Consider the following 72,089-nt stretch of genomic DNA (forward strand, 5'->3'; position numbering starts at 1 on the left):
AAATAAATTCAACATTTTGTTTCAGCCCGAACACAAAGCTCTAACAGGGTGATGTTATCCACCTATAGAAATGGATAGGAGAATATGGGTGGGCAGTCATGCAAGACTCAGTGTATAATTCTTTAGTTTGGTGCCACCTCATGCTAAAGGTTGCAAGTTTCAGTCCATAGCAGGTGTTTATAGAATGTGCCTGGGGAGTGGCAGGGGTTTTTATAGAATGTGCCTTTTTGCTATGATCACAAATTAAGAGTTTTGGAAGAAAGCCCAGATTGTAACAAATCTCTTTATCTAAGCTTGCAAAAGAAAAACTTGAGCTTGTACACCAAGCATCTGCAACAACTTGCACCTCACCAACACATGATAACCTCCTTAGTTTTGGTGGCACTGACACGGTAGAAAAGTGTAGCAGTATACACCAAAACCCCTGCCACTCCCCAGGGACGGTCTCCAGAGATGTCCACAACCCAGGCCACTCAGTAAAGCTCACTGCTACCTCTATCCACAATGCACACCAAATCCTGTGAATGGAATGTATTGATATCAAAGAATAATTGCAAGAATTTTTTAAAAGTAAGTATTGCATATAATAGTGCCAGTGGGATTTGATTTAATAAGGAAGGGATATGGTCACATCCCTATATCTTTTTCAATCTATCACTGATTAGTTCTCAACAATAAGTATTAGCTGTGCTGATACATCCAGATTCTGGGCTTATTTCATATAACGAACCCTGGTTGTGAGAGTTGAGAACTCAATTATCATTTCCATTTCCTGTGTCATTTTATTACAATTCATCTTTAACGAGCAAGCCTTTCAGCTCTTGTCGGTGGGGTACAAGATACAATCTAGTAACACAGGCTAAATTCAGCACTCCTGCATTCCCAGTGTTGAAGGAAGCACGTGTCAGAGAATTAGTTCCACAGTGTTTTAGGCTGAGACACTGACCTGTGCTCCCTTCAGGTGTGGCTCAACATGGGGATCACAGGAGCGCTGAGCTTCCCTGTTTTTTACACTTTACACCTAGTCTTGCACCTTTTGTTTACTTTTTGTTATATTTTACACCCAGAGGAAAATACACCCCTAGGTCCCAAATATTTCTGGAAACTGTAATGAAGAACTTTTCACACCATGGGTATGATTTTGACTTGAAGCCGGGAAGAGAGGCGGGGGTGGGGGGGTAGATTTTCAAGCATGAAACCTGGAAGTAAAGTTGGCAGATCGGAATGTGTGATCGCAAGCTAATTGAATGATAAAAATTTTACTTCCGAATTTCGCGCCTGGCAGCCAGCCTGGTTGACAGGCTGGCTGGCTTTCGGGCAGGAAGGCCTGCGGTAGCAGGCCGCAGCCAAGGATCGGAGAGGAAGGAGGGAGGGAGGGATCGTGGGCCGTGGAGAAGATCGGGGGAGGGGTCGTGGAGAAGATCGGTGTGGGGGGGGACCGTTGAGAAGATTGTGAAAAGAGGCTATGGAAGACATCGGGAGAAGAGTGGCCATTGACAAGATCATGAGGAGAGGCCGTGGTGGATATCGGGAGAAGAGTAGGTGATCGGAGGTAGCGAGGGGTCTCGGATATCGGTGGGGGGCGGGGGGGGAGTCGGACATCGGTGGGGGGGTCGGACATTGGGGGAGGTCGGCCAATCGCGGGGGTCCGATCGCGGCAGGTAAACCTGTTGGGCCTGGAGGCAACACTCCTGCTCCTCCTGGCCCACAAGCAGTGCAATAAAACCATTCACCTGATGATCTAGCCCTCCTTGCCTCCTTTTCACTGGTGAGAATCAGAAGGCCTGGGAAGCCCATACTGGAGAAGTTAAATTTGAACTTATGCTAAATTCAATTAAAAAAAATGTTCTTGAAATCTCTTAACGACGTTAATTGCCTCGCTAATGACCCACCCACTAGCACTAATTTGGGACGCGACCTCAGCGAGTATTCTGCATATGCATCCAAATGTGCCCACATTGCCGTCGCAATCAAAAAAACTTTGATTTTCACATCCCTCCCAATGACAAGCCACCCATTCTTAGATGTTAAAATTGCCCCTAATGTAACTCATTGATATTCTTGTCAGTTACTGAAAACAATGTATCCATTGATTTCTGGATGTTAGCTTGAGTTCTATACTATTTATAAACTTGCTAGTTGTGGGGAAAAACTACGGGGCAGAATTTACTCACTGCGGGACGCCATCCCTCAATGGCGTCCTCTCTCTCCGCCAGCAAATTCAAGAAAGCGCACTAAAACCCGGAAATCGTGAACTTGCTCCCATTGGTTCGTCGGCAGTTTGACAGCTGTGAATTAATGGTCCATTCTAGGCTACAATCACTGAAATCATTCAAAAATCGTAAACTTACCCGTCTGCCCAGTTGGAATGAAAATGCTTATGCCACCAAAAAGTACGCTGAAAAACATTTGGTCCACACTACGTTTTAAAAGCGCAATGAGTAGTAATGACTGCAAAACAACTAAAAATTAAATTTAAAAAATGTGGAATGTCATATTCTTATTGTAATTTTTTTGATTGTTTCATTGAAAAAAATTTAAATTTAAAAAGTTAATTTTTTTTTACTTTTAACTTCTGCCTCTTCAATTAAATTCAATTATTTGCATGGCTTTTTATAAAAAAAGGTTAATTTTTTATTTACACTGACATACAGAAGTTTACTTTAAATGAATGATTTCTACTTGCCTGCTTGTGGGCGTGACTTCTCTTCCTGGCAGATTCTGTGGGCGGAGCTTCCAGTCCCACAGTCTGTCCCATAGTTACGCTGGTTTGACAACGCACAGCTTGAGAAAACTTCAAGATGGAGGAAGTTGATGTCGCGGACCCCGCAGTAAGTATATTCGTTCCTTTTTCTCCCGATATGTGCAGAGAGCCTTGCCACACCGCTGTGAGCAAGTTCTGGCTCTATAATTTTCAACTGCAGTTCCTCAGGAATTTCTAAGTCCTGGCTTTACTGGACTATTGCCTGAGGCACTTTCGTGACTCGTTTTAAGTCAGTGTCTAATCAGTGAATTTTTTTCTCTAAACGAATATAAATTCAAAGTCCAAACTCATTTTTGACCTGCTCATTACATTCGTTCCTATGAGTTGAACAGTTTGGAGACACTTACTTCTGTTAAGTGAATACTTTATTTCTGTCTTGAGGACGTGGGGTAAATTTTAGTCTTCAGCGGATCGCCCATCTCTTATAAAACCTGCCCGAGTTTTATTCCACTGATTTCAATGGAATGAAAATCAGGTGGCTTCTATAACAGGCAGGAGATCCTCTCCCCCAGATTACCAACCATATGGTGAAGATGAAGATTTACCCCCATATTTTACAATGTTTATAGCCCCATTCATGCACAGTTGGCTGTTGTTTGTTTCAACATTGTACCTAATCATGTGAAGTTACTGCAGGAAACCGCTTACTTTGGCAATCTTCCATTGCAATTAAAGGTGATGAAGAATTTGCACAACAGAATATTCTTGGTCATCTTTAAATCTTATTGAGCAAGCTTGCTAGTTAAATAAATAAATTGTTGTGTATAATATTGTGCAAAAGTTGAAATGGCTGTGCTGAATACTCCATTTAAAGCCACAAAATGCATTTTTTTGTTGAGAACTGCTGCAACAGTATTTGATGTAGAAATCTGCACTTCTCATTTGAAATCTGCACTTGTTAGTTCATGTAGATTGCAATATGTCAATAATGTTGCTTTAAGAGGCTAGATCGATTGAAAATTTCAAAACTGAGATCGATAGATTTTTGTTAGGTAAGGGTATTAAGGGTTACGGAATGAAGGCAGGTAAAGGGAGTTAAGATACAGATTAGCCATGATCTAATTAAATGGTGGAACAGGCTTGAGGGGTTGAATGGCCTACTCCTGTTCCTATGTTTCTGGATCGTTACACACTATTTGTTACATTGATAATCTATGGACTTGGATTAAGCACACAACTGGAGTGAAGAGAATCAATTCAGTTGCTGAATGAGCATGGAGAAAGATGCAGCCTCCACAACTTGCAGCCTCTGTGAGATTTTTAAAAATGTATGTGTCTCGATAAAAAACACACAAACATAAACATTACACTTGGGTTAGCAGTATTAATAAGTGAACATGTGCACTGCAATATCACAATAATAGTTTTATTTGATTAATTTTATCAAATATGTATGCATTCTGAGCTCTTTGAATAGTTGTTGCAGTCCAACAATCTATGGAAAGAGGTGTCAATCCTTCAAAATTATCCTGGAGTCTCCAGGAATTAAAGATTTATCTCCCGGACCCTGTTGCGAGCAACCCGGGAGAGAAATCATAAGGGTATTAAACAAAATTGCATGCTTTTTTTCATTTTGTTTGAACACTTTCATTTATTAGTTATAAAAATATTGGAGATGGAAAAAGAAAGGCTGTTTGACTGGGTTGGGGGGGGTGGAGGGTGCAGTTGGAAGTAGGAGGTCATGTGATGATACTTCCAGGAATACGTTGAACCACAGTTGGCAAACCTACTGCGGAGTAGAATTTACAAATTACTGTAATTGCAGTTCCACAGATTGAAAGAGTTTACATGACGGAGAGAAAGATTGGACCCACCAAGCAGAATCATAGAACCATAGAAAATTTACGGCACAGAAGGAGGTCATTCGGCCCATCGTGTCCGCGCCGGCCGAAAATGAGCCACCCAGCCTAATCCCACTTTCCCGCATTTGGTCCGTAGCCCTGTAGGTCACGGCACTTCAGGTGCTCATCCAAGTACTTTTTAAATGAGTTGAGGGTTTCTGCCCCTACCACCCTTTCAGGCAGTGAGTTCCAGACCCCTACCACCCGCTGGGTGAAATAAAATTTCCTCAGCTGCCCTCTAATCCTTCTACCATTCACTTTAAATCTATGCTCCCTGGTTATTGACTAAGGCAAATAGGTCCTTCCTATCCACTGTATCTGGGCCCCTCAAAATTTTATACACCTCAATTAAATCACCCCTGAGCCTCCTCCGTTCGAAATAAATAACCCCAGCCTATCCAATCCCTCCTCATAGCTAAAATTCTCCAGTCCTGGCAACATCCTTGTAAATCTCCTCTGCACCCTCTCTCGTGCAATTAATGCTTCCTCTAATGTGGGGACCAGAACTGTATGCAGCACTCAAGCTGTGGCCGAACCAATGTTTTATAGAGTTCCAGCATAACCTCTCTGCTCTTATATTCTGTGCCTTGGCTTATAAAGGAAAGTATTCCATATGCCTTCTTAACCACCTTATCTACCTGTCCTGCTACCTTCACGGATCTGTGGACATGCACTCCAAGATCCCTCACTTCCTCTACACCTTTCAGTATCCTCCTATTTATTGTGTATTCTCTTGCCTTGTTTGCCCTCCCCAAATGCATTACCTCACACTTCTCCGGATTGAATTCCATTTGCCACTTTTCTGCCCACCTGACCAGTCCATTGATATCTTCCTGCAGTCTGCAGCTTTCCTCCTCACTATCAACCACACGGAAGAGAAGAAGGGACAATTGAAGGAGGGAGCGGCAAAGGCAAAGTTGAAGAGAGGGGATTTTGGAAGTCTTTTGAAAGCAGAGACAAAGGTGGAAAGGAAAGATTGTGGGAGGGAGTTCCAGAGGGCAAGGATATAGCAGCTGAAAGAACAGCCACCACTTGTGGAGCGAAAGAAATGTGGAACAAGGAGTAACCTTCTGTCATACTTAGTGACTGGTGCATGCAGGACCTCATGGCCAGAAGAAAATGTTGAGGTAGTGAGGGTGTGGCTATGGAGAGATGTGAAAGGTTGAATGAGAATCTTGAAATTAATTTTCGAGAACGTGGGAGCCAATAGAACTTAGCAATGATTCACCACCATTTGGCATCTACCGCAGCAAGCTGAATGAAACCTGCATCTCACAAGACTGCACAATTCACAACTATTGTTTCATTACAAAGTGGTTACATAGCAAACCTTAGCTATGATAACTAAACATGGCTCGGTGGTAGCACTTTAACCTTTGAATCAGAAGGTCATGAGTTCAACCCCTTTTGGAGGATTGCGCACATAATCTAGGCTGACACTTCAGTATTACAATGTAAAAAGCGCAGCAATTTGTGGCGAGCAAGAGATACCCGGTGAGTTGCAAATCGCCACAAATTGCTGGACGATTTGTGCCGCTCCGCGTTAGCCTCGCAAAAACCGGAGCTTGCCTTCAACCTCTCCGTGAGTGTCAAGAAATTGTTGGATTTGTACCGTAAATACAAACGAATCTCACTGCAGATATTTAGGGCTGCTTTTTTATGTCAAAAGGACCCCTGTTGAAGACGTGATTTATGGGTCCAGATTGATTTTTTTTTATTCATTCATGGGATGTGGGCGTCGCTGGCAAGGCCAGCATTTATTGCCCATCCCTAATTGCCCTTGAGGAGGTGGTGGTGAGCTGCCTTCTTGAACCGCTGCAGTCCGTGTGGTGAAGGTTCTCCCACAGTGCTGTTAGGGAGGAGTTCCAGGATTTTGATCCAGCTACGATGAAGGAATGGCGATATATTTCCAAGTCAGAATGGTGTGTGACTTGGAGGGGAACGTGCAGGTGGTGTTGTTCCCATGTGCCTGCTGCCCTTGTCCTTCTAGGTGGTAGAGTTTGCGGGTTTGGGAGGCGCTGTCGAAGAAGCCTTGGCGAGTTGCTGCCGTGCATCCTGTGGATGGTACACACTGCAGCCACAGTGCGCCGGTGGTGAAGGGAGTGAATGTTTAGGGTGGTGCCAATCAAGCAGTAGTCCATTGTACTATGAAATTCCTCTGACACAATTTTAACAATGCCAGTAACCCATTCAAAATAAGCAGGTCAGTATCATTGTTAGTATAGTGGCTGGAGGAATTTCATACGAACACATACAAATGTTTGAACTCTAAAATCGCATAGTACCAGTGTCCAAGCTAACATTTCTTTCTCAGTTAAGGCCAACAGAAGTAGTCTTAGTTTGCCTCAAAACACTTCACACCCAATGAACTACTTTTTGAAGTAGTCACTGTTGTTATGTAGCCAAATGTGGCTGTCAATTGCAGACAGCAAGATCATAGGGGTTACGGGGAGCGGGCAGGAAATTGGACATGAATTTAGATTTGAGGTTAGGATCAGATCAGCCATGATCTTATTGAATGGCGGAGCAGGCTCGAGGGGCCGATTGGCCTACTCCTGCTCCTATTTCTTATGTTCTTATGTCAAACACAATTGAGATAAATAAACAATTAATTTGGACTCATCAGCTTTGAAAGGAGGCAAATGAGAGGGGCTCTTATACAAGTATATAAAGATTCTAAATAGAAAAAGTTAATCCTGAGCACAATTTGAAATTAAACCATGACTGCAATACAATGAGACATAGGTACAAACTGATAAAGGGCAAGTTCAGGACTGTCTGTAAGCACTTCTTCATAAAGAGTGACTGATACATGGAAAAACATTTCAGCTAAGGAAATGGAAGCAAAAATTTTGGAATTATTCAAGACACTGTTGGATGCTGTCCTGGTAGGTATTTAGATTACAACCTTAGCACTACTGAAGTTTACAGCACAGAAGCAGGCCAATAGAATATAAGTCAGAAAGACCAAACGGCCTCCCACATCAATAATTACCTTTGTGACACAATCTTTTATAAGCATTATAAAGCAACTTATTACATTTCTTACCAATGCCCCAAAGTGTTCTGCATACAATGAGTTAGTATTTGCAATCTCTTAAGTACAGTACGTACTTACAGTACTGTACAGCACAAAGGAAGATGGTAGTAGTTGTTGGAGGCCAATCATCTCAGCCCCAGGACATTGCTGCAAGAGTTCCTCAGAGCAGTGTCCTAGGCCCAACCATCTTCAGCTACTTCATCAATGACCTTCCCACCATCGTAAGGTCAGAAATGGGGATGTTCGCTGATGACTGCACAGTGTTCAGTTCCATTCGCAACCTCTCAGATAATGAAGCAGCCCGTGCCTGCACGCAGCAAGACCTGGACAACATCCAGGCTTGGGCTGATAAGTAGCAAGTAACATTCGCACCAGACAAGTGCCAGGCAATGACCATCTCCAACAAGAGAGAGTATAACCACCTCCCCTTGACATTCAACGGCATTACCATCACCGAATCCCCCACCATCTACATCCAGGGGTATCACCATTGACCAGAAACTTAACTGGACCAGCCATATAAATACTCTGGCTACAAGAGCAGGTCAGAGGCTCGGTATTCTGTGGCGAGTGACTCACCTCCTGACTCCCCAAAGCCTTTCCATCATCTGCAAGGCACAAGCCAGGAGTGTGATGGAATACTCTCCACTTGCCTGGATGAGTGCAGCTCCAACAACACTCAAGAAGCTCGACACCATCCAGGACAAAGCAGCCCGCTTGATTGGCACCCCATCCACCACCCTAAACATTCACTCCCTTCACCACCAACGCACTGTGGCTGCAGTGTGTACCAGCTACAGGATGCACTGCAGCAACTCGCCAGGGCTTCTTCGACAGCACCTCCCAAACCCGCAACCTCTACCACCTAGAAGGACAAGGTCAGCAGGCACATGGGAACACCACACCTGCACGTTCCCCTTCAAGTTACACACCATCCCGACTTGGAAATATATCGCCGTTCCTTCATTGTCGCTGTGTCAAAATCCTGAAACTCCCTTCCTAACAGCACTGTGGGAGAACCTTCACCACACGGACTGCAGCGGTTCAAGAAGGCGGCTCACCACCACCTTCTCAAGGGCAATTAGGGATGGGCAATAAATGCTGGCCTTGCCAGCGACGCCCACATCCCATGTACGAATTTTAAAAAAGAGTGGATGAATGCAACACCGAACCAGGTACAGAAAGAGAAATAAAGAAAGGGATCGAAAAAATTGGATTAAAAGAAAAAGAAAAAAGGGACAGAAAGGAAAAGTAAGAAAAAAGATTTTTAAATTTCAAATTTGACATTTTTTAAATCTCCATCAACAATTCCCAACCTGAAGGAACGAGACTCCACACTTTTAATTGTTCACTTTCTGGGCAAGAGAGGTTGTTTTGTAGTCATTAACAATTACCACATCGTTAAAAGGGTACTTATGCTGTTAATTACTAGACTTAACTTTCTGTAGTGAGTTTAATGGGCAATTAATGTGCAAAAGCAGCAACTTCATAAAAGTGATGGGTAGTTTAAGGACGAGATGCCGAGGATAACGGCGGAGCGGTGGAAAACGGCCAGAAACTTGTGGTGATTTGCAATTCATGGGGTATCTCTTCATCGTCGCAAGTTGCTGGCCAATATGTGCATTAATAGTGGCGTGCGGTGTTCAGACGCCATTATTTTTACAGCAAAATCTGGGCCGTCGTTTACTTGACCATATGGGCTTGCTACGATGTAGAAACTGCATCTGGATCAAAATCTTTAGATGTATCTTTGAGATCATATTTATCTCAACAGAATGACAGAAAATGGAAGATTTTTAAAGTGATACTTTCACTATGAGTTGTTTAAAAATACATTTCCTTCACCCTTGTTGTAAAGTTGAGAGCTGGAACATTTAATGAGCATTTCAAAGGGAGTTCTGAGAGACACATCAAAGACTGTGAATGTGCAATAATTTTTAAATCTTTATTTGCCTTAAGCTTTTTTTGTGTGTGTATAGGAATATAAACCTTGGAAAATAGACAGTCTGAAGTAAATTGGATCAAATAAATTGAACTTCCCTTACTGTCTCTCAGACTTCTCTGGAATTCCAAACCACAAAACTAGACATATTTAAAAAAGAATTATAATTATAATGGCAGGATATTCAAATGCCCATTTTGCAATTACAATGCTTCTATTTGTATGCATATAAAATCATGAGTCAAAACGAACTGTGTGGGCATCTAATTAAATATTTAGAAATCTGATTTTACCGTAGATTTTGTGCTTCATAAATAAAAGAACACAAAAGCACATTTGATAGTTTTAGCTGTAAGAAATCAAAGTGCTAGATATGCAGTTCTTCTCTTCAGTAATTCACTTAAGCATAATAGCATTGAACATCAATTAGGGTCTCCTGACAACTCTAACATGTTATTTCTATGACTCCAACTAAAAGTGTAATAAAATTGTTCATGATTTCGATCCTGTCAGTCTGTGTTCACTAATTTGACTTGTATCTTGTAGGATTCATTAAAGATACTTGCAGTGTGTTGTATTTCAGCATGTTAGTAGTTAGTTTATTAAGGAAGGAAACAAAGGAACTTGCAGTTATACAGCACCTTTCATGACTGCATGATTCCCCAAAGCGCTTTATATCTAATGAAGAACTTTTGAAGTGCAGTCACTAATGTAACGTAGGAAACATAGCTGCCAATTTATACACAAGGTCCCACAAACAGAAGTGAGATAAATGACCAGCTAATCTTAGTTTTGTCAGTGTTGACTGAGAGATATATGTTGGCCAGGATATTGGCAGAACTCCCCCGCTCTTCTTTGAATAACGTCTTGGGATCTTTTACATCCACCTGGGCGGTAAGACAGGGCCTGGGTTTAACTGGTATTTGCAAACATTTTTGTAATATTGTGATTGCTAATATAACCACCATTTCAATACAAATATATGTACGAGCATACGAATTAAGAGCAGGAGTAGGCCATTAGGCCCCTCGAGCCTGCCCTGCCATTTGATAAGATCATGGCTGATCTGATTGTGACCTCAACCCTACTTTCCCATCTACCTACTATAACCTTTGACACCCTTGTTAATCAAGAATCTATCTAACTCAGCCTTAAAAATGTTCAATGACCCTGCCTCCACCGCTCTCTGGGGAAGGGAGTTCCACAGACTCACGACTCTCTGAGAGAAAAAATTTCTCCTCATCTCTGCCTTATGTGGGAGACCCCTTATTTTTAAATTCTGGCCCCTAGTTCTAGTCTCTCCCACAAGGGGAAACATTCCCTCAGCATCTACCCCTTCTAGTTCCCTCAGGATCTTATATGTTTCCTCATTCCTCATTCTTCTAAACTCCAGTGTATACAGGCCCAACTTGTCCAACTTTTCCTCATAAGATAACCCCCTCATCCCAGGAATCAGTCGAGTGAATGAAACCTTTTGTGTGATTCTTTTTATTATTATTTTATTATTGCAAAATGCACTTGTATTCAAGCCCCCTATTGTATGAAAGTTTTCCCTTGTCTACATTTCTTTATATGGTGTAGTAAAAATATAAGAAAAAGTCATTCAGCCCATCTAGTTTGTGCCATCATTCAGGTCCTGTTGTACATTTGACCCTTGTTGCCTTTGCCTGATCCCAAAATCATTCCTCTCTATTTTTTTCTAATCAAGGATTGATCCAATTCCCTTTTAAATGCTTTATCTGAGTGAATATTTATTGTACTACATGATGGTTTAATCCATGCGATAAAACTCTCAAAATGAAAAAGTCATTCCTTAAGCTTAGTCTGTGGTTTCTTCAGCCTCTAAAAAGGCTTCCTTCTTCTTTTGGCGTTAATAGCTCTCTATACTCACATTACTAATTCCTTGGTTAGCAAAAATGAGAGTGCATGGAATTAGAGGCAACCTATTGGTTTGGATAGAGAATTGGTTGGGAGGTAGGAGACAGAGTAATGGGTATAGAATCATAGAAGTAGAATCATAGAAGTTTACAACATGGAAACAGGCCCTTCGGCCCAACATGTCCATGTCGCCCAGTTTATACCACTAAGCTAGTCCCAATTGCCTGCACTTGGCCCATATCCCTCTATACCCATCTTACCCATGTAACTGTCCAAATGCTTTTTAAAAGACAAAATTGTACCCGCCTCTACTACTGCCTCTGGCAGCTCGTTCCAGACACTCACCACCCTTTGAGTGAAAAAATTGCCCCTCTGGACCCTTTTGTATCTCTCCCCTCTCACCTTAAATCTATGCCCCCTCGTTATAGACTCCCCTACCTTTGGGAAAAGATTTTGACTATCGACCTTATCTATGCCCCTCATTATTTTATAGACTTCGATAAGATCACCCCTTAACCTCCTACTCTCCAGGGAAAAAAGTCCCAGTCTGTCTAACCTCTCCCTGTAAGTCAAACCATCAAGTCCCGGTAGCATCCTAGTAAATCTTTTCTGCACTCTTTCTAGTTTAATAATATCCTTTCTATAATAGGGTGACCAGAACTGTACACAGTACTCCAAGTGTGGCCTCACCAATGCCCTGTACAACTTCAACAAGACATCCCAACTCCTGCATTCAATGTTCTGACCAATGAAACCAAGCATGCCGAATGCCTTCTTCACTACCCTATCCACCTGTGACTCCACTTTCAAGGAGCTATGAATCTGTACTCCCAGATCTCTTTGTTCTATAACTCTCCCCAACGCCCTACCATTAACGGAGTAGGTCCTGGCCCGATTCGATCTACCAAAATGCATCACCTCACATTTATCTAAATTAAACTCCTTCTGCCATTCATCGGCCCACTGGCCCAATTTATCAAGATCCCGTTGCAATCCTAGATAACCTTCTTCACTGTCCACAATGCCACCAATCTTGGTGTCATCTGCAAACTTACTAACCATGCCTCCTAAATTCTCATCCAAATCATTAATATAAATAACAAATAACAGCGGACCCAGCACCGATCCCTGAGGCACACCGCTGGACACAGGCATCCAGTTTGAAAAACAACCCTCTACAACCACCCTCTGTCTTCTGTCGTCAAGCCAATTTTGTATCCAATTGGCTACCTCACCTTGGATCCCATGAGATTTAACCTTATGTAACAACCTACCATGCGGTACCTTGTCAAATGCTTTGCTGAAGTCCATGTAGACCACGTCCACTGCACAGCCCTCATCTATCTTCTTGGTTACCCCTTCAAAAAACTCAATCAAATTCGTGAGACATGATTTTCCTCTCACAAAACCATGCTGACTGTTCCTAATTAGTCCCTGCCTCTCCAAATGCCTGCAGATCCTGTCCCTCAGAATACCCTCTAACAACTTACCCACTACAGATGTCAGGCTCACTGGTCTGTAGTTCCCAGGCTTTTCCCTGCCGCCCTTCTTAAACAAAGGCACAACATTTGCTACCCTCCAATCTTCAGGCACCTCACCTGTAGCGGTGGATGATTCAAATATCTCTGCTAGGGGACCCGCAATTTCCTCCCTAACCTCCCATAACGTCCTGGGATACATTTCATCAGGTCCCGGAGATTTATCTACCTTGATGCACGTTAAGACTTCCAGCACCTCCCTCTCTGTAATATGTACACTCCTCAAGACATCACTATTTATTTCCCCAAGTTCCCTAACATCCATGCCTTTCTCAACCGTAAATAGCGATGTGAAATATTCATTCAGGATCTCACCCATCTCTTGTGGTTCCGCACATAGATGACCTTGTTGATCCTTAAGAGGCCCTACTCTCTCCCTAGTTACCCTTTTGCCCTTTATGTATTTGTAGAAGCTCTTTGGATTCACCTTTGCCTGATCTGCCAAAGCAATCTCATATCCCCTTTTTGCCCTCCTGATTTCTCTCTTAACTCTACTCCGGCAATCTCTATACTCTTCAAGGGATCCACTTGATCCCAGCTGCCTATGCATGTCATATGCCTCCTTCTTCTTTTTGACTAGTGCCTCAATCTCCCGAGTCATCCAAGGTTCCCTACTTCTACCAGCCTTGCCCTTCACTTTATAAGGAATGTGCTTACCCTGAACCCTGGTTAACACACTTTTGAAAGCCTCCCACTTATCAGACGTCCCTTTGCCTGCCAAAAGACTCTCCCAATCAACTTCTGAAAGTTCCTGTCTAATACCATCAAAATTGGCCTTTCCCCAATTTAGAATTTTAACTTTTGGGCCAGACCTATCCTTCTCCATAGCTATCTTAAAACTAATGGAATTATGATCACTGGTCCCAAAGTGATCCCTCACTAACACTTCTGTCACCTGCCCTTCCTTATTTCCCAAGAGGAGGTCAAGTTTTGCCCCCTCTCTAGTCGGGCCATCCACATACTGAATGAGAAATTCCTCCTGAATACACTCAACAAATTTCTCTCCATCCAAGCCCCTAATGCTATGGCTGTCCCAGTCAATGTTGGGAAAGTTAAAGTCCCCTACTATTACCACCCTATTTTTCTTGCAGCTGTCTGTAATCTCCTTACATATTTGCTCCTCAATTTCCCGTTGACTATTTGGGGGTCTGTAGTACAATCCTATCAAAGTGATCTCTCCCTTCTTATTTTTCAGTTCTACCCATATGGACTCAGTGGGCGAACCCTCGGATATATCCCCTCTCACTACTGCCGTGATGTTCTCCCTAATCAAGAACGCAACTCCCCCTCCTCTCTTACCTCCTGCTCTATCTTTCCTATAGCATCTGTACCCTGGAACATTGAGCTGCCAGTCCTGCCCCTCCCTTAGCCATGTTTCAGTAATAGCTATAACATCCCAGTCCCATGTACCCATCCATGCCCTGAGTTCATCTGCCTTGCCCATCAGACTTCTTGCATTGAAATAAATGCAGTTTAATCTAGACTTCCCTTGGTCTTTGCCCTGCTTTCTCAGACCATCTGTCCGGTCATGTTCTGTACACTCTCCCTTACTGCCTTTTGTTTCTGTCACCACTTTATTTCCCACTGACTTCCTGCATCGGTTCCCATCCCCCTGCCACATTAGTTTAAACCCTCCCCAACAGCACTGGCAAACACTCCCCCTAGGACATTGGTTCCAGTCCTGCCCAGATGCAGACCGTCCAATTTGTACTGGTCCCACCTCCCCCAGAACCGGTTCCAATGGCCCAGGAATTTGAATCCCTCCAGCTTGCACCATCTCTCAAGCCACGTATTCATCTTAGCTATCCTGTCATTCCTAATCTGACTAATCCGTGGCACTGGTAGCAATCCTGAGATTACTACCTTTGAGGTCCTACTCTTTAGTTTAACTCCTAACTCCCTAAATTCAGCTTGTAGGACCTCATCCTGTTTTTTACCTATATCGTTGGTGCCTATATGCACCACGACAACTGGCTGTTCACCCTCCCCCTCCAGAATGTCCTGCAGCCGCTCCGAGACATCCTTGACCCTTGCACCAGGGAGGCAACATACCATCCTGGAGTCTCGGTTGCGTCCGCAGAAACGCCTGTCTATTCCCCTTACAATCGAGTCCCCTATCACTATAGCTCTGCCACTCTTTTTCCTGCCCTCCTGTGCAGCAGAGCCAGCCACGGTGCCATGAACCTGGCCACTGCCACCTTCCCCTGGTGAGCCATCTCCCCCAACAGTATCCAAAACGGTATTCCTGTTTTGGAGGGAGATGACCGCAGGGGACCCCTGCACTGCCTTCCTACTCTTCCTCTGTTTGTTGGTCACCCATTCACTATCTCCCTCAGTAATTTTTATCTGCGGTGTGACCAACTCACTGAACGTGCTATCCACGACTTTCTCAGCATCGCGGATGCTCCAAAGTGAATCCATCCGCAGCTCCAGAGCCGTCAAGCGGTCAAACAATAGCTGCAGCTGGACACACTTCCCGCAGGTGAAGGAATCAGGGATACAGGAAGGAGCCCTGAATTCCCACATCCCACAAGAGGAACATGACACGGCGCTGGGATCTCCTGCCATGACTTAACCCTTAAATTAGCTTAAGAACAACTACAATGTACTCAAATTGTCAAGGTATGACCAGTGATGTCCCCCAGGGATCTGCAATGGGGCCTCAGCTTTTCACTATATTTCTAAATGACTTAGATGAAGGAATAGAGAGTTGTATAACCAAGTTTGCTGGCGACACTAAGTTAGGTGGCACAGTAAATAATGTCGATGAGAACAAAAGGTTGCAAACAGACATTGACTGATTAAGTGAGTGGGTCAAACTGTGGCAGATGGAGTTCAATGTGGGAAAATGTGTGATCATCCACTTTGGAGCAAAAAAAGATAGATCAGATATTTTCTAAATGGCGAGAAGCCAGAAACTGTGGATGAGCAGAGATATTTAGAGGTCCATGTACAGAAATCACTAAAAGCTAATGGACAGGTAGAAAAAACAATTTAAAAGGCTAGTGCAATGTTGGCCTTTATCTGAAGAGGGCTGGAATACAAAGGGGTGGAAATTATGTAACAGCTGAAGTACTGCATTCATTTCTGGGCACCGCACCTCAGGAAGGATATATTGGCCTTGGAGGCAGTGCAGCTCAGATTCGCCAGAATGATACCGGGGCTAAATGGGTTAAATCATGAGCGCAGGTTGCATAGACTAAGCTTGTATTTCCTTGAATATGGAAGATTAAGGGGTGACCTAATGAAAGTGTTTGAGATGATTAAAGGATTTGATGGGGTAGATGGAGAGAAACTATTTCCTCTGGTTGGGGAGTCCAGAACAAGGGGGCATAGCCTTAAAATTACAGCTAGGCCATTCAGGGGTGATGTCAGAAAACACTTCTTCACACAAAAGATAGAGGAAATCTGAAACTCTCTTGCCCAAAAAGCTGTTCAGACTAGGTTAGTTGAAAATTTGGCCATAGTGCAAGATACCAGAATGCCTTGTGAAAGTTTGGTTGTGCAAGTGTTGCTTTAAGAGGTTCAGAAGTGTGAACCTCTTGCAGCAATTGTGTAGATGAGAACAGAAAGTTGCAAACAGACATTGACTGATTAAGTGAGTGGGTCAAACGGTGACAGATGGAGTTCAATATGGGAAAATGTGAGATCATCCACTTTGGAGCTAAAAAAGACAGATCAGCTATTTTCTAAATGTCCTGGGGTTGAAAGACCCGGAAGTCAGTACCAATGCCACCTTCCTCCATGTGGCATGAGTGATGTTCCTGGCAGGTTTGCGGGCATGGACACACATCAGCCTGTGCCTCCTCAATTCAGTTTCCTCAAGGTGGGCTTGGAGGTCTGAGAAGGAAATGTTCTGTGGTCCCCTGTGCCTGGGTATCATGCCCTGCTGCCTTGTTTGGCTGCTTGTTCCAGAGGGTTCTGCTGAGGGTTATATTCTTGAAAAGTATAAGAAAAAGACAAACGAGACAAGCAGTGATGTTATCTGAGAGTCAAATGAGTGAACTAATCACTGCTCCTTACTTACCTGGCTGTCTCCAGACTGCTGCTGAAGTGTGCAGGCTGAACTGTCTTTTTGAAGGCTGCATCCCAGTACCCGTGCAATGCAGCAACTTATACTTGTTTTCCACGGGATTCATGTCAATGACTATTGCAATGGTATGCAAATGAGCTGACCCAGGAAAGCTTTGTGTAAATTTTCCTCCCAACCACCAGTGGGCACAAATCTTTTTTAAATGGTGGGAGTATTTTTAACCTTATCCACCTGGCATGACATATGGTAAGTGCAGCATGCTTGGTCAGAACAGGTGACTTTGATCTGTAGGGGGTGGTGGTGTGTGTCAGCTTCACCTCTGACTACTGAGCGGTCCGAATCGCTCCCACTCCCTGGGTTCTAGACCTTGGACTTATTTGGGGGTTGTGACAAAGTGCAGCAGACAACTGGTTTTGGTACAAGAAAAGAAACTGGGTTTATTGAAGTCACAAATGAACTTATAACATTAGGATAACACTGAGATTATACAGACCTACAAAGTACACTTAGTTAAGAATGGGGAACACACGGCGTAACGAGGGAAAATCACCCTACTAATCCCCTTACCCTTGTCCCACCCCCAAAACCTAACTAAATTGAACTAGGAGAGGTCAGGGATCATGCTCACCAACCAGGGTTCCTTGACAGTTCGAAATCCAGCCAGGCAAGCCGGTTGCAGTTTTGGGGTACGCTCTTTGTGTCCTCTGGGCCCTGCCGTCCCCACGTGGTCCTGGTCTGTGGAATCTGCGAAGGTTCTTCAGTTGGATAGAGTCTGTTGGTACGGTAAGGCGCAGTTGTGGGTGGGCGATCTTCGTGGAGGGCTGCGGTTGCCTTGTTGCTGCTTCAAAACTGCTGTTTAAAACTGAACTGCTTAGAACCTGCTCCAAAACCAACCCCCCCTGTGCTTCGTAACTGGTGCCCCAGTTATACTGTTTTTTTCGAATTTCTTATCTGAATCTAAAACAAGGTTAGTTCTTTGTCTGATTATGGTGGGCTTCTTCAGGTGATTGTTGGCTTCCTGTCCCCGTAACTAGTCTTGAACTGAAAGCCATTGTATTGATGGGTTTGCATAATTGCATAGATTGCTACCTTCCTGCTTTTAGTAGTTAGTAGCGATAATTTATGCAAGGTTTTGATGGGCTTTAGTTTCGTGTAAGCTGAAGTCTTTCTCTGGGTAGATTGTTTTAAAGGGAAGAATGCGTATTCTGTCTTCTCTCGTTGTCTGGTTTCAGGCTACAATCCACACTGCACCCAACAAGCCCGGGCATGTCCAGTCCCAGGCCCTCATGGGCCTAATCTCCTGTCTGCAGTGATCCACATTTAACCCAGCAGTTGGGTCCTCTGCCATAAAAGTCCAAAAGTCATATCCTCGTTGATGATATGAAAAATGTGGGAATTTTGAGAACCCTTCAGTCCCCCCTGTGATACTTAAACCTTGCTTCAAGTATCATACTGGAAAAAGGTGAGCAAAATTCCCGACCCTCCATAGTCAATCTTCCCCTGTAATTACCTATCTAAGATCTCATGACACATACATTCCCCACTCTTTAAAACATGGTGTACGTAAACATGCATAGGCAAAAATACAGTTATTTGCATACATCCAAACATTTAGGGGGTCCAACACCCCATTTGGCGCACATACATCTTTATTAAAAAGAAAACAACACGTAAAAGTCTTTCTTAAAAATAACCAAACACAAAAAAAAATAACAATCTTTATTCAGGAACACAAAAAATTCAAACAGGTGTGTCTCTCTCCACCTTAGCATAATGCTTCTTTCAGGTCCTTTCGTTTTGGAACTCTATGATTTTGCCTTTTCCCTTGCAATGAGAGCACAACAAGTACAACACTATTCTCAGCTGGCAAACCACGAGGATGTGGGAAGCCATTCTGACCCATGAAGGGACCTCTATGTTTTTGAAAATGTCCCACCAGGGCTGAACTGTGATACCTTGAATCTCTCCCTCTATCTCGTGTGTTTTCTGTTCCAAAGTATAGAAATGCTTTTGTGATAACTCGACAGCTTTTAGTAGTTTAGTAAGATGTTCTGGTAGAGGGGGAATTTCGTAACCGAAATGTGTGACATAGCTCTGCAGGTTGGTAATGTTTTTCCGAACAGTGAGGTGAACAGTGGAAGGTTCAGGAATGGGGACAATCCGTTCCTGGGCCACTTGAACTTCTGCCTCAGGTTTAAAACAAAAACTGCTGTCACTCACTGGACACCAGATGTGCTGTCCAAGCTGGTAGTGGGGCGCACTTGTGGTGACACAATATGTCCCACCCCCTATATATGCTACCTGTGGGGGAACATGGCCTTGTGCCATTACCTCCATGGTACAGTTTATAGGTCGTGCACCAGCAGTTTTAAACCCGCACTGTGGTCTAGAATAGGCATTCAAGTGCTGGGGACACAGTACTACGTGTGAACCCCGGCTCCGGCACCCAGAGAGGTCAGTACCTGTCATCATGTGCTCCCACTTTATGATGTAAGGTGGGACCGCTGTGAAACGGACGTGTGCACCCCCTTGAATGACTCCAATGTTCTCCACCCTATATATCGATGCAGGTCGGGCTGTCCCACCCATGACCGGCATCCTCACTACGATACCCATGATGGTGTGGTTGGAGCGCCCACAATCTACTGGAACAGGGTATGCTTCAGAGGCTAGGCGGAACTGACACGGGCTTAGTGAATTCTCAAATGGGTGGAGGGCTGCGAGGTGCTTGTTGCTGATCCAGGAGGGGACTAAACCCTGCTTTAAATCCTCCAGGTTGCTGCGGCCCTCGCCCAGCAACCATGCTCCGTACAGCACGCACACCTCATTCTGTGCAGCCTGGTCTGATGCATTCCTATCCTCTCGAATGAGTGCATTTACTGCTTTGGCGTACCTTTCCAACTCAGCAATAACCTCCTTTAAATGGACCGTCATGGCCTGGTCCTCGTGTAGCTCTGAGCCGACCACTGTGTTTTCCTCTGTTAAGATTTTTCGTAATTGTGTTTTTAAACCGTTTATTTGTGTCTGCAATTCTATGTCATCCAGACTGTTTATCACAGAGGATCCTGTATTATATGCTGTGAAAACATCATTCCAGGTTCCCCTTCTTTGTCTCCCCGCATTGCTAAAGTACTCAGTGTAGGTAGTGTACAGATCTGTTTTGTCCACATTGGCAAAATCAAACTCGTAGAATTTCCTGAACATTTCTCTTAACAGGGCCTGGTGTAGCTGTTCTGTCTCCTTGGGGCACCACTCAGGTAAGTGTACCTCTGTGAGGTTTAGAATCACGGAAGCTACCGCGTAGTGTACCCCCTGGTATAGCACCTTTTCGGTCGGCACTAGTACCAGCCCATTCCCTGGTCCCTTGGTGGTGGCAGGGCACTTCTCCACATGTATCCTTACTGTCGGAGCCGTGGGCAGGGCCTCTCGGGCGCGTGCCGTGAGTTCAGGTGCCTTAACTGAGGCTGGAGAGGATGGGGTTATGCAAGTGTGTAGGTGGGAATCCCACTCCACCCCCTTCCCCTTGTCCAGCCATGCTGCGGAAAAGATAATGGATACGCCCATGGGGCAGGTCTTCCGCGACCCCCACATGCAGACATAGATACCCTGTTCCGATTTCCACCACTTGTCCCAGCACACACCTACCCCCCAATGGTTCCCTGTAATGGTCCGATGGGTGTCGTTCCCCAGTCGCTCCCAGTCAGCTGTACGGTCCCCCATGTCTCTGCTCAGCTTCCTGAGCCACCACCACCTTCCCAGGGGAATCTGTCCTCTGCAGGTCAGGCACACGCGTTTCCCCTCAGTGACCCCGACCTGTGAGGCCACAACCTGTATGCTGGGGCAGGGGAGGGAGGCCTCCCCGTAGGTGAACCCGGTCTGACTGGAGTATCGGGTGGAGTGAGATCCCAGCCACCCTGGCCATCTTCCCACATGGGAATAGGTGGTGATCTCCCTCCACGTTACCTTCGCTGCCCCCCCGCAGTCACAACCGGTGCTCTCTCCCCTGAGCACCCAAAAATGTGGGAGTCCTCCACGTCACCTCGTCTCCCAGCGGCCATTCCTATCAGGGCGAGTAGGAGTATGCCCCCCATCCTATCGAAATCTCTTCTGTAGGGAGACATAAGAGCATATAGCCAGGTCCCGAACAGATTCGCTGGCTTGGGTAAAGCATAGTCGAGTCTTGCGACCTCATGTCAATACAAACATTCTTAAACAATAATACTTAAACTACCAACCACCTTATTGAAAATTTAACTAAAACACCCAAACTTAACAATCTCAAAATTAAATAACAGAAGCTATGTACATCCGCCGCCCGTCCCCGGGCGGCCAGGCTAATCCCTGTTCGGGTTACAACACACTACTCCCTTCGGTGTGGCCGCCCTGTCCTGTACGTTTGGTCCCTCGCAGCCTGCGGCTGCTGGCTGGGGACCTCTGTCCTCAGATCGATCCCTGACTTGAGGGGCTGCCCTTTTAAACTGGGGAGCCGGTGACCACGGTTTCTTTGGCCGTGGCGTTCGTGGGGACCTTCTAGGGACTCTGGCTGGTCGGAGTTTTCTGGCTGGTGGGTATTCAACCCGAGCCACTGTCCCCTCTTGTGCGGTCTGTGGAATCTCCACTGCCGCTGGCTGGGGATTTCTATCCTCAGGCTGTACCTCTTCTAAACCTGTGTCAGGGGCAGGTAACTCTCTGCCCTCAGGTCCCACCTCGTCTGAGTCCCAGATGAGCGGGGGAGTGTCCCAAACGGTGGGTGGGATGGCCCTTCCCTTAAAACAAGCCACTGCACCCGCTTGTGCAGTCTGGGAGTTTGCTCCTGCTGCAGGCTGAGGATTTTTATCCTCAGACCTTGCCCCAACTGGCTGTTCCCTTCTCTCGGATTTAAACAACTTACATTGGTTAACGTGGAACCATTTGGTGCGCCGAGGCAGCTTTATGGCGTATACCATGGGGCTTGCCTTATCTACAATGCTGTAGGGCCCCATGTATAATGGTTCTAGGCTGCCTACCCGAGCAAAATTCCTAACCATAACCTGATCCCCTATCTCCCACTCGTGGTGCGTACGGGGTTCTAACAGCAATCGATTACTCCGATGCTGTTTTCCCATGTTGCTCGCAGCCTGCCAGTGAACCTGTTTAAGGTGTTCAAACAGGTTCCTGACGAAGCTGTCCCGGTTCACCTCTCTGAGCTGACCCTCCGTGAGCACCGGGGCTAGCACATGGGTGGGGGTCCGCATAACCCTACCAGTCATGAGCTCGTGTGGGGAATACCCCGTGCTTTTTGACTGGCTGGCTCGGATCCCCATTAGGACCAACGGTAAGACTTCTACCCACTTTCTAGGTGAGTCTACCGTCTCTTTCCTCAGCCTTTCTTTCAAGGTTCTGTTCATCCTCTCTACAATCCCTGAGGACTGTGGGTTGTGTGCAACGTGCCATTTCCCCTCTATACCGAGTACCATAAGGGTATTCTGCATGACCTGCCCGGTAAAGTGGCTCCCTTGGTCGGACTCCACGTACTGTGGTAGCCCCCATCGTGAGAACACCTCCCTGACCAGGATCTTGGCTGTACTCATAGCCGTGGCTGTTCGACAGGGGAAGGCTTCTACCCACTTTGTGAACACATCCACCAGGACTAGGCAGTACTTATAGCCTCCCTGGGCGGTGGGTAGGGGCCCGATGTAGTCGACCTGGATCGACTGCCATGGTCCCTCTACCCTCCTGATGTGTCCCATAGGTGCTTTCCTTTTGTGGGGGTCAGGGTTGTTAGCAGCACACACCAGACAGCTGGCACAGAACTCGCGGACATCTTCCCTGAGTCCTGGCCACCATCCTGCCTGTTCCACCCGCTGCCAGGTGGTCTCAGGCCCGGGATGCCCGCTCCTGGACCCTCATGGGCCAGTTGAAGGAATTCCCTCCTGTGCTGCTGCGGTACTACCCATTGCTCTCCCTTAAACAGCATGCCCTCCTTTACAGAGAGGGCTGCTGTGCTGTAAGTGCCCTCTACCCTTTTCCCTTCTGCCACTGCACTGAGGACTGCCTTGAGGACGGGGTCTTGGGTTTGGACCGTCTTAAGTTCCGGGGTTAAAGCTACCCCTGCACTCCCCTGTGTCCCATTCCTACCCGTGACTGCTGCTATAGGACGGGACCCAAATGGGTCCCAGAAAGTGCCTGTGCGGGCACCCTCCTTAGCTAGCACATCGGCCTGCCGGTTGCCCTCACTCCGGGGTTCTGCGGAGGAATGGGCTTTCACTTTATGGATGAAAACCTCCCCTTCCTCCCCCACTGCTGCTAAGATTTTCTCCAGCAAGGGTTTCTCTGTGAGGGGTCTCCCATCAGCGGAGGTGTATCCGTGGCGGGACCAGATGGCCAGGTACTCCGTACACGAATTGCATGTGAACATGCTGTCCGAGCAAATCGTGTATGGGGTGGGGAAGATCTCGGGGTGTGTAACCACGTACACTACCGCGGACAGTTCAGCCTGCTGGGCGCTCATGGTGCTGGGGAGCTTAATTGCCACACCCCGTGAGTCGCTCACCAGCAGATACTGTGCTGGAGCCATCCACATAGATTTCACGGCCTGTGGGGTGTATCCCGGCCCGTAAACCTATGTTTACTTCCCAAACCCCTTCTATGGAACACCGGTGGGCTGTTCCAGGATATACCAGGTTAGCTGCGAGCTTTGGCTCGCAGAGCCCTTTTACTTTCAGGTCCATCTGTGAGAGAAGCAGGGTCCAGCGAGCAATGCGGGCACTGCTCACTGTCCCATCCTTGATTCTCCCGTCCAGGAGCATCTGGGTGGGCGTGTGAGGGGTGAGGAGGGTGATGGGAGAGGTGCCTGTGAAGATCAGCGATCTTTTCACAGCCCAATATTTGGCCAAGAGGTGCCTTTCACAATTGGAGTAGCTCTTCTCCACATCTGTGAGTATCCTGGAGGAGTAGACTACCGGTCTCAGCTTGCCATGCCGCTCTTGGAGCAGCACAGCACTCAGGCTGTCCCCGCTGGCTGCTACCTCCAGGAAGAACTCTTTCCCTCCAACTATGGCCCCTAGAGCTGGTGCGGTCTGCAGATCTTTCTTGAGCCTGACAAATGCTGCCTGGCAACCCTCATCCCAAACCCACTCCACTCCCTTGTGCAGGAGTCGGAGCAGAGGGGCTGCTGTGGCCGCATAGTCCTCAATGAGGTCTCTGCAGTACCCGGTTAGCCCTAGAAACGATCTCACTCACATGACTGTGTGGGGGACTGGTAACTCCTGTACTGCTTCCCTTCTAGCTTTATCTATGGCCCTTTCCCCAGCGTGTATTGTCAGGCCCAGGAATTTCACCTCCTGTTGGCCAATCTGTGCTTTCTTTGGGTTCACTTTAAAACCTTCCTGCCCGAGCAGTTCCAGCAGTTCGGCCAGAAGTGGGCCATGCTCCTCTCTCGAATCAGTGAATAGGAGCAGGTCATCCACGTATTGTACCAGCTGCCTGGGCTGGCTGAAGCCCTTTAAACTGTTTGCCATGCATTGGTGGAAAATGCTGGGGCTATTGTGGAAGCCCTGAGGCAGACAGTTCCAGGTGTACTGTTGCCCTTTAAAGGTAAAGGCAAACTGTACTGATCCTCTCTCCTTAAAGGGATGGACCAAAACCCGTTGGAGATATCCAGCACCGTGAAAGTGGTCGCGGATGCTGGGATACTTCCTATCAGGTCGGCAACTGCTGCTACCATGGGTGCACAGGCTGGGATGTTACTGTTGAGCACCCGATAGTCCACTGTGGCCCTCCAGGAGTTGTCCGGTTTTCTAACCGGCCACAGTGGAGAGTTCACGTGGGTGGCTATCGGTCTCAGGACGCCCTGTTGCACTAAAGAGGACATGGCTGCTTCCATGTCTGGCTCCACTTCCCTGGGGAAGTTATATTGCTTTTGTGGTCGGGCCATAGGGTCCCCATCTACACTGACCTCGAACCTGTTGAGCCTCCCACAGTCGTGTTTGTGTGTGCCAAATGTGGCTAGGTGGGCTCGCACAAATGCCTGGAACTCCCTTGGGGTATTGCTGACCATGAGTTTGAGGTTATAATCCTCTTTAGGCTTCATGGTGCACAGGGTCCCCTTCCCCTGTTTCCCTGGGATGACTACTACTCCGCCTTCCTTTCCTGTATTTGCTCCCCACAGGCAGTGATTCCTCAAATCCACTAGGATCCCGTGGCCTACAATAAAGTCGGCTCCCAGGATCCCTTTTCCACTCTCCACTTCCCACTTCATTCGGATACAGGTCCACTTAGAGCGGAGTGTTCCTAAACGAATGTTCTGCGGGATGGAAAATGAGCCAGCCTGTTCTTTACCTGTGAATCCCGACAGACTGTATGGGACCCCGTTAGATAGAGGTGAGGTGGTGGGGTTAGCTGAATGGATCACGGTACATGATGCTCCCGTGTCCAACAGATAGGTCCCCTTTACCTCTTCTACCTCAATCTCAACGAGGGGTCTCTTCCATAAGTCGTAGGTAAGGGAACACAGGTAAACAGGCTGTGCTGGCTCTTGTCAGGGTTGTGGGTTAGATGGGGCTGATGGGGTCAGAGCGCCGGTGGTCGCTGCTACCTTCCCTGGGCCAGTCAATAGGGTTCTCATGGCGTCCAAAAATGACTCGACCGTGGCGGGAGGGATTCCTGTCTCTGCCTTTTGGGCTGGGGTTGAGGAATTCTTTCCCTTGTTATCTTTCCAAGGGTTCTTACACTCCTTCCTCCAGTGTCTATCCTTCCCACACCCATAACAGTTAAGCTTTGTGCTGGAAGGGTTATTCCCTTCCTGATGCCACTCCATCCTACCCTGGCCGGGTTTCATTTCATGCACTTTCCCTTTAGGTGTGTGTGCATCGGTTCCTTTACTATTACGATAAGCTATGGTCAATTGTCTGATCACTGTGAGTTCGGTAGTCAGGGGATTCTTTGGGTCAAACCACATTCCTGCCGTGGCCCTGACCTGTGGCAAGCTGTTTGCCACCAGGCAACGGAGCCAGTGGACCCGCTGATCCTGGTCCAGGTTAGCCCAGTTAGGCGTCCCACTGCATGCGCTCCTATACACCGGCCACAACCTGTCTGCAAAAGCCTGCGGGGTCTCTCCTACGAGCTGTACTGTTTTTTCCACCCGGGAGAAAGGACTTCCCTCATTCATCCCCATGGCCTCAAGAACTTCCTCCTTGAGCTCCCCATAATCACACTGTCCCATCTTACATTGGTCAGAGAGGGACTGGAAGAGCTTACTCTCCAGGGAGAATAGCAGCATTTTGGCCTGTTCAGCATCATTGCACTCGTTGATGCTTGCTGCTTGTTCCACTTCCCTGAAGTGGACCGAAGGGTCCCCATTTGCAGCAAGTTTTGTTAAATGGCTTACCATGGACCTAAGCTGTTGGGTACCGTGGGGAACTACGAACTGGTTTTGGAGGGGTCCCTCATCCCCGTTATCAGCGGGCGGGCCGAACCTTTGCTGCTGGGTCGGGCACATCGGCCCCGGTCCCAGCCTCTCTTGCTGGGGGTTTTCCTCCTCAGCTTCTGCCCCTAATTCCACCCCCCTCTCCTGCCAGATTTCGCTAAAGCTTGGCGCTATGGGTGGTGGTCGTGGGCCCTCCTGCTCCTCAACCGGGTCGTCCCTTTGGCACTACCTGTGGTGTCTGAACCGTTCTCCCCAGGTTCCCTGTGAAGTCGACCTGGGCTGCACTAGGGCTTATGAGGCATACCATGCCTTTTGCCGTCCTTAGTGCAAGGTTCAGACTCTCTATCTGCTTCTGGCAGGGGCCATGGTCTGCATCCTCAAACCCCTGTGCACTCACTATCTTATAGGCTGCCTGTAAGCCTTTTACTTTCTCCTCCTGCTCTCTGACTTGACTTGCCAGGCGGGCATTCTTTTCCCGCAACCTCAGCTCGTTGTTCTTGGCCTCAGTGACCTGACACTGTAAATATTCCTGCTGGGTCTTATGCTCCCCCACTAACTGCACCCTTTCCTGGTTCAGACTCTGCAATGCTAACAGTAACTTCTCCCCTGCTAGGGCCTTTGTTTGGATTCAAGGGCTGACTGCCGAATCTCAGCTGCCTGTGCTTCAACGAGCCTGTCCAAAAGCTGGATCTGTTTCTCGAAGCACATCAGCCAGACTGCCTTTTCTATGGATTTTTTATGATCCTTCCCTTCTGTCCATTTAGCTGCAGCATCCACCGGGCACCCAGCCTTTAACAGATTAGTGACCCATTTTTTTTCCATATTCACCTTACTGAACACATAATTTGAAATCCTCTCTTCCATTACAGTTCTCTCTTCCAAATCAGTGTCCACTGTGTCACATCCCTTTTGCCAAGGTCCCATCTGGGTCGCCATTCTGTCAGGGGTGGTGGTGTGTGTCAGCTTCACCTCTGACTACTGAGCGGTCCGAATCGCTCCCATTCCCTGGGTTCTAGACCTTGGACTTATTTGGGGGTTGTGACAAAGTGCAGCAGACAACTGGTTTTGGTACAAGAAAAGAAACTGGGTTTATTGAAGTCACAAATGAACTTATAACATTAGGATAACACTGAGATTATACAGACCTACAAAGTACACTTAGTTAAGAATGGGGAACACACGGCGTAACGAGGGAAAATCACCCTACTAATCCCCTTACCCTTGTCCCACCCTCAAAACCTAACTAAATTGAACTAGGAGAGGTCAGGGATCATGCTCACCAACCAGGGTTCCTTGACAGTTCGAAATCCAGCCAGGCAAGCCGGTTGCAGTTTTGGGGTACGCTCTTTGTGTCCTCTGGGCCCTGCCGTCCCCACGTGGTCCTGGTCTGTGGAATCTGCGAAGGTTCTTCAGTTGGATAGAGTCTGTTGGTGCGGTAAGGCGCAGTTGTGGGTGGGCGATCTTCGTGGAGGGCTGCGGTTGCCTTGTTGCTGCTCCAAAACTGCTGTTTAAAACTGAACTGCTTAGAACCTGCTCCAAAACCAACCCCACCCTGTGCTTCGTAACTGGTGGCCCAGTTATACTGTTTTTTTTCGAATTTCTTATCTGAATCCAAAACAAGGTTAGTTCTTTGTCTGATTATGGCGGGCTTCTTCAGGTGATTGTTGGCTTCCTGTCCCCATAACTAGTCTTGAACTGAAAGCCATTGTCTTGATGGGTTTACATAATTGCATAGATTGCTACCTTCCTGCTTTTAGTAGTTAGTAGCGATAATTTATGCAAGGTTGTGATGGGCTTTGGTTTCGTGTAAGATGAAGTCTTTCTCTGGGTAGATTGTTTTAAAGGGAAGAATGCGTATTCTGTCTTCTCTCGTTGTCTGGTTTCAGGAACAATCCACACTGCACCCAACAAGCCCGGGCATGTCCAGTCCCAGGCCCTCATGGGCCTAATCTCCTGTCTGCAGGGATCCACATTTAACCCAGCAGTTGGGTCCTCTGCCATAAAAGTCCAAAAGTCATATCCTCGTTGATGATATGAAAAATGTTGGAATTTTGAGAACCCTTCACTTTGAATCAAGTTTTTCTTGCCTCATGTCTGGGTTTGTTGTGGACTAATTGATAGAGATTGATTGCTACGATTGGTCATCAACTTCATTAGTGTTGTATCATGCAACGGCCAGATAGTAGAAAGCGAATTAGATGGACCCTGGTCCTTTTTTGTCCAGCAATTCCTATGTTCCTATGCAGCTAGTGTCACTAGTATAGATACAAGGCTTCACACCTCTGTTGAATAACCTAGCAAAGAGTTCAGGTCTATGCTTGCTGAGTTGCAGCTTTGTCAAAACTTTGTCTGTACATTTAAGTCTATCTTCAAATTGTTGCAACAACCAGCATTCCTATAACACTCTTTATGTACAGGAAGACAGTTCAAAGTGTTCAAGAGTACAGGAGAGGTACCAGAAGACCCTCCCCAGATATGAGAGCAAGATTCAAGTCTTGGACAAATATAGGCTTTATTGCGAGTTATTGAGAAAGAAGTTAAAATGGCGAAGCAGTAACTCACTTGTGGAATAAAGTTCCAGAAGGTCAAAAGTTTAAACTCCACTCCAGGACTTAAGCACTTAAGATGGAACTTTCAAATTCGGCATGGGCGTATAATATGAATGGAAAGGAGAATCAGGCGGGGTCTATATTGAGCGGCCTATCCACTACTGCCTGCTTAACAGCTATGCCAAAGTTAATCTTGGCTGACATACTGGTTCAGTACTGAGGGGGTGCTGCATTGCTGGAGGTGCTGGCTTTTCGATAAGGCCTGTTCAGGTGACTGTCAAAAGTCCCATGGCGGTATTCGAAGAAGAGCTGGGGAGTTTTTCCATCATCCTGACCAGGATTCATCCCTCAGCCACTGGCCAGGGATTATTCTGATTATTTATTTCATTTGCTTTTTGTGGGACCTTGCTGTGCACAAATTAGCTGCCGTAATAGAATAGGGGCTACACATTGAAAGTAATTCATCAGCTGTCAAGGTGCCTTGGGATATCTTGATGTGAAAAGTGCTGTAAAAATAGCACTTCTTATGAATTGAGAATCCTACTGTTTGCCTGTTGTTAACCACATGTTTGGCAGTAACAATAGCTGGAAGATTACAGTATGGATGTGACATCTCTGGTCCACAATGGCCCACCACAGGAGCATGCAGAATATTTCATTTTTAATTGAGAACCAATTATAATTAGATGTAACATAATTGCAATGTGACTGCTTGTTTAGAACAGAATTTTGAATTTTCAGGAAAATATATCCTAATTAAAATTGATCCTGAATTTATCCAGGGAATTCTGCTCATTTAGATGCCAAAGATTTTCATTCCTGTTTGTATGCAAAGAGTCAGGTTTGATGAACTAATTGGGAACATTTGGGCCCAGAAATTCGTTGATGCCACACCCATTTTATAGGCGTAAAAAGGGCGCCTTAGCATCCAATATGGTGGGCAGCGTGCATGCACACATTCCGTGATGGAAGTGCGCCACCCGCCATATTGGTAGAGGCTGAAGTATAGGCATCCAGGGTCCATGTCTGAAACAGGCGTTAGTCCCTTTGCATATGCAAACCTGTTTCAGGACTCCTTCCCGAATTTGGGCTGCCCTGAATGCACTGGATCAGTTGCTTTCAGGATAACCAAGTCTACATGCGGCCTAACTGGTGGTCCTTAAAGGGACCACTGGAGGCCGCCATCAAATAGGTGAGTTAGTTTTAAAAAAATACTTGCCTGATTGTGGAAGCGGGAGTGCTCTAGCTGTTTCCACAGCGGTCCTGAAGACTATTGTCAGCCCCCTGCTCGACCCCCTCCTGATTGCGTCCCCACTCCCTCCCAGGATCTACCTCAAGGTAGCTGCCAGTGACACATCGGCCTGAAATTTAAATCTGCTTCGCCGTCGAGCTGCCTTGAGTCGCACTGCAGGCATCCACAGCTCACTGGACTCATTGAAATGAGGCCCGAGGTCTGATATCGAGTGTGCCTCTGGCCAGGGATTGTTCCCTGCGCCCAGTTCATGTGGCAGGCCAGCGCTATCTGATTTCACCTCTGTGATCTTTTGTACAATAATTACCTGCATAGACTTAGCAAAATGATTGTGCTTAAAAGGAAGGAAGTTTATATATTTTTATTTTAATTCGCATCAAAATGTTACTTTTGGCTAATATTCTGTAATAAATGATTCATAATTATTTCTATTTTGTAAATATATCTTAGAAAGTCTGTGAAATGTCCAATTCAGCATGTACCAAAGTAACTGAGCTTCTGATCACATATCGTCTCCATCACCAACACCGCCTACTTCCACCTCCGTAATATCGCCCGTCTCCACCCCTGTCTCAGCTCATCTGCTGCTGAAACCCTCATCCACGCCTTTGTTACCTCTAGACTTGACTATTCCAATGCTCTCCTGGCTGGCCTCCCATCTTCCACCCTCCATAAACTTGAGCTCATCCAAAACTGCTGCCCCCGTATCCTAACTCGTACCGAGTCCCATTCACTCATCACCCCTGTGCCCGCTGACCTACATTGGCTCCCAGTCCAGGAATGCCTCGATTTTAAAATTCTCATGCTTGTTTTCAAATCCGTCCACGGCCTCGCCCCTCCCTATCTCTGTAACCTTCCCCAGCCCTACAACCCTCCGAGATCTCTGTGCTCATCCAATTCTGGCCTCTTGCGCATCCTCGATTTTAATCACTCCAGCATTGGTGGTCAGGCCTTCAGCTACCTAGGCCCTTAGATCTGGAATTTCCTCCCTAAGCCTCTCTGCCTCTCTACCTCTCTCTCTCCTCCTTCAACACACTCCTTAAAACCTACCTCTTTGACCAAGGTTTTGGTCACCTGTCTTAATATGTGGCTCGGTGTCCAGTTTTGTTTGAAAATCGCTGTGAAGCGCCTTGGGACGTTTTACTACGTTAAAGGCGCTATATAAATGCAAGTTGTTTTTGTTGTTGTTGATCAACCCTAAACCCATTCTCCCACTTTTACAGGCTGATACCTCCACATTATTTACTTCAGCTCTCCCATGCCACTTGGCACACATTCTTCAACTGCTAGCCTTCACCTCATCTACTCAGTCTTCTTGGCAGACAATTCCCACAACAGGAAGGCCACCAGAGGGTGGTCTCTCCACCTTTAAACGCCTCATGCCCTATGAGGAGAAGGCCTTGGAGCTCATCAGGAGGCATATTGGTGGTGTGAGGTTAGTGAATGAACTCCTGCACTGTTGTTCTGACATTCCTGTGAAGCAATACACAGACACAACCTTCCACCCCCTTGTGACCTGGCCAAAATGTATCCCTCAACCATCATTAAAAAACAGATTATCTGGTCATTATCACATTGCTGTTTGTGGGACCTTGCTGTGCGCAAATTGGCTACTGGGCTTCCTACATTACAACGGTGACTGCACCTCAAATGTTCTTCATTGGCTGTAAAGTGCTTTGGGATGTCATGAGGTTGTGAAAGGCGCTATATAAATGCAAGAAATTTCTTTCTTTCTTTCTCTGCCTTGTTAATCCCAAGGCGCTAATGCTGATCCATTGGCCACTAAGCCTCCTTTTCTGCAGATCCACTATAGCAAATGGGGGATCAGGAGGAGGATGAGGATGATGATGATGGTGAGGAGGAAGAAGAATAGAGAGGTAACTGTATTCTTGTCAGCTACGATGATAACAAGGAGGATCATGTTGGAGATGATGGTGGCCTGCAGCCCACTCATAAGTTCCTCTAGCGATCTCCTGCCTTGTGTTTCTCTGCCTAAATCTCCTCCAACTCTGTCCTGCATCACTTGCTTCCTCACTCGCAGGCACCAACTCAGATGCTTTCACCTGTGGGGCAATGAAATAATGTCAGTGAGGATGTGGTACCTTTCCAGTGGAAGCTGAGGAGAAGGCTGCCTATGGCTTTGGAGACATGGGTCCCGGAAATGTTGGGTATTCACCTGAAAAGAAAGATATTTGAGGAAAAAATTACATTTCTTTGCAGGCTCTGTGATCAATCTGGAAGGATGTACAGCAATGGATAGATGTGACTTTCAAGTCTACAGCTCTCCTTTGAGCAGTTTTTTAAAAAAAATTCATTCACGGGATGTGGGCCTCAAACAGGAAAGGATGGTGCTGACGAATTCAATCAGGTGATGATTATTGGCATGGTTATATACGGGCAAAGAGGGCTGCTGTGTTGTCTTGTTGTAGATACTGGATTGAGGGGATGTCTCTTTATTTGAAAGTGGGGAAGAAGGAGGCAAAGACTATGTTTCACAGAACAGGAGACTTCAGCGATGAGATGTGCTTAAGTTATGAACTCAGTGTTGGAATGGTCACTGGAACACTAGTTATACTGGTTAGTTGGCTAGTTGAGCATCTTTCCGAATTATGCTTTCTGATTGGGCACTCAGCTGCATGCTACTTGTAGTGCATCAACACACCTGAGCTTCCAAAAAGCATTTCTGCTGAGTGTATTAAAGAATTTGTCAAAGGTTCTAGCTTCCATTTAACACACTGCCTGTGGACTAAGAGTAATTACAGCCCTACAATTGCTAAAAAATTTGATTTTTCTTATCAAGGAAAAGACACGTAAAAGCCATTTATTATGGTAATGCTGGTTTCTATACTTATTTATTATTCAAATTCGACTTTTAAAGAGCTGAAAACTCATTTGTGAAATGGAAGTGCTCTTATGTTTCTACTTATATTTGGATCAGCTACTATTTTATAATCAAATTACCCAATATTGCTTGAGAATCCAAACCTACTGTGTGTTTGACGATTTGGAAATACCCTGATGTGGACAAATGAATTATTTTCTCAGCAAGCGTAATTTCTTTGCAAACCATAGTTGCATATTTTTATAAACAAAAATTAATCCTGTTTCTAATAGGAACATAGGAACAGGAATAGGCCATTCAGCCCCTCGAGCCTGCTCCGCCATTCAATTAGATCATGGCTGATCTGTACCTCAACTCAATTTACCTGCCTTAGCTTCATATCTCTTGATACCCTTAACTAACAAAAGTCTATCGATCACAGTCGTGAAATCTCCAATTGTCCCAGCATCTACAGCCTTTTGGGGAGAGTGTTCCAAATTTCTGCTACCCTTTGTGTGAAAAAGTACATGCAGACTTCACTCCTGAATGGCCTAGCTCTACTTTTAAGATTATGACCCCTTGTTCTTGATCCCCCCCACCAGAGGAAATAACTTCTCTGTATCTAATCTAACGACTCCTTTTTAACATTTTAAACACCTCGATCAGATCACCCCTCAACCTTCTATACTCAAGGGAATACAAGCCACGTTTATGCAACCTGTCCTCCTGTTTCTAATATAAGTAAATCACCTCATAATAGAACAATGTGACAAATGGATTGTGGCTGCAGAAATCACAAAGTTAACAAAAAATGCTGCCAAACCTTCACTGATATTTACACCAAATCAATCTTCGAAGTTGCAGATACGAGATTAGTTAATATTGTACCTTCCTCTTGTTTCAAATATCTTTGAATAACAATTTAAGCTTACATCTAAAACATCCATGCACTCAAATAATTACTTTTCTCGATATCAAATATCGAAGGGTCAAATTAGTTGGCCGCAAAAAAAACGTCATTAAAATTTCAAATGACGCAAAAAAAAATGAAAGGTACAATAAATTGCCAAATGCTTTTGGGCATCTTAAAGAATATTTAATAGAATATTTTAAATCAACATGCACAATTCTTACCTTGATTTTTTTAAGTTTCATTGAATACAAAGGTTGAAAATAATATATACAGCTACTTCTTTATCGTTAAATGCAATTTTCAACCCAAGCTGCACAAAGGTGGCTGCACTGGAGTAATTAAATAAGATGCACAATTGAGATGAAGAGCTCCAATTTTTGGCTGGTTTCATTTTAATGTTAGGTAATGCCGGTAATATCCGTGCTCTTACACCATTAGAAACAATCAAGTTTCAGTTTAAAAAGTTCCCAAACCATCCAAAGAATTACCTGGGGAATTTTAAGCTTTGCCCTGCACTGGACCGCAGCACTATTGGAGCTAATGGTGGGAAAGTGTCGGGGGTGGGGAGTTAAATCGGTAACAACATCAACATCCTGGGGGTCATCATTGACCAGAAACTTGACTGGACCAGCCATACAAATACTGTGGCTACAAGAGTAGGTCAGAGGCTGGGTATTCTGCGGCGAGTGACTCACCTCCTGACTCCCCAAAGCCTTTCCAGCATTGACAAGGCAGAAGTTAGGAGTGTGATGGAATACTCTCCACTTGCTTGGATGAGTGCAGCTCCAACAACACTCAAGAAGCTCAACACCATCCAGGACAAAGCAACCCGCTTGATTGGGATCCCATCCACCACCCTAAACATTCACTCCCTTGACCACTGGCGCACAGTGGCTGCAGTGTGTACCATCGACAGGATGCACTGCAGCAACTTGCCAAGGCTTTTTCGACAGCACCTCCCAAACCCGCGACCTCTACCACCTAGAAGGACAAGAGCAGCAGGTACATGGGAACAACACCACCTGCACGGTCCCCTCCAAGTCACACACCATCCCGACTTGGAAATATATCGCCGTTCCTTCATCGTCGCTGGGTCAAAATTCTGGAACTCCCTTCCTAACAGCACTGTGGGAGAACCGTCACCACACGGACTGCAGCGGTTCAAGAGGGCGGCTCACCACCACCTTCTCAAGGACAATTAGGGATGGGCAATAAATGCTGGCCTCGCCAGGGACGCCCACGTCCCATGAACGAATAAAAAAAAACTCAACCCCAACCTGGCACGAGCGCACCTACTTCTAGTTTAACCATGGCAGGTTTGGGGATGTCCGAGTAACCCGCTCTGGAGAGACGGGTCTGTAATTATAATATGTAAATGAAGCTCCAGTGCTCAGATTTTGGGAGCTATTTAAATTTAACGGCTGCGGGCCGAGTTTCCCAGGGCTTGGGAAACCCGGCAGCTAACAGGAGGGGGGGACCACCAGATCCAGAAGTGCTTTTTAGAACACTGCTTGCAGGCCAGGAGGAGCAGGAGTGCTTCCCTCAGCCCCTCAAGCAAATCTTCTGTCGAGATCGACCTAAACCCCCATGTGATCGTCTGACTCCCACACGATCTGCCGTCCCCCACCCCCCGCAACAACTTTGCCCCGATTTTTCACTCACCTCCTTCGAAGCCCCCCCCAACACCATGCCCCGATCTTTTCCGATTGCCAGGCAGGAAACGGAGTAAAAAATGATAATGAGGTCCTGCCATTAAATTCGACAGAAGCTCCGCATTCCTGGCATTTCCAGGTTTACCCTCCGCAATCCTGCTCCCTCCCCACCTCCCCATAAATATCAGGACCAAAGTGAATGGCAAGTATTGTGAACGCCATCGTATTCTCTTATCTCTTTGCACCAGATCATGAGTTGAATCCAGAGTTATACAATGGTCCAGAATTTGCCTTAGCAGGGCATCTGACGGCATCTGCCGTTATAGTTAGACTTGGCCCTGCACCCTTCAGCTCAAAAAAAGTTTACTCAAAGTTACTGGACGTGCGAACTGATAACGTCGCAGAGAGGGAAACAGGGCATCTGGGACCTGAGTGAACAGGGCAACCAACAGGGTATCTTCCTAACCAGTGAGATTGAAGGATTGGGAAATAAACAGAGGAAGGTCTGAGAAGGAGGGTGAATGAAAGGAGGTGAATGTAATGTCAACCCAGGTAAAGAAAGAAAGATTGGATTAAGAGAGACAGAAAAAAAAGAGACAGAAAGGAAGTGAGAAAAAAAAAATTGACATTCTTAAAATCTCCCCAAAAAATTCAAAACCAGAAGGACTGAGACGCCACACTTGTAATAGTTAATTTTTGATGCCAGAGAGGTTGATTGGCATTAATTAAGACTTATCACATCATTAAAAGGATACTTACGCTTGTAATGACAAGATTTAACTTTCTGTGGCGAGTTTAATGGGCAAATATAGCAAGTTCCTAAAAAAAACTTGGAGGCTAAGGCGAGATGCCGTTTTTGCGAAGCTAATGGCGGAGCAGTGCAACGCGGACAGCAACTTTTGGATATTCACATTTAACCGCACATCTGCCCGTTGCCTGAAGTTACTGTACCATTAACCCATAAATAACGGTGAGCGTCATTAGCTTTGCCGTTATTTTGACAGCAAATTCTGGTCCATTAAGAACATAAGAAACAGGAGCAGGAGTAGGCCATACGGCCCTTCGAGCCTGCTCCACCGTTCAATGGCTCATCTTGGTTTTGCATCTATATGCCTTGCACGAACGTCACAGTGGCAGGAATATGACACCGTTACATTGTTCCATGCAAACCGTTTTAAAGAACTAAGATAAATAGTTTTCTGCATCATGCAAACAAGGATTAATAACCCTATGTCTTGCAGATTTTAATGGCTGCCAATTAAAATGATGGCTGGGCATAATTTTCCTGCAATTAATTTATGATGCACAATTCTACAAGCAGGAAGGACAGAAAGCCAGCCAACCATGACACATCTGTAATAATGCTTCTTATCACTTCTAAAGCAGCTAAATTGTCAGTTAACCAGAATGGCAAAAGCTTTGTTCAGACAGCTGTGAAGTGTGCAAATCTTTGAAGAGAAAAGGAATGATATTTTTGTTGCAACAGGGTAGATGACTACAATGCAATGGAGATGAAGAGCGCAGAAACACCAAACAGAGCAGGCGAATGGATGCCGTTCAATACTTTGAGGACCGAGATGGAGTTCTCGAAGAACTTTCATGACAATAAAAGACCATCAAGAGAAGGCTACGATATGACCTCAGATATGGACACAAAGGGCATATATGGATTAGAAGTCAATATTGCTATTCCCTACTGACAGAGAAAGAATGAATTTTAGTGCTGAATTATCCTGCCACAATATGGGTATGTGGGTGTAAATGGTCAAAAAGTTATTTGTCTCCTGCAAAAATATTAATGCATTAACTGTCAAATTACCTTGCCTTAATTGACGTTGCTTTTATTTTCGAAGGAAAAGCAGGCACATAATAGAATGGTAATGAATGTTAAAGAAAATAGAGCATCCTATCAGGAAACATTAATTTCATAGGAAGAGAATCTTGTTGAAATAGTAGGGTAGGATACCCCCAAGGACGTTGGGCTCAAGGAGATTGGATAGGTGCATGTATGGGAATGTAGATCAACTCTTATGTACCATATTGATTATAAATTCGATGATTTCCCTCATATATTAGAAACAACTTGATATAACTTGCATTTAGATAGAGATTTTCATAACATCAAGATGTGCCAAAGGACTTTGCAGCCAATGAAGTACTTTTGAAGTGTATTCACAAGCAGCAATGAGCTAAATGATGAGATAAATTGTTTTATAGTGTTATTGATTGAGGGAAAAATATTGGCGAGGACACCAAGAGAATTCTCTTGCTCTTCTTCAAATAGTGCCATGGGATCTTTTATGCCCACCTGAGATAGCAGCTGGAGCCTCGGTTTAATGTCTCATATGAGAGACACCACTTACGGTGGTATAGCACTCATAGTATCATGGTTTAATAATATAGTAGGTCTAGCACAGGAGGAGGCCATTCAGCCCATTGTGTCTGTGCTGGCTCTTTGAAAGAGCTATCCGATTAGTTCCATTCCCCTGCTCTTTCCCCATAGCCCTGCAAATTTTCCCTTCAAGTATTTATCCAATTCCCTTTTGAAAGTTACTATTGAATCTGCTTCCACCACCCTTTCAGGCAGTGTATTCCAGATCATCACAACTCGCTGCCTAAAAATTGTTTCCTCATGTCGCCTCTGGATCTTTTGCCGATCACCTTAAATCTGTGTCCTCTGGTTACTGACCCTCCTGCCACTGGAAACAATGTCTCGTTATTTACTCTGTCAATAATGATTTTACAATTTTGAAGGGTGTGCAGGAACAGAGAGACCTGGAGGTGAACATACACAAATCTTTGAAGGTGACAGGACATGTTGAGAACACTTAAAAAAGCATACGGGATCCTGGGCTTTATTAATAGAGGCATAGATTCATGATTTTCAACACCTCTATCAAATCTCCCCTTAACCTTTACTGTTTTAAGGAGAACCACCCCAGCTGCTCCATTCTCTCCACATAACTGAAGTCCCTCATCCCTGGCACCATTCTAGGAAATCTCTTCTGCACCCTCTCTAAGGCCTTGACATCCTTCCTAAAGTGTGGTGCCCAGAGATGGACACAATACTCCAGCTGAAGTATAACCAGTGATTTATAAAGGTTTAGCATAACTTCCTTGCTTTTGTGCTCTATGGGCTCGATTTTGCAATGGTGGCAGGTTGGCAGCAGGGGGGGGGGCGGTGGTCCTGGGGGAAGGTGCACATGGCAAACCCGCATGAACAAAACTTACCCTTTCCGACAGGACCACGACCTCCCAAACCCACCACCTCGACTACCTAGAAGGACAAGGGCAGCAGGCACATGGAAACAACACCACCTGCACGTTCCCCTCCAAGTCAAACACCATCCCAACTTGGAAATATATCGCCGTTCCTTCATCGTCGCTGGGTCAAAATTCTGGAACTCCCTTCCTAACAGCACTGTGGGAGAACCTTCACCACACGGACCGCAGCGGTTCAAGAAGGCGGCTCACCACCACCTTCTCAAGGACAATTAGGGATGGGCAATAAATGCCAGCCTCGCCAGCGACACCCACGTCCCATGAACGAATAAAAAAAAATGTTGATTGCCTATAAGAACAAAAGAACGTAAGAAATAGGAGCAGGAGTAGGCCAATCGGCCCCTCGAGCCTGCTCCGCCATTCAATAAGATCATGGCTGATCTGATCCTAACCTCAAATCTAAAGAACACAAGAAGTAGGAGCAGGACCCGGCCACTCAGCCCCAGGGCCCGCTCCGCCACCCACAGGGCCTTGACCGATCCAAACTCAGCTTCATGTCCAATTTCCTGCCTGCTCCCCGTAACCCCTAATTCCCTTTACTTCTCGGAAACTGTCTATTTCTGTTTTAAATTTATTTAATGATGTAGCTTCCACAGCTTCCTGGGGCAGCAAGTTCCACAGACCTACTACCCTCTGAGTGAAGAAGTTTCTCCTCATGTCAGTTTTGAAAGAGCAGCCCCTCATTCTAAGATTATGCCCCCTCGTTGTCGTTTCACCCATCCTTGGGAACATCCTTACCGCATCCACCCGATCAAGCCCCTTCACAATCTTATATGTTTCAATAAGATCGCCTCTCATTCTTCTGAACTCCAATGAGAAGAGTCCCAACATACTCAACCTCTCCTCAAATGTCCACCCCCTCGTCCCTGGGATTGGCCGAGTGAACCTTCTTTGTACTGCCTCGAGAGCAAGTATGTCTTTTCTTAAGTATGGAGACCAAAACTGTATGCAGTATTCCAGGTGCGGTCTCACTAATACCTTATATAACTGCAGCAATACCTCCCTGTTTTTATATTCTATCCCCCTAGCAATAAAAGCCAACATTCCGTTGGCCTTCTTGATCACCTGCTGCACCTGCATACTAACTTTTTGATTTTCTTGCACAGGGACCCCCAGATCCCTTTGTACTGCAGTACTTTCCAGTTTCTCGCCATTAAGATAATAACTTGCTCTCTGATTTTTTCCTGCCAAAGTGCATAACCTCACATTTTCCAATATTGTATTGCATCTGCCAAATCTCTGCCCACTCACCCAGCCTGTCTATAACTCCTTGTAGGTTTTTTATGTCCTCCTCACTCTCTACTTTCCCTCCCATCTTTGTATCATCTGCAAACTTTGATATGTTACACTCGGTCCCCTCCTTCAAATCGTTAATATAGATTGTAAAGAGTTGGGGACCCAGCACCAACCCCTGCGGAACACCACTGGCTACTGTTTGCCAGTCCGAGAATGAACCATTTATCCCAACTCTCTGCTTCCTGTTAGATAACCAATCCTCCACCCATGCCAGAATATTACCCCCAATCCAGTGATTCTTTATCTTGAGCAATAATCTTTTATGTGGCACCTTGTCGAATGCCTTCTGGAAGTCTAAATACACTACACCCACTGGTTCCCCTTTATCCACCCTGTACGTTATGTCCTCAAAGAACTCAAGCAAATTTGTCAGACATGACTTCCCCTTCATAAAGCCATGTTGACTTTGTCCTATTAAATTATGTTTATCCAAATGTTCCGTTACTGTCTCCTTAATAATAGACTCCAAAATTTTACCCACCACAGATGTTAGGCTAACTGGTCTATAATTTCCTGCCTTCTGCCTACTACCCTTTTTAAATAAGGGTGTTACATTAGCAGTTTTCCAATCTGCCGGGACCTTTGCCGAGTCCAGAGAATTTTGGAAAATTATTACCAAAGCATCCACAATCCCTACTGCCACTTCCCTCAAGACCCTAGGATGTAAGCCATCAGGTCCAGGTGATTTATCCGCCTTGAGTCCCATTATTTTACTGAGTACAAATTCCTTAGTGATTTTAATTGTTTTTAGCTCCACCCCGCTTAGAGCCCCCTGTTTGTCCAGTGTTGGGATATTCTTAGTGTCCTCTACCGTAAAGACTGAAACAAAATATTTGTTCAGCATTTTTGCCATCTCCATGTTTCCCACCATTAATTTCCCGGTCTCGTCCTCTGAGGGACCTATGTTTGCCTTAGCCACAGAGGATTAACGTCCTCTCCGGGTTTCGCGCCTGGCAGCCAGCCTAATTGTCAGGCTGGCTGTCGTCAGGAGCTACAACGCAAGGTGGGGGGCGAGAAAGAGAGAGAGCGAGACTTTATCCGGCGCTGGACTGGATGACCGGTGGCGGGGGTGGGGTTGGGGGGAGAGGGGACGATCGGGAGGGAGGGAAATGGGGATGATCGGGTGGGGGAGTGGGGAAGAGGGGGACATCGGAGAGGGAGACATCGGAGCAGGGTGCAAAGGTAGGTTCATTTTGTGTTTTCACTTCAGTCTATGGTTTTTTATTTAAATTATTTTGTTTCTTTTTCCCTGATCTGGCCCTTTATGCTTGGTTTCAACAGACGTGAATCGTAAGTGGTGGGCAAGCCGCCCTAGTAAGATAAAAATCGTACTAATTACTTAATCTGTCACAGGTAAAGTGCCTTAAGTGCCTCAGTGAGGTACATTTGGCTCTTTAACTGGCATCCCTCCAGCTTTAATTGCCGGCAGGACTTCCGTTTGCAGGTCGCCTGCACGCACACAGGTGGGTCCCTGGGACACTCGGAAGTCGCGGGTCTGAACCCGAGCGAGATTTCCTCGATTTTTGGAGCCCCCCATCCCCAACGCAGCCGCAATTGCCTCCTAAAATCACCCCCTATCACTTTATTTATGAAGCCAAGGACCGTGTATGCCTTTTTAACAGCCTTAGCAACTTGTCCTGCTACCTTCAAAGACTTGTGCATGTGCACCCCCCCCCGGTCACTCTGTTCCTGCACCCCCTTTAAAATTGCACCATTTAGTTTATATTGCCTCTCCTCGGTTTTCCTACCAAAATGCATCACTTCACACTTTTCTGCGTTAAATTTCATCTGCCATTTGTCTGCCCATGTTCTCCTGAAGTCTGTTGCTATCCTCACATTGTTTACTGCATTTCCGAGTCTTGTGTCATCTGCGAACTTTGAAATTATACCCTCTCAAGCAGACCAAGTGAGTGTCTTTCTCTGAACATCAGAACAGTACAGCTTTTATACGGTTAACCTGTCAATCACCCAGCCGTTATGCCCACCCTCACGGATCATGCTTTTACCCCGTCCATTACAATTACAGATTCCAACATGTAAGTCTGAACAGATGTCTCCTTTCTTATCCACTGGTCCAGACTCAAGGTCTCGCTTCTGTTTTTCCTGGTGGTCGTTATCTAGTTCCCATAGTGACTATTCTTGGACCTTGTCGCTGCTGACTAGTTTCGTTCAAAACATGTTTTCCACAGTTGATGTGATTAACTTGCTGATCTATGCTGACAATGCGCTTTAGCCTGCTTTTTAGTCAATCGTCCCATTATACCTTGCGGTTATACTAGTTTGGCCCATAGCTGCTATATTTTGGCCTTAATGATTTATACTTTTACATATATTCTACCAGTGGGTATAATTTTGCCACAACACCCTCCATACCCAAGTCCAGGTCATTAATATATATCAAAAAGAGCAGTGGTGCTGCTACTAACCTCTGGGAAATACCACTGTATACTTCCCTTCAATCTGAAAAACAACCGTTCACCACTACTCTCTATTTTCTCACCCGTAGCCAATTTTGTATCCAAGCTGCCACTGTCCCTTTAATCTCATGTGCTTTAATTTTGCTAACAAGTCTATTATTTGGTACTTTATTAAATGCCCTTTGAAAGTTCATATACACAAAATCAACCGCACTACCCTCATCAACCCTCTCCATTACTTCATCAAAAAACTCAAGTTAGTCAAACACGATTTCCTTCAACAAATCAGTGCTGACTTTCATTTATGAAGGGATTCGCAAAATTTCACATGTTCCCCCCACCCCGAAGATTTGTTGGAATTATTAAAGAAACCCTGGTGTGACTGTTTTAAAAAATCCAAGGTCTCTCAAAATGGCTGCAGTCAGACACATGGCCGAGGACCGGCAGATTTGAAATTGCATTCTCAACAACTTGGCAGGCTTCGTGTCTCAGACAGGTTTCTTTAAACAATGCAGCTGCATTCTAGCCCTGAGGCAAGCTATCAATATTGCCGGCCAACACATCAAAATTCGAGCAGGAAGTGATCGCAGGACAAAAGGTGAACCATCAAGGTACATTCGGAACAATGGTAAAGCAGTTAGCAAACAGATCGATACAGGAAATGGCCATAAATGTAAATGGGCCAGAGATGGGGTCCTTTGTCTTACGTTTCGTGCTTAAATCAAACAATGAAGCAAGCTGATAAGGTATGAAAAAAACCTGTTACCAAGAGGGTATAACTGGGGCTGCCCAGTATATCTCTGGCTAGCTTCTCTCTTCGCCTCTTGGCCCTGTCCTGTCTGTCTGCTAGCACCTAAGAAGGAAGGCCATTCAGTAAACCTCGCAACCACATGTCGACGGCAACAGCAGGCACAGGGGCCAGGCCTTTTCATCTGTTTTCACCGGTGTGCATTAATTTTCTGGCCGCCACAAGACAACCTAGCATAAGTGTAAGGGTGGGGGTTAAAGGGGATATTGCTAAACTTGTGATTTTAGAATTTTCCCTCGATGTGTCCGTTTCTTTCAACCCGATAAGTGTAAGACTGTATTACATCCATAGCGATTTCTTTATCTTCTGTATTATACTGTTTACCTTGTAGTTTTAGTTTTCTTATTAATAAGCATTGGTTTTCCTTGTACCAATCCACTGGTCTGTTTGTCTGTCTTTGTTACCACTCGATAAGTCCTCAGCTCAGAATCAGGAAGGGGTAAGCGATTCGCAACCGCACTGCGGGCAGGGCAGCTCAGGAAAAACATAACTGGCTGACCTATTATAAGCCCGAGAAACAGTAAAAAAAGAAACCCCTTACAGAAATGGCGAGTCAGGCAGGAGCTGAGGCGAAAGTGTGTAACAAGACAGACAGTGGTGCGGAGGAGGAATCCGCAATGGAGATAAGGTTGTCTGCCTATGTGTGCGGCAAGGTAAATATCGCGAAAAAGTGGGTGGGCGATATGTTAAAGGCCGAGCGTCCCATAGATGCAGCCGTCCAGTGGACAGCAAGTAAACAGTATAAGAAAGGTATTGAGAAGGCGGTCTGGCTCTTGTGTTTTAAAAAAGCAGGTCTTTGTACTAGACCATGCTGTAGCAGTACAAGCAGCCAAGATTAAACAGTTGACCCTAGAGCTGCAGTAAAAGACAGCAGCGGAAGAGCAAGGGGTAGCGGCGCTCGAGGCAATAAGCCAAGAAAGGGCGCAGATGGCAAGGGACCACCAGGCAAAGGTAGAGCGCCTGGAATACCAGATCGCTGAGCTCAAAAGTAGCGCTAGAGGGAGAATGGAACACCTGGAATACCAGGTCAGAGAGGCGAGAGGCAGTGAGGTTAGGTTAATGGATAAGATCCACAGCCTCACGCAAGAATTAAAAGAGCAGGAGGAGAAAGTAGGCGAGGTAAAGGCAGCATATAAGCTGGCCTGCGCCCAGGGGTTTGAAGACGCAGATCATCGCCCCTGCAGGCAAGAAATAGAACGTTTGGGCATGGCCTTAGCGAGGGCGAAGGGCATGGTATGCCTCCTTAGCCCGAAGGCGGGCCAGTCGGATTTTACCGGCAACCCAAGCAGGGAAGTCCCACAGGCAGCTCCCAGAACGACACTGGTTAGGGAACCAGAGGCTTCACAGACATCACCCATAGCCCCGAGTTTTCAGGAGGTCTGGCAGCAAGGGGGGGTGGAGGATGAAGCATTAGGGGAGACCCAGCAATTCCTGGTAGATAGACCAGGACCGGGACCAGTGTACCCCCTCCGACAACGGAGGTACGGCCCGCCCGCCGATGGCGAGGACCTAGGGGCCATCCAGAACCAGTTTGTAGTGCCGCATGGCACCCCACAGCTCAGGGCCATGGTTAGCCATATCCCTAAGCTTACAGTGGAGGGAGACCCCTCTCTACACTTCCGTGAGATAGAGCAGGCAGCGTGCATTAATGACTGCGATGAAGCAGAACAAGCAAAAATGCTGCTGTTTTCTCTGGGGGGTGACCTCCTCCAAACGTTATCAGATGAGTGCAAAAGGGGGCAGAAAGATTACGAGGAGTTAAGGGATGAGATATTGGAGGCCATGGGACTAAATGATGGGAGTCCGTTCGCCCGGGTGGGAAGAACGGTACAGCTCCCTGGGGAGTCCCCACAGGCTTTCGCAGACAGGCTGTGGCCAGTCTACCGGAGCGCATGCCCGGGAATGCCAGGGCGGACACTCCTGAACAGAGATCAATTGGCCCACTGGCTCCGCTGTCTCATGACAAGCTGCCTGCCCCAAATTCGAACACGAGCTGCGGCTTGGTTTGACCCCCGTAGCCCCCAGACCACCGAGGAAACGGTGATCCGCCAGCTCACGATAGCATTTAAAAATATCAGGGGTATCGAGACGCCCCAACCCAAGGGGAAAGTCCACGAGGTTAAACCAGGGGCCCAGCATAAAAGGGAATGGCACCAGGAAGGGAATCGTCCCGCCCAGGCTAAGTTAAACTGCTATGGGTGCGGGAAGAATGGCCACTGTCGCAAAGATTGTAAAATCCCCTGGAAGGACACCAAGGGAAAGAATCCCACCGCCCCAACCCAAAAGGCAGCGATGGGGGAGGCAGAGACAGGAATTGCCCCCGCTGCCATGGAGTCATTTTTTGAGGCCATGCGATCTTTTATGGCCAGCCAGGGAAGAATAGCAGCCACTACCGGTGTGGTAGCTCCCTCAGCCCCCCCTGACGATGCCCCGCTATGACTAGAGAAGAAAGTGCAGATCGGCCAGCAGGAAGTGAAATTCCTGGGCCTGACCGTCCGCGCAGGGGAAAGAGCCATCGACAAGGCTAGGAGGGAAGCGGTCCAAGAGCTACCAGTTCCCAGTACTGTGGAGGTGAAAAAGCAGGCAGCTGGGGTCGAACCCGAGGTTAGAAATCCCCAGCTCCCAGCAGGTCACAGCTCACAGGCAGCACCTGCAGGTGCAGTCGCATGCATCAGGGGAGGAGTCACCCAGACCCCTGTCCAAACCACTCCCCCTCTCTTCTGGGACTCAGGTGGGGAGGAGGAGGAGCCCGAGGCAGGTAGCCCCGCCCCCGACCTAGGTTTTGAACCTGGAGAGGAAGACTCTCAGCCTCCGGCAGCAGGCAGTGAAGGGTTGCCTGTCCCCAGCTCAGACTTGGGAAGGGAGGAGCCACAGGGGAAAAGTCCCCAGCCAGCGAGGGCTGCGACCCACAGCAAGGGTCCGCTCGCCAGGGTAGCCCCACCAACAGCACTTCCTAGGAGGTCCCCTCGGACACCCCAGCCAAGGAAGACATGGTCGCCGGCTCCCCAGTTTAAAAGGGCTACCTCCCATGCTAAAGTTAAGTCGAAAGACAAATGTCCTCAGCTAGCAGTCGCGGGCTGTGAGGGACCGGAAGTAAAGGTCAGTACAGCCAAGCCGCAGGGAGCAGCCTGCAGCAGTCCTGACAGAATTTGAGCTGGCCGCTCGGAGACGGGCGGCGGATGTACATAACTTTAGCAGTTAAGTTTGTAGTTTTAAGTTAAGATGGATAGGTTTATTATAAGGTGTGGAACCGTAATGTAATTTTAAGATGGAACCGTTCCAGTGTTGTCTCCGTGAGCCGAGGTCCAGGGACCCGCTCACACTTCACCCAGGCCAGGCAGCCTATAGGGAGCCCGGCTAGATGTTCTTTATCTTTTACAGGGAATGTTCGGAGGAGTGATCCTGCTCGCCCTGTCTGGGCTGAGCCTCGCGAGAAGGGGCGATACCGAGGACCACCACATCTTCGGATGCTCCGGAAAAACGGCGCCCCTCGCCCACGATGGGAGTGGCCTACGCGAGGCGGATGAAATCGCCTTGTACACTCACGAGGGGAGCTGGCCCGGATGGCTGGGGTCAAATTCGACCCAGTACTCGAGCCAGGCCGGTTTTTCATACAGGGAGACCTCCCTCCAGTGCCCGAGGATACGAATTATCACCCCAAGGATTAGCGTCACCGTGGGAAAAGGAATATGTTTGTCATGTAAAGGCAATGTTCCCCTGGATAGGTGGTGGTGGCTTAGGAAATTAAGTAAGGATATGGGGAACCCCAGGGTAGAGTGGGAAAGGTTAGGGAATAACACCCACAGGACCATCACAGGGACCCAGGGAGAGTTAAGTGTGTGCTGGGACAAATGGTGGGAACCGGATCAGGGGATCTATGTCTGTATGTGGGGTTCAGAGAAAGTCTGCCCCACAGGCATTTCCATCATTTTCCACAGCCAGTGGCAAGATAACGGGAGGGAGATGGACTGGAAATCGCGCCTGAGCGCATGCGTGATCCCATACTCCCCAATCTCGGTTAATGCCACTGAATTAGTAACCCGCCCCCGACAGCCCCTGCCCACGACTGTGACGTCACGTATGATAGTAGAGGGATGCCCCGCCACCACCAAGGGACCAGGGAACGGCTTGGTGCTAGTACCGACAGACCAGGTGCTGTATCAAGGGGTGCACTACGCGGTAGCCTCCGTGATTTTAAACCTCACCGAGATACACCTACCCGCGTGGTGCCCCTCAGAGACCGCACAGTTGTATCAAGCCCTCTTAAAAGAGATGTTCCGTAAATTTTATCAGTTTGATTTTTCAGACGTTGACAGAACCAGACTATACACCCATGAGCTTTTGGACGGGATTGGGAGACAAAGAAGGGGTGTTTTTAACGATGTCTTAACTGGTTTTAACACGGGGTCTTCTGTCATCAACAGCTTAGATGACATCGTGCTGCAGACCCAGATTAATGGTTTAAAAACTCAATTAAAGAAAATATTAATCGATGCGAATAAGGTGGTGGGTTCGGAACTGCACGAAGATCAGGCCATGACTCTCCACTTAAAGGAGATCATAGCGGAGCTGGAAAAGCATGCAAAGACGGTGAATGCGCTCATTAGGGAGGGTCGGAATGCGTCAGACCAGGCGGCGCAGAATGAAGTGTGCGTGCTGTATGGGGCATGGTTGCTGGGCAAGGCCCGCAGCAATCTGGAGGATTTAAAGCAAGGTTTAGTCCCCTCCTGGATCAGCAACAAACACCTCGCAGCCCTCCACCCTTTTGAGAATACATTAAGTCCGTGCCAGCTCCGCCTAGCTTCTGAGGCCTACCCAGTCCCAGTGGACTGTGGGCGTTCCAACCACACCATCATAGGGATAATTGTAAGGATGCCAGTCATGGGCGGGACGGCCCGACCCGCGCCGGTGTACAGGGTGGAGAACATTGGTGTCATTCAGGGGGGTGCACACGTTCGTTTCACAGCGGTCCCGCCCTACGTCATAAAGTGGGAGCATGGTATGACGGGTACTGACCTCTCGGGGTGCCAGAGCCGGGGATCACACATAATCCTGTGTCCCCAGCACTTGAACGCCTATTCAAAACCGCAGTGCGGGTTCAGAGCTGCTGACGCGAAGCCTATATACTGCACCATGGAAGCCATGGCACAAGGCCATGTTCCCCCACAAGTGGCGTATATAGGAGGTGGGACATATTGTATCACCACAGCAGCATCTCACTACCAGCATGGTCAGCACAGCTGGTGTGCGGTGAGTGACAGCAGTTTCTGCTTTAAACCCGAGGCAGAAGTTCAAGTGGCACAGACACGAATTGTCCCCATCCCTGAACCATCCACTGTTCACCTCACTGTGAAAGAGAATTTCACCAACCTCCAAAAGTATGTAGCCCACTTCGGCTACCAGATCCCCCCTCTCCCAGAACAACTCGTTAAATTATTAAAAGCAGTAGGGGTGTCCCAAAAACACTTTTACACGCTGGAACTGAAGACTGTCCAGATTGGGGCCGATATTCTGAGTATTACGACTCCACCCTGGTGGGACATCTTTGAGAATGTAGAGGTCCCCTCCTGGATTCGTCTGGCATCACACGTGCTAGTAATCTGTCAGCTCGGGATCGTCCTCTACCTGGTTTGCGTCCAGTGTAGGAATAGGGGTCTCGAGGTAGTAGTTAGAACACAAAGGGTATGGAAGGACCAGTATGCTCGGGTAGACGAAACACCCGTGTGAGTTCGGGGACGCATCCCTTGCGAGTGATGGCAGCCTGTTTCATTATTTTAATAAAGATGGTCCCTTCCATTTGTTGTTTTCAATAAAGTAATGTTTACGTTTTGATGTTATTTTGAATAAAGATTGTTCATTGTTGTGTTGTATAGAATGCGAAATACTGTTTCATCTCAAGTGGTGCAGGGGTATTTGGACCCCTCCGTGCTGGGATTGTTGTAATTCAACCTTGTTTTCTATCCGAATGCCTGCCATACACTGGGGTTCTCTCCAAGTAAGGGAATGTATGTGTCGAGGGATTAGGGATAGGTAAATAAAGGGGAAGGTTGTTTGCGACAGTCAGAAATCTTTGCTCACCTTGCATGGACACTTCAAGCAAGTTTAAGTATCCACAGGGGGGAGTGAAGGGATTCGCAAAATTTCACATGTTTCCCCCACCCCGAAGATTTATTGGAGTTATTAAAGAAACCCTGGTGTGACTGTTTTAAAAAATCCAAGGTCTCTCAAAATGGCTGCAGTCAGACACATGGCCGAAGACCGGCAGATTTGAAATTGCATTCTCAACAACTTGGCAGGCTTCGTGTTTCAGACAGGTTTCTTTAAACAATGCAGCTGCATTCTAGCCCTGAGGCAAGCTATCAACATGGCCGGCCAACACATCAAAATTCGAGCAGGAAGTGATCGCAGGACAAAAGGTGAACCATCAAGGTACATTCGGAACAATGGTAAAGCAGTTAGCAAACAGATCGATACAGGAAATGGCCATTAATGTAAATGGGCCAGAGATGGGGTCCTTTGTCTTACGTTTCGTGCTTAAATCAAACAATGAAGCAAGCTGATAAGGTATGAAAAAAACCTGTTACCAAGAGGGTATAACTGGGGCTGCCCAGTATATCTCTGGCTAGCTTCTCTCTTCGCCTCTTGGCCCTGTTCTGTCTGTCTGCTAGCACCTAAGAAGGAAGGCCATTCAGTAAACCTCGCAACCACATGTCGACGGCAACAGCAGGCACAGAGGCCAGGCCTTTTCATCTGTTTTCACCGGTGAGCATTAATTTTCTGGCCGCCACAAGACAACCTAGCATAAGTGTAAGGGTGGGGGTTAAAGGGGATATTGCTAAACTTGGGATTTTAGAATTTTCCCTCGATGTGTCCGTTTCTTTCAACCCGATAAGTGTAAGACTGTATTACATCCATAGCGATTTCTTTATCTTCTGTATTATACTGTTTACCTTGTAGTTTTAGTTTTCTTATTAATAAACATTGGTTTTCCTTGTACCAATCCACTGGTCTGTTTGTCTGTCTTTGTTACCACTCGATAAGTCCTCAGCTCAGAATCAGGAAGGGGTAAGCGATTCGCAACCGCACAGGCGGGCAGGGCAGCTCAGGAAAAACATAACTGGCTGACCTATTATAAGCCCGAGAAACAGTAAAAAAAGAAACCCCTTACATTTATTAGCCCATACTTTTCCAAGTGCCAATTTAATTTGTCCCAAATTATTGTCTCTAAAAGTTTCCCCACCACTGACGTTAGGCTCACTGGCCTGTAATCAAGGCAGCATTTGACTGAGTGTGGCACCAAGGAGCCCAAGTAAAATTGAAGTCAATGGGAATCAGGGGGAAAATTCTCCAGTGGCTGGAGTCATACCTAGCACAAAGGAAGATGGTAATAGTTGTTGGAGGCCAATCATCTCAGCCCCAGGACATTGCTGCAGGAGTTCCTCAGGGCAGTGTCCTCGGCCCAACCATCTTCAACTGCTTCATCATAAGGTCAGAAATGGGCATGTTCACTGATGATTGCACAGTGTTCAGCTCCATTTGCAACCCCTCAGAAAATGAAGCAGTCTGTGCCCACATGCAGCAAGACCTGGACAACATCAGGCTTGGGCCGATAAGTGGCAAGTAACATTTGTGCCAGACAAGTGCCAGGCAATGACCATCTCCAACAAGAGAGAGTCTAACCACCTCCCCTTGACATTCAACGGCATTACCATTGCCGAATCCTCCACCACCAACATCCTGGCTGTCACCATTGACCAGAAACTTAACTGGACCACTCACATAAATACTGTAGCTACAAGAGCAGGTCAGAGGCTGGGTATTCTGTGGTGAGTGACTCACCTCCTGACTCCCCAAAGCCTTTCCACCATCTACAAGGCACAAGCCAGGAGTGTATGGAATACTCTCCACTTGCCTGGATGAGTGCAGCTCCAACAACACTCAAGAAGCTCGACACCATCCAGGGCAAAGCAGCCCGCTAGATTGGGATCCCATCCACCACCCTAAACATTCACTCCCTTCACCACCGGCGCACTGTGGCTGCAGTGTGTACCATCTACAGGATGCACTGCAGCAACTTGCCAAGGCTTCTTCGACAGCACCTCCCAAACCAGCGACCTCTACCACCTAAAAGGACAAGGGCAGCAGGCACATAGGAACACCACCACCTGCACCTTCCCCTCCAAGTCACACACCATCCCGACTTGGAAATATATCGCCGTTCCTTCGTTGTCGCTGGGTCAAAATCCTGGAACTCCCTACCTAACAGCATTGTGGGAGAATCTTCACCACACGGACTGCAGCGGTTCAAGAAGGCGGCTCACCACCACCTTCTCAAGGGCAATTATGGATGGGCAACAAATGCTGGCTTTGCCAGTGACGCCCACATCCCATGAACGAATTTTAAAAAAAATTGGCGACTTTATCCCTCTCCCCTTTTTCAAATGGGGTGTAACATTTGCGATCCTCCAGCACCATCCCCATATCTAAAGAGGATTGGAAGATTGTGGCCAGAGCCTCCACAATTTCCACCTTTACTTCCCTCAATAACCTGGGATGCATCCCATCTGGACCAGGTGACTTTTCTACTTTGAGTACTGCCAATCTTTTAAGCATCTCCTCTTTATCTATTTTTATCCTATCCAATATTGCTACTATCTAATCCTTTACTGCTGCAATGGCACCATCTTCTCTAGTGAAGATGGATGCGAAATATTCATTTAGTGCATCAGCCTCCACAAGATGATGTCCTTTTATGTCCCAAATTGGTCCCATGCTTCCTTTGACTAACATTTTACTATTTATATGTTTATAAGAGACTTTTAGGTTCCCTTTTATGTTAGCCACTAATCTAATCTCATACACTCTCATTACCCCTCATTTCCTTTTTTAGATCTCCTCTGCTTTCTGTATTCAGCCTTATTCTCTGCTGAATTATAAACCTTACATTCATCATGAGCCTCCTTTTTCTGTTTCATTTTAATCTCTATATCTTTAGCCATCCAGGGAGCCCTCGCTTTGGATGCCCATCCTTTCGTCCTCATAGGGATGCGTCTACTCTGTACTGGAACCTTGAAAGCCTCCCACTGTTCAGTTGCTGTTTTACCTACCAATTTTTGATTTCTGAGCAAGATCCCTTTTTAACTCACTGAAATTTGCCCTCCCCCAGTTAAGCATTTTGACATTTGATTGTTCCTTGTCCTTTTCCATAACTATTCTAAACCTGATGATATTATGATCATTGTTTCCCAAATGCTCCCCCACTGAAACATGCCACACTTGCCCCACTTCATTCTCCAGAACTAGATCCAGCACTAAATCAAAAGCAAAATACTGCAGAGGCTGGAATTCTGAAATAAAAACAGAAAATGCTGGAAATACGCAGCAAGTCAGGCAACATCAAAAAAGAAAGAAAGTTAACCCTTCAGGTCAATGACCTTTCTTCAGAACTGGAAGAAGTTGAAGATTAAACAGTTTTTAAGCAAGTACAGACCCAGGGAAAGGAGCTGGGGAGGGAAGGGGTGGAAAGAACAAAAGGGAAGGTCTCTGATAAGGTGAAGAAACAAACGATGGGCCTAGAGGAGCTGTAAATGGCAACATCAGAACCATTACCAGCACCTGCTGTCTGAAAAAATGGGAGCAGACGTTATGATCTGAAGTTATTGAAATCAGTGTTGAGTCCGGAAGGTTGTAAAGTGACTAATCGAAAGATGAGGTGCTGTTCCTCGAGCTTCAGTTGAGCTTCATTGGAACAGTGTAAGAGGCCGAGGACAGAGAGGTCAGAGTGGGAGTGGGACAGGGAATTAAAATGGCAAGTGATCGGCAGGTCAGGGTCATGCATATAGAAAATCATAGAATCATAGAAAATTTACGGCACAGAAGGAGGCCATTTGGCCCATCGTGCCCGCACCGTCCAAAAATGAGCCACCCAGCCTAATCCCACTTTCCAGCACTTGGTCCGTAGCCTTGTATGTCACGGCACTTCAGGTGCACATCCAGGTACTTTTTAAATGAGTTGAGTGTTTCTGCCTCTACCACTCTTTCAGGCAGTGAGTTCTGGACAGAGCGGAGGTGTTCAACAAAGCGATCACTTAATCTCCGTTTGGTCTCCCCAGTGTAGAGGAGACCGCATTGTGAGCAGCGAATACAGTATACTAAATTGAAAGAAGTACAAGTAAATTTGTGTTTCACCTGGAAGGAGTGTTGGGAGCAGTGGACGGTGAGAAGGGAAGAATTGAAAGGACAGGTGTTGCATCTCCTGTGCTTGCATGGGAAGATGCCATGGGGAGGAGAGCAGGTGTTGAGGGTGATGGAAGAGTGGACCAGGTTGTCACGGAGGGAACGGTCCCTTCTGAATGCTGGAAGGGGAGGGGAGGGGAAGATATGTTTGGTGGTGGCAATGCGCTGGAGGTGGCGGAAATGTTGGAGGATGATCCGTTGAATGTGAAGGCTGGTGGGGTGGAGGGTGAGGACAAAGGGGACCCTATCATGGTTCTGGGAGGGAGGGCAAGGGATGAGGGCAGAAATGCGGGAAATAGGATGGACACGGTCCAGCACTGTTTCCTTCCTATTTGGGCTGGAAACACATTGTTCCGGAAAGTTGTCCTGAACACATTTCAGGAATTCCTCCCCCTCTTTGCCCTTTACACTGTTACTGTCCCAGTCTATATTGGGATAATTGAAGTCCCCCATTATCACTACTCTTACAATTCTTGCATCTTTCTGTAATTTGCTTGCAAATGTTCTCCATCTCCTTCCCATTATTTGGTGGCATATAAGACAAGCCCAGTAATGTAATAGCTCCTCTATTGTTCCTTAATTCTAACCAAATGGATTCTGCCTTTAACCCAACTACATCTTCCCTTTCCAGTGTTCCTTTGGTCAATACTGAAACCCCACAACCCCCCACCTCCCCAACCCTCCCTCCTTTCTTTCCTTCCCTATCTTTCTTGAATATCTTGTAGCCAGGAATATCAAGTACCCAATCCTCCCCTTCTTTGAGCCAGGTCTCTGTTATTGCCACTATATTGTAGTCCCATGTGGTGACTATGATATAGTGGCCTACAGCTCACCAACCTTATTTACCATGCTACGTGCATTTACACATATGCACTCCAAACTCATCTTAGACAGCCTCGCATTTGACCCCTGTCTGATCCCTCCTATTTCTGAACTATTCTTTACTCTAATGCTACTTGTCCCTCCCAGTCCTCTGTACACCTTGTTTCTCCTCTTTAATGTTTCATCCTGGTGCCCATCCCCCTGCCAAATTAGTTTAAACCCTCCCCCTCAGCACCAGTTAACCTCCCCGCGAGGACATTGATCCCAGCTCTGTTGAGGTGCAACCCATCCATCTTGAACAGATCCCTCCTGCTCCAGAACTGGTCCCAGTGACCCAGGAATCTGAAGCCCTCCCTCTTGCACCATTGCTCCTGCCACGCATTAACCTGTCTTATTCTACTATTCCTATGCTCACTAGCGCATGGCACTGGGAGTAATCCAGAGATTACTACCTTTGAGGTCCTGCTTTATAACTTCCTCCCTAGCTTTTGAATGTCTGACTGGAGGGCCTCAACCCTTTTGCTTCCTATGTCTTTTTATCCCACATGGACCACCATTTCTGGCTGTTACCCTTCCGCCCTCAAAATGTCCTGCACCTGTTCCGTGATGTCCTTTACCCTGGCACCAGGGAGGCAACACACCATGCGAGGTTCACTTTGGTGGTTGCAGAAACATCTATTTATCTCCCTGACTATCGAATTCCCTATAACAACTACATCTCTCGTACCCCACCCTGTGCAGCTGAGTCTCCCAAGGTGCCGTGGATTTGCTCCTGACTGTACTACCCTAAGGTGCCAACACCCTCACTGGTATTCAACACTGAATATCAGTTTGTGAGCACCACACTCCCAGGAGATATCTGCACTGTCTGCCTGTTCCTTCTAGTCTGTCTGTCGGTCGCCCACTCCCTCTCTGCTTGAATTATCTGTAGCTACGCGGTGACCACCTTCTGAAACATTCTATCCACGAAACTGTCGGCACCCCGTCTACACTGTAGTGACGCCAGCTGCCCCTCAGAAACTCTGAGCTTGAGCTCGAGCAGTTGGCAGCACTTCCTGCACATGTGGTTTTCCGGGACGCAAGAAGAGTTGTGGAATTCCCACATGGCACTGGATTTGCGTGCAACCTGCCAAGTTAACTAACAGTTATTTAAACTGTTTGTTTAGCTTTAAGGCACTCTACTGTTTATCTGACACTAAAACACTAACCAACCACCAAAAAATACAACAAACTAACTCATTACTGACTTACCCTCTGTTAGCGTTTCACTCCGTTAGAGGTTCACTCTCTGGGCTATAAATTGGGCCGTGTAGTGCCTGTTTTGTAGGCGCTATGCAGCCTCCTAAGGACCCAAAGTGGCATCCGGAATGCGTGCTCACGCTTCTAGCATGACGTACGCCGGACGCCATCTTGGTAAAGGCGATTGCGCACGCGCAGATAATGAACGCCGGCACTGTGTAAAGTAGGGAGAATACGCAGTGGATCAGTGTGAAACTCTGATTTAAAGGGACAGATGCAATTTTGGAACTCAACGCTCGAGCCAATGCACTCTCTTAACTACGCACAGCTGAACAGGTTGTAGAAGGGATGGAGAACATAAGAACAAAAAAAATAGAAGCAGGAGTAGGCCATACGGTCCCTTGAGCCTACTTCACCAGTCAATAAGATCATGGCTGATCTTCGACCTCAACTCCAATTTCCCGCCAATCCTCATATCCCTTGATTCCCTTCGAGTCCAAAAATCTATCGATCTCAGTCTTAAATATACTCACTGACTGAACACCCACAGCACTTTGGGTAGAGGATTCCAAATATTCACAACCCTCTGAGTGAAGAAATTCCTCCTCATCTCAGTCCTAAATGTCCGACCCCTTATCCTGAGACTATGTTCCCTAGTTCTCGACTCTCCAGCCAGGGAAAACATCCTTTCGGCATCTACCCGGCCAAGCCCTCTTAAAATCTTACATGTTTCAATGAGATCACCTCTCATTCTTCTAAACTCCAGAGAGTATGGGCCCATTCTACTCAATCTTTCCTCATAAGACAACCCTCTCATCCTGGGAATCAATCTAGTGAACCTTCGTTGCACCCATCTAAGGCAAGTATATCATTCCTTAGGTAAGGAGACCAAAACTGTACACAATACTTCAGGTGTGATTTCACCAAAGCCCTGAAGAGTTGCAGCAAGACTTCCTTGCTCTTGTACTCCAACCCCCTTGCAATAAAGGCCAACAAACCATTTGCCTTCCTAATTGCTTGTTGTACCTGCTTGTTAACTTTATGTGTTTCGTGTACAAGGACACCCAAATCCCTCTGAACGCCAACATTCAATAGTTTATCACTCTTTTAAAAATATTCAGTTTTTCTATTTTTCCCACCAAAGTGAATAACCTCACATTTCCCCACATTATACTCCATCTGCCACGTTCTTGCCCACTCACTTAACCTGTCTATATCCCTTTGCAGATTCTTTGTGCCCTCATTACAGTGTAATTTCCCACCTAGCTTTGAATCGTCAGCAAACTTGGATACATTACTCTCGGCCCCTTCATCTAAGTCATTAATATAGATTGTAAATAGCTGAGGCCCAAGCACCGATCACTGCGGCACCCCACTAGTTACAGCCTGCCAACCTGAAAATGACCTGTTTATTCCTACTCTCTGTTATCTGCCCGTTAACCAATCCTCAATCCACGTTAATATAATACCCCCAACCCCATGAGCCCTTATCTTGTGTAATAATCTCTTGCATGGCACCTTATCGAATGCCTTTTGAAAATCCAAATATACTACACCCACTGGTTCCTCCTTATCTACCCTATTAGTTACACCCTCAAAAAACTAATAGATTTGTCAAACATGATTTCCCTTTCATGAATCCATGTTGACTCTGCCTAATCATATTATGATTTTCTAAGTACTCTGTTACTACATCCTTAATAATAGATTCTAGCATTTTCCCTACTCCTGATGTCAGGCTAACTGGCCTATAGTTCCCTGTTTTCTCTCTCCCTCCTTTCTTGAATAGCGCTGTTATATTTGCTTCCTTCCAATCCACAGGGACTATGCTAGAATCTAGGGAATTCTGGAAGATCAAAACCAATGCATCCACTATCTCTGCAGCCACCTCTTTTAAAACACTAAGATGTTGGTCATCAGGTCCAGGGGATTTGTCAGCTTTTAGTCCCACTAATTTTTCTAATACTTTTTCTTTACTAATCTTAATCACTTTAAGTTCCTCCCTCTTATTAGACTCTTGGTTCCCCACTATTCCCGATAAGTTTTTTGTGTTGTCAATTGTGAAGACAGATATAAAATATTTGTTTAACGTCTCTGCCATTTCCTGATTCCCCATTATAATTTCTCTGCCTTTAAGGGACCCACATTTACTTTCGCTGATCTCTTCCTTTTAATATACTTGAAGAAGCTCTTACAACTGTTTTTACATTTTTTGCTAGTTTATTCACTTGTTCAATTTTCAACCACTTATAAATTTCTTGTTTATCCTTTGCTGATTTCTAAAACCCTCCCAATAATCAGGCTTACTATTCCTTCTGGCAACATTATAAGCCTCTTCCTTTAATTTAATGCTATCCTTAACTTTTCTAGTTAGCCATGGTTGGATCACTTTTCCTATGGAGTTTTTATTCCTCAAGGCTATGTATATTCGTTGGAAATTATCAATTATTTCTTTAAATGTTCACCATTGCTTATCTACTGTCATATCTTTTAATCTAATTTCCCAATCTACCTTGACCAACTCGCCCCTCATTCCTACATAATTGGCCTTGTTTAAATTTAAGATCCTAGTTTCGGACTTAACTACATCATTCTCAAACTCAATCTAAAATTCTATCATAGTATAATCACTCTTCTCCAAAGGATCCTTTATTCTCAGATTACTAATTAATCCTGTCTTATTACACAATACTAGATCTAAAATAACTGTTTGCTAATTGGTTCCTTGACATATTGTTCTCGAAAACTGTCTCGGATGCATTCCATGAACTCATGGTTGACCCCCCACCAGCACTATTTAAAGGGATCATGCAGGTGTTACAGGTTAGTTGCTGCATTATTGCTTCTGGCTGCTGGTACAAATGTACGTGTTTGATGAAGCTTCCTATACTTTGAGGGTGGTCTGGCAGGTCCTGCACTACAGTTGGTGGCATTTACAACAGTGTGCTGAACAAGGTTTCTGCCAACCATGGGTGGCTTGCTAGGGCTGCAGCTGGGCATTGAACATGCCTGAGAGCACGCCGAGAGGCCATGCAGAGCAGGTCAAGGAGGAGAAGGAGGAGGAGGCGCAGGGCACTGAGCAGGAGGCCATATCCAGTGAGGGCCTTCAGGGACCAATGCTCTTACCTCAACATGAGCGAAGAACAGTGCATCCGACGACTGCGGTTCACGAAAAAGGTCGTGACGGAGATATGTCAACTGGTGCAGCCACAACTGCAGCCTCAGAGCAGGGCAAGGACAGCATTGCCTGTGGCTGTGAAGGTAACCGTGGCGCTGAACCTTTATGGCTCTGGATCCTTCCAGGTTGCTGTTGGCGATAGTTTGCAATGCACTGCTACATAAGGGAGATGACTGAGCTCTGTACAAGCTGAACAACAGATTCATAACGTTCCCGCTTGACAGAGGGCAGCAGAACGAGCGAGCATGAGCCTTTGCTCACATTGCAGGCTTCCCTAAGATGCAGGGTGCCATTGGCTGTACGAATATTCCATGCGTGCTCCACATCTCAACTTGGCCATCTTCATCAACAGAAAGGGATTCCATTCCCTCAAAGTGTACCTGGTGTGCAACCTCATGCAACACATCATGTAGATCAATGCCCGCTACCCTGGGAACAGTCATGATGCCTTCATTATGCCGCAGTCCAACATCCCACCTATCTTTCAACCAGCTTGGCAAGTCAAAGGCTGGCTATTGGGTGACAAGGTCGGTCCTCTCATGAGGTGGCTCATGACTCCGGTCAGGAATGCATGCACATGTGCAGAGCAGGTCTACAATGACAGCCATGTAACCACACAAAACGACATCAAGCACACGGTAGGCATCCCAAAGCAACGCCTGGACCATTCTGAAGAAACCCTACAGGACTCAGCTGAGTGGGTGTTAAGATTCCTTGTTGTAAGCTGCATGCTGCACAACCTCGCCCTTATGAGTGAACAACCCATGCCGCCACCTATCCGGCAAGACCCTGAGCCAAAACCAGAGGAAGAGGAGGAAGAGATGCAGGAGGAAGTGGAGGAGAGGGAGAAGGAAGTGGAGGAAGAGGCAAGGAGGCAACAAGGTGCACAGGTCCTGTCTGCCAGGGATTTGCATGCTCACCTTATTAATGAGCGATATTAGTAACGTCAACGACACCTCCCCATTCACCAACAGTCCTACACTCCTCACCTTTCCTCTCCCACATGACCATCAAATCAACCTCCTTATAATTACACATTGCTTCCTCCCACAGCTCATTGCATAAATAAAAACCACCACTAACTGCGATTTCATAAACAAATTTATAAACTTACACATGAAATCATGTACACAACATTATACTATTCACCCTTGTGCATTCCCTCAGTGCCTGTCGTTCGTGTGCCTTTTCCTTTCCTAATACTCCTACGAGATGCATCCCCAGTGACTGGAGCATGGGTGGTGGAAGGCTGCAGACCTTCAATTGAGGAGCGTGCAGATGGCCGCGGAGGACAACCTCAAGCAGCTCTGGGCCGGGAGGGCCCGGCTTCAGACTGCACCATCTCGGCATGGGCTGCAGCAGCCTGGCCTGGCTGGCTGACAGACAACAGCAAGGTCGGAGTGGGAGGGGTGGGAACAGGAATGCTGTCATCCTGAGAGACGACAGCAGGTTTGACTGCCATGGTGCCACTGCCTTTCTGGTGATCTGCTGGAGAAGAGATTGCTGGACTGCTGTAACGCCTTGGAAGCCCCGTTCCACAGTGGTCCCCAGAGCCACGAAAGCAGCAGTCTGAACCTGGAACACAGGAGTCTGAGCTTCCAAAGCAGCAGTCTGAGCTCCAAATGAAGCATGCAGACCTTTGATGGCAGCTGTTTGTGCTGCAGTGGAAGCTGAGACATCGGTCATCAGACGGTGCAGCATGGTGGGTTCCACAGGTGTGCTGATGGAGGTGACCACCCGTTCCATGTGGGAAAGGATGGGCTCCAAGCTTTGCGCAAAGCCCTGTGCAAAGATGGAGCTGGACTCCTCCATGCCCCTTGATACTGTGCACAGGCTCTCTGGCAGGCTTTCCAGTGTACCAAGTATTTGGTTATGTACGCCAATCAGCCTTCTTCTGTAGCCTGGCCCATCGAAGTCATCATCTGACTCCTCGGCAGCAGAACTAGAATCATAGAACCTCTCCGGTGAGCTGGCATCTGTGGTATCTGTTCCCCCCGCCTCGGCTTCTGCGCCCTTGTGCCCGGTATTTCATCACGTGCAGATCCCTCCTCTAACCCAACCTCTAAAGGACACGCAGTTTCAGTATCTGACGTGGTGGATGCGAGTGTCAGATCGAGAGATGGTGTGGCTTCATTATCACTGTCCTCCTCCTCCTCCACCTCGGACGGTGCCGGCTCCAGTTCTTGGGTATCTGCAATGACAAAGGGAGACGGGTTGAGTTGACAGGATGGTCCTCCATGCACCCACCTCCTCCACCAAGGCCTCCAATGTATCATCGGAGAACCTTGGTGCAGCCATTCCACTTGTCATTCTCTACTAATTTCATTGACAGTGCAGCTCTCATTTAAGAGGTGCAGGCTGCTTTTAAATAGTGCTGGCCACACCCCATATCGGGCCCCCTGCTGGTGCGTGGAGCCACTCAACAGCGCAGGTACTGCTGGCTGCACACAGGAATCATGGAGATGATCTGGCAGCACGAATCTCACGTGCTGCCTGCACATCGACGACCAGGCGCAGGTAAATCGCGCACCGCGACCCCCACACCCAGGTTCAGGTGTTATCCAATTTAACTCCCTCTGTCTTTCCCAACCTCTGTGCTCATTACTCCCTACCACTCCCTCATTACTGCTCCAAAGTGTTAGCCTTGATTATGTGCTCAACCACTGAAGAGGGGCTTGAAGCCCTGACCTTCTGACTCAGAGGAGAAAGTGCTATCACTGAGTCTCAGTTGACATCTAAACATTAGTGCATCTACACGATTGTATACAAGCGATTTTCCTGCAGGCGTTACATAAATAATTTACACCAAGGTTTACAGCTCTTTTCAAACTATTTTGGAAGATTTTCAACAGTTAATTTATTAATTTCATAGAATCATACAGCGCAGGAGACCATTTGGCCCATCATGGCTGTGCCAGCTCTCTGAAAGAGCTACCAATTTTAAGTAGAGATCCAATTCCCTTTTGAAAGTTACTATTGAATCTGCTTCCACCACCCTTTCAGGCAGTGCATTCCTGATCATAACAACTCGCTGAGTAAAAAAATTTCGCCTCATCACCACCCTGGCTTTTTTGCCAATTGTTCTAAATCTGTGTCCACCTGTTACAGTCAGTGGAACCCCTCTGTTCCTGCACCCCCTTTAATTTGTTGTTTAGTTTATATTAGTTCATTAACCAAGATAAACATTCTCTCTTTTTTATTTCCAGTACAAAAAGAAGAAAGAACCTGTATTTATATAGCGCCTTTCACAACTTCAGGGCATCGCTAAGCACTTCACAACCAATTAATTACTTTTGAAGAGCAGTCAGTGTTGTTATGGTGGGAAATACAGCAACTGATTTATTGGCACATTTTTAAAATGGCTTTGCAATCTCATTACACATTGTACACGGAGGAAATCTTTCACCCAATATGACTTCAATGTACCCTTTGTTGAGCTTCTCAACTTACCTCATAATAATAAATTTAAAGTCATCCAACGGGATCACTCGAGAATTAGTTTGCTTTTCGACTCTGCTCTCATAAACCCAAAAAATATCACACTCGGGTTTGATGGCAGCTGAGGAAAGAAAGCATGTGGGAGGGGAAGGGGTTGGGGTGAATTTCCCCAGGGGTCCTCCCATTCATCCATCATAACTTTAGCATAACAGCCGTAAAAACCCTCAAAAAATGGCATAAACCTTTTTCTGGGGTTCTTGCGGCACTTCCAGAGTCACAGTAGGCAAATAGGAGAACCCCCGCAGAAAATCGCCCCCGCCGTGTTTTATTAGTCTAAATCCTGCCAGGTTCATTGAGTTCTTTAATACCTGTTTTGAGATGTAAGATCTTGGCTTCTGTTTCCTTGGGAGCTTGTGTTGGCGTTTTTTTTAAGTGAGAACTGCAGCTGCTGTTGGATAATGGTGCAATCCTGTATTTAAATGCCAGCAAATCCCTAATGCCACTTCTCCTGTGGTGCTAAATTAATCTAACATGAGCTCAACATTTTCATTAGTGTGAGTCATTAAGAAGTGTTTACTTTTATGTGTTCCAAAGCAAGGAGAATGTTTCCTTTTGCTTCACAACTATTAAAAATAATTGAGGTTAAAATGAGCGTTGCTCAAATAAAACCTGAAGGATAAATTTGCTGCTCCCACATTCCCAAATGGGGAGCCAGATTTAAAGGGAGCTCCAGATGGAGATAGATCTACAATACAACCTGCACTTCCAAGCACGGCATTGCTGCAGGAAGCACAGGATTGGTATGTTATGGGTCCATCAGTACGGTGAAGTTAAAGTGGGACCAAATTTGTAGGACACGGAGACAGGGGTTGTCCGCTTCTGGCCTCAGCAGCCCACGATTTTCCATTGCAGGCTGACAAACACAGAGATGGAAAACCCTGGCTAAAATCATAGAATCATAGAAGTTTACAACATGGAAACAGGCCCTTCGGCCCAACATGTCCATGTCGCCCAGTTTATACCACTAAGCTAGTCCCAATTGCCTGCACTTGGCCCATATCCCTCTATACCCATCTTACCCATGTAACTGTCCAAATGCTTTTTAAAAGACAAAATTGTACCCGCCTCTACTACTGCCTCTGGCAGCTCGTTCCAGACACTCACCACCCTTTGAGTGAAAAAATTGCCCCTCTGGACCCTTTTGTATCTCTCCCCTCTCACCTTAAATCTATGCCCCCTCATTATAGACTCCCCTACCTTTGGGAAAAGATTTTGACTATCTACCTTATCTATGCCCCTCATTATTTTATAGACTTCTATAAGATCACCCCTAAACCTCCTACTCTCCAGGGAAAAAAGTCTCAGTCTATCCAACCTCTCCCTATAAGTCAAACCATCAAGTCCTGGTAGCATCCTCGTAAATCTTTTCTGCACTCTTTCTAGTTTAATAATATCCTTTCTATAATAGGGTGACCAGAACTGTACACAGTATTCCAAGTGTAGCCTTACTAATGTCTTGTACAACTTCAACAAGACATCCCAACTCCTGTATTCAATGTTCTGACCAATGAAACCAATGAAAATGGTATCAAACTTTGATGTTTGCATGCTTTCAGGCAGCATCCAAATCGTTTAATCTCCTGAGGGAAAGTTCTGCATCACTTCTCACTTTCCAAAGATCAAGCAAAGCTCCAGAGTATCCATTAGTTAACCTTGGCCTGCTACATTCGACAATCATTTCCCCCCACCTTTGGCAGGACATGGTTTTGTGAAGCATTTAATAGTCTGAGGCTCAGTCTTATGTGCTCATGGATTCTGAGCACTGAAGCATGTTTCCAGCAGCAAGCTGAGGTATTGAAGAAAATGGGAGAGTAGACAACATAGTGGATACTGTTAACTTCTTTCATTTTGGTCAACTCCAAATTTCCCGCACAGGTTGCTCTTCTTTCTTAATCCCACGCCTTCAGGGATCACAGGTTAGAAATACAGGACTACAGTCTTCTCTGGTGAGGCTGTGGAATCACCCCTAAAACATTTACTTCTTGCCGTTTATGCAAACTCTGGACAAGTGTATCTTCTGTATTTTCTTTGTGATTTCTTTCGCACCTTTTCTGCTGCATTATTTACCCAAAGGAAATATCTGTTTCTCTTGGTGTCTTGCAAACAATTAAATTTAGAGAAGGGGAAACTGAAAGAAGCAAAATATTGACATGACGGTAAAAGAAATTAAATGAAGAAGACAAGAGCAAATACCAAAAGAGATTGAAAAGGTGGTAATTGTTGTGCAGCTTGGCCTTGTACTAAGTGCTGTTATAGAAACAGTATTAAGTTGTATCGATTTTAGTTTTAATTGTATGCATAGTATGTACTGACTTTCTTCACATCCTTTATAACACTGACCAAAGTTTTTAAACTTTGGCAGTGCGAAATTTCCAGAATAAATTGTTATCATTATGAGGCTTTTTTTCGGAATGAAACAAAAGACATGCATTTATATAACCTGATCATGTCTCCCACTATGAAATACAGCAACTGGTTTTATGTAGGTGACTTAAAGATAGGAAACCATGACAGAAAGAAAGAACTAACATTTATAAAAGACCGCCTTTCATATCTTCAGGACATCCAAAATCACTTCACAACCAATGAACTACGCTGTCATAGTATTGTAGTCACTCATGGCAGCCAATTTGTCCACAGCAAGGTGAAAAAGAGCAAAACGCTACAGACTAGTTAATCTGTTTTTAGTGTGTTAATTGAGGGAGGAATTTTAACCAGATTGATGGAAGGACTCCCTACTTTTCTTAGAAAAGGTGCCATGGGATTATGTTGCCTCCACCTGAATAGGCAGGCAGATGGGGCTTCAGTTTAAAGTCTCATCCAGAAGATGGCACCTCTGATAATGCAGCACTCCCTCCATACTGCACTGGATTTTGTGCACATGTTCTGGAGTGGATCTAAAGTCTTCTGACTCAGAGGTAAGAGTGCTACCACTGAGCCAAGCTGACACAGTAAAAAGTTAATAATTAGTCAGCTGTTATAGCAATGACAAAAAATATTAATTGGGACACAAAACACAAGTTTATTAATTGAAATTCATAACTTGAGTAAATTTACAATTAGGAATAAGAGACTTGGGGAATAGATAGCAGACTGTTAATAATGAAGCTCTTTGATTTATCCCTCACTCAGTTACTATTCACTCAATCACGCACACTAATGAATTATCCCAGATATAACAATTAAATTCAGTCAGTCCAAGAGATAAAAATTTAATTGTTTGAGCTCCAGCACCACTGAACTCTGATGCATTTATATAACAGTACTTGTAAAAAACCTTCCCACAATACAGGTTGATATTCTATTGAATGTTCCCACTGTAGTTTCATTTTGTTCTTTGTCATTTCACGTCGAAGTTACCTCAGCATATTATAAACACCCATATTATATAGAAGGTGAAAAGAGATCAAAACTGAACATTTTTTTAATGTTTACAAAAAACAAAAAGCTAATCATCAGCATTCAATTGACTCGAAAATGTAATTAGTGTGTAATTAACTCAAGAAATTTAAGAACTTAAGAGCAGGCTGTATGAACTCCAAGTGGCCCTCTTTACTGACTGCAAACCAACCCTGATCCAGCTCACAGACAACCTGGCCGTGGAGGATGGACTCCTGCATTACAAAAGGGTCGAGGAGGACTTCTCAGATGCATGAAACCACTCTGAGGATCGGCAGCCTCATTCACGACGATAGAACACACAGCTGTGTGACATCAGATGTTTCTTTTCCTTGCAGTCAATAGCTTCATGCTAACACAGGACGTTGTTTTATTATAAAGACTTCGCACCAGTGGGTTATACCGTCTGTCCTAGCTTTTTTTTTAATTTCTGAAATTATTGTTAATTTTAGTGTTAATTAGACCTTGTGCCCTGAAAAAGACACAGGCCATCTCTGAGCAGTGGAATAATACATAGTGCATTATATAGCGAAATGCCCCTGTCCTTACAAAAAAGAGGAACTGAGCAAAGACATGGAGTGGGGGGAATTGGTCCCAGTCACGCTTGATTTCTGGACAAAAAATAAGAGTTGGGGGATCAATTTTTAGGGGAGTCCAGAACGAGGGGGCATAACCTTAAGATTAGAGCTCGGCCATTCAGGGGTGGTGCCAGGAAGCACTTCTTCAATCAAAGAATTCTGGAATTTTGGAATTCTCACCCTCAAAAAGCTGTTGAGGTTAGGTCAGTTAAAAATTTCAAAACTGAAATTGGTAGATTTTTGTTAGGCAAGGGCATTAAGGGCATTAAGGAACCAAGGCAGCTAAATGGAGTTGAGGTACAGATCAGCCATGATCTAACTGAATGGCAGAATATGCTCGAGGGGCTTAATGGCCTATTCCTGTTCCGATTTTCCTATGTTCCAGACACAATCTCACCTGGCCTGATTCCCCCTCGGAATTGTCTGCCTAAATTAGGTATGAGGACCCTTGAATATGCTAATCAAAGAACTAGGGCTTGATATTACCAGGGTGGCGGGTTCGCGGCGGGGGGGGGCGATTGGGCGCGTGGGTAACACGCCCGGTGAAATTAGTCTGCCCCCCGCGCAATCGCAGGCTGAATGGATCCACTTACCTGGTCTTCCGGGTTCCCCGCTGCTGAGCTGCGCGTCTGGCGGACTGCGCATGCGCAGTAAGGTCTGTCAGCTGGAGGAGCTCTATTTAAAGGGGCAGTCCTCCACTGACTGATGCTGTGAGAAATAGGAAAAATTACAGCATGGAGCAGCCCAGGGGGAAGGCTGCTCCCAGGTTTAATGATGCCTCACTCCAGGTATCATTGGATGGGGTGAGGAGGAGGGGGAGGACAGAGATCTTCCCCCCGGCAGGGGGGAGGAAGCGGCCTGCCTCTGCCACCAACAAGGCCTGGATCAAGGTGTCAGAGGAGGTCACCTGCACCAACAACATATCGCCCACCTGCATACAGTGCAGGAGGCGCTGCAATGACCTAAGTAGGTCAGCCAAAGTGAGTACACTTACTCATTCCCCTACCCTCCGTCTGCCACATCACCGCCCCCACCCCACATCTCCTTCTGCACTGCCAACACTACTCTGTCACATCACCCCTCACACCCACTCAAACCTCATCCTCATCTTACCTGCACCTACTCACCTCGCCAGTACTCATCCCGCCACTACCACTCAACCCAATCCTCATACAATCTCATGGCTCTATCTCATACTCACCCTCTCGTGCATCTCTTTCACGGTCAGCCTCACTCAACCTGCCACTACCTGTGCTGCAGCCACAGGGCATGCATCACATATGTGCAGTAGGCAGCGAAAGGCAAATGTGTCGTGAGCATGAAGGGGATGCACAAGGGTGTTTGAGGGTTTGTCATGGTTTTTACTTATATTTATTTTCTGACCAACTCACATCATATTATATTGGCACCACTGCTGCCATGTCTTCGCGAATCTTGTCTGGTTTGTGCAATAATGCCCTTTCCTGAGGATCACAACGAAGACCCACACCTGATGCCACCCATTGTGTCACTGCAGAGTGGGTGTAGGTGTATTTGCAGGGCTCTTTTGTGGAGACAACTGAGAGACGTCGGCGATGTCCCCGGTGGCACCCTGGAAGGATGCGGAGGAGAAGTTGTTGAGGGCAGTGGTGACTTTGACAGCGACAGGTAAGAAGATGGTGCTCGGGCCAGCCGGGAGCAGCTCGCCATGAAGGAGGCTGCAGATGTCCACGACTACATGTCGAGTGACTCTGAGCCTCCATGTGCACTGCTGCTCAGAGAGGTCCAGGAAGCTGAGCCTCGGTCTGTGGACCCTGTGGCGAGGGTAGTGCCCTCTGCGACGCATCTCTCTCTGCGGTTGCCCTCCCTCCTGCTGTGCAGGTGGATGTGTCGCAGCACTGTGTTGTGGAGCTCCACGTGTCAGAGGTGGACGGCCTGGCCGGCGAGGCTGGTGATGCTGTTCGCCCTCTGAGGAGGTCATGACTGCAGCTACGGCGGCCCCCACCCGGAAGATGTACATCTGAGGGGGTCCGCAAGGTAGGTACATGTGTCTGGACACCAGGGTAAGTGTGCCAGTTGGTGAATTTGATTGTTAGGAGGAGTGTGGTGGAGGCCAAACTTTGTCCAAAGTGACAGAGTGGTCTCCTGCAATGAGTGAGGGTCTCCCACCCCCACCTGTCAAATGGACCTTTGCAGCTGCCATAGGCTGATGGCTGCAACATGTCCATTTGAACTGGGAGTGTTTCCCCCAGTACGGGAAACAGTCCTAGTTGTTTGAAAAATCCCACCCCATGTAAAATATCTCCTTAATCAGGTCTGTAAACGACCTGAAATACCTAAATAAGTGCTTTAAGTGACACCCCGCCGGCTTTAATTGCCGGCGGGAGTCCCAGATGCGGGGGCTGCACGCGCACATCAGCGCGTCCGTGGGAAACCCGGAAGTGGGCAGGTTGGAGCTGGGCTCCCGACCCTCCCCAGGAATCCCCGATTTTCGGAACCCTCCCGCCAGGAACGCACCCGATAGCAGGTGCTAATGTCGAGCCCCTAATGTCTGTTTTAGCTCCCCAATGCCAAATTTCACAAAAACTGGCCGAGTATAGCAATAGGAGGATAGAGCAGATGAATGCGTGGCTGGAGAGATGGTCCAGGAAGTAGGGCTTTAGATTCCTGGGGCATTGGATGGGTTCTGGGTGAGGTCGGACCTGTACAAGCCGGAAGGGTTGCACTTCAACAGGGCTGGGACCAATATCCTCGTGGGGAGGTTTGTTAGTGCTGTTGGGAAGGGTTTAAACTAGCATGGCAGGGGGATGGGAACCTGAGCGTAGATTCAGAAGAGAGAGAAACAGAGTTGGAAATGGAAGACCAAAAATTATTAAGCGAGTTTGGAAGGCAGAGGAAACAAAGGTTAGAAAATAGAGTTTGGCAGTGCTTAATGGTATACACTTCAGTGCAAGGAGTCTCGTGAATAAGGCAGATGAGCTGAGGGCACAAAATCCAACCTGAAAGTACGATAACTTAACTATTACTGAAACATGGCTTAAAGAGGGGTAGGAATGGCAGCTCAATGTTCCTGGTTATAGGATTTTCAGACGAGATACAGAGGGGGATAAAAAAGAAGGGGGGGTGGCAATATTGGTTAAAGAAACAATTACAGCTCTGAGGGATGATATGTTAGAAGGATCAACATATGAAGCCATATGGGTTGAGAAGGGGCAGTCACACTGCTGGGAGTGTATTATAGACCCCCAAACAGTCAGAGGGAGATGGAAGAGCAAATATGTAGGCAAATTTCTGAGAAATGCAAAAACAATAGGGCAGTAATAGTAGGGGATTTCAACTACCCTAATATTAACTAGGATAGCATCCATGTAAAAGGTATAGAGGGTGCAGAATTCTTCAATTGCATTCAGGAGAACTTTTTTAGCTAGTACGTAGAAAGCACAGCAAGAGGTGGGGCAGTTCGGGATTTCGTTTTAGGCAATGAAGCTGGGCAGGTGGAAGGAGTAACAGTGGGATAGCATTTTGCTGGTAGTCATCACAATTCAATTAGATTTAGCATAGTTGTGGAAAAGGACAAAGATAGAACAGGAGTAAAAGTTCTCAACTGGGAAAAGGCCAATTTTACTAAGCTGAGAAGTGATTTAGCAAAAGTGGACTGGAAACAGCCACTTGAAGGTAAATTAATCTCAGAACAGTGGGAGGCATTCAAGAGAGAGATAGTGAGGGTTCAGAACAAACATATTCCCACAAAGAAAAAGGGTGACACTGCCAAAGCTAAATTCCCTTGATGACAAGGAGCACACAGGGCAAGATGCGGCAAAAAAGGAAAGCTTATGTCAGATACTGAGAGCTCAGTACTGCAGAAAGCCTATAGTATAGAAAGTGCAGGGGTGAAATTAAAAAGGAAATTAGGAAAGCAAAGAGAGGGCACAAAAAATACTGGCAATTAAATCAAGGAAAACTCAAAGATGTAATATAAATATATAAAGAGCAAGAGACTAATTAAAGAAAGAGTAGGGCCTATTAGATACCAATAAGGGAATCTATGTGTGGAGGCGGAAGATCCAAAGAGCTTCTACAAATACATAAAGGGCAAAAGAGTAACTAGGGAGAGAGTAGGGCCTCTTAAGGATCAACAAGGTCATCTATGTGCGGAACCACAAGAGATGGGTGAGATCCTGAATGAATATTTCACATCGGTATTTACGGTTGAGAAAGGAATGGATGTTAGGGAACTTGGGGAAATAAATAGTGATGTCTTGAGGAGTGTACATATTACAGAGAGGGAGGTGCTGGAAGTCTTAACACGCATCAAGGTAGATAAATCTCCGGGACCTGATGAAATGTATCCCAGGACGTTATGGGAGGTTAGGGAGGAATTTGCGGGACCCTAGCAGAGATATTTGAATCATCCACCGCTACAGGTGAGGTGCCTGAAGATTAGAGGGTAGCAAATGTTGTGCCTTTGTTTAAGAAGGGCGGCAGGGAAAAACCTGGGAACTACAGACCGGTGAGCCTGACATCTGTAGTGGGTAAGTTGTTAGAGGGTATTCTGAGGGACAGGATCTACAGGCATTTGGAGAGGCAGGGACTAATTAGGAACAGTCAGCATGGTTTTGTGAGAGGAAAATCATGTCTCACGAAATTGATTGAGTTTTTTGAAGGGGTAACCAAGAAGATAGATGAGGGCTGTGCAGTAGACGTGGTCTACATGGACTTCAGCAAAGCCTTTGACAAGGTACCGCATGGTAGGTTGTTACATAAGGTTAAATCTCATGGGATCCAAGGTGAGGTAGCCAATTGGATACAAAATTGGCTTGACGACAGAAGACAGAGGGTGGTTGTAGAGGGTTGTTTTTCAAACTGGATGCCTGTGTCCAGCGGTGTGCCTCAGGGATCGGTGCTGGGTGTTATTTGTTATTTATATTAATGATTTGGATGAGAATTTAGGAGGCATGGTTAGTAAGTTTGCAGATGACACCAAGATTGGTGGCATTGTGGACAGTGAAGAAGGTTATCTAGGATTGCAACGGGATCTTGATAAATTGGGCCAGTGGGCTGATGAATGGCAGATGGAGTTTAATTTAGATAAACGTGAGGTGATGCATTTTGGTAGATCGAATCGGGCCAGGACCTACTCCGTTAATGGTAGGGCGTTGGGGAGAGTTATAGAACAAAGAGATCTAGGAGTACAGGTTCATAGTGACGAACCGGATTCTTTCCCCTCAGTCTGGTTCAGCAAGAACTGATTCGAGTACACCGTAAAGTTCAAACAACTTTAATAGCAGATCTTAGTCTGTAGCTTCAATTCAGATTCCTGAGAGAATCCGAACGATTCTAACAGAATAAGGAGAGACAAAGACAAAGACAAAAACTCATACCTTTATACAAATCCATAGAGGTTGGAACATCATTAACACAAAAGTCAACACCAATCATAAGCCGGGCACAGGCTGCCATGCGGGGTTACATTATTTCCGGCCAATCATAGACAATCCATGTGCTGACCATGTTGCTATTAGACATCAAAGGGGTTACTTCCTCACTTTCCAACTTGGAAGGTTCTTCCCTGTTCCTTCTATTCCTTATCTCCCAACCTGGAATGTCTTTCAACTTTGGCTAAGCTCGTTCCCTATATTGATCTGCCATAAACATGGAGACATTCAGACCAGTCCTTGACTCACATCAAAGACCTATCATTGATAAGACAATGCAGGCCTGCTGACTA

The sequence above is a fragment of the Heptranchias perlo genome, chromosome 4 (assembly GCF_035084215.1).
Source record: "Heptranchias perlo isolate sHepPer1 chromosome 4, sHepPer1.hap1, whole genome shotgun sequence".
Lineage (NCBI taxonomy): Eukaryota > Metazoa > Chordata > Chondrichthyes > Hexanchiformes > Hexanchidae > Heptranchias > Heptranchias perlo.